We start from the raw sequence: 71,142 nt of genomic DNA, 5'->3' as shown, positions 1-71,142 counted from the left end.
ATCACACTTGCTTCCGTCACGCTGAACAACGCCACGGGTCAATCATCGATGCCGCCGTCTTTCACGCTCAATTTCAAAGGGAAGAACAGCTGAACTTCGTCGTTGTATGTTCTCTTGGCCGAGGTGAAAGAACATATAGCTTAAATTACATTACATTGAGTTGGGCTGGGATTTTTTAACCACGATCTGAAGCACCCGTGCAAAAACAATCCGCATTTCACTTCATGTTCAAATTAATTTATTTTTCCTTACGTAAGATTAAACAATATCAGAATAATGTGTGATGTAATTCTAATTCACAAACAAATAACGCTTCATAGTATGGTCCGAGCAAAAAGAGTCAAGCATGTGTGTTATGCTTTTAACATTTTCACAGATGAATGATTTTTAGCCAATTATCTCCTGTCCCCTTCGGTCTATAAAGGGGCACCCCTTGCTGAGGAGGAAAAAAAGACCAACTGAAAATGCTTCAAAAGAGGCTTTAAACGTGTCGTGTTATTACGTGTTCAGTAGATTTAAACGTAACCGAAATGTGGGAAGCATATAACTGTCCTATTTGGGAGAGAATTGTGTTATATGCAAGAGCATAACATGCAACTGTTCCGCTTCGATTTCGTGAGCGATTGAGCAAGGTTTTTTTTTTTTTTTTTTTTGCTTGGTACCAACACAAATTTTCCTAAAACGCCAGTTTTCATACATGGGAAAATTAAGTGAAAGGCGAGTGCTAAACCTGTACAGTTTCTTATTCCGCGAAGTAGATCAGAACATGACTTGGAGGCACATCTTTAATACAGTATGCGCATCACCTTGGAACTTCAGCATTTCTTAGTTGTCTGATTGTGAAACTTGTCAGATGAAGTGGGTAATTGAAGTAAAAAAAAAAACATTTGCAGGTTACAGATTGCATATCTGGTTCTCAATAATATTCTCACAACTAAAATAATTCATAATATTACCGTTTAACACGTTTGTGTTTTATAAAATTGTAATTTAAGTAAAAAAATATATTGCAGGTTACTCATTGTATATCAAGCTTTAAATAATATTTTGAGAATTGAGATAATTTGTGATATTCTCTTTTTACAGGTTTGTGTTCCACAAGGAGTGAAGGTGTCAGCACAGAAGCTTGAACGAAACTGCCGGAAAGCATTCTACTACTGCTAAGCATTTGTAGATGTCAAAATTAGGAAGTCACAAAAGTCTCGCCGACTGCTGTCATCAAGCTGCATGAGGTGCTCAACCACGGGCTCGACTGCGCCGATGGGCTTCGCCTTCTAAAACCCACATCGGACAAAAGTGCCGCATTCTTCCGCTACTTTCAAGATGATACGACCCCAGCAGCCGCACTAGCTCCTCATAAAACGAAGCTGGCAAGGCAGGAGGACGGCGAGGGCCTGCTCGCTAGCAGCGCTGTAAATCCCCCAGTCAGCACCGTCTACCACTGGTTCTGCGGGTGGCGGAGAGGGCAGTATGGCGACGAAGGAGTGAGCCCCCTCACTAAGCTGGACAGAAGAGCACCAAATCACGTTGAACATTGTAAGTAGCTATGTACCCCAGCACACTCCATATATTGCTACTTTTATGTGACCTGTGCCAACGTTTATGCAAACATGGTATCTCTCTCAGTTTAATTTTCAGCTTCAAGCAAGCTATCATGCAGTGTAGACGGAAAGGTATCGCAAAAACTCTGTTCTGCAGTGTTGAATTCTCTAATTCGGGAGAAAGGCAGCGATGAGCACATGCACAGCCACGGCGCACTTAACTAGACTTGTCCGATGCACCTGTCCTAATGAAGATGGCACAGCCTGACTGTGAAAGCCTGTGCTTGTAAAACTACTTTTAAATTATGGCCCAGACGTTCATATGTCTCAGTACATACCTTCGCTCTACTATTTTTGTTCCACTTAGAAGGATATCGAATAAATGGGCGTGTGGTATTCGCCACAACAGTGCAGCTCATAATACATCTTTATACGTGGCACAGCTAACAGCAGCCTGGCGTGGGAGCAATGCGCAATTTGAATCAAATTCAATGTGAAGTGAATTTTCACTATTCACATTTGAAAATAATTCATTTGCAGTAATCTTTTGCAATTTACATTCGAATATATGTAATTCGCGGTTGGTTTCTACTATTCGTATTTGAGAATATTCGATCTGATTCACAGTCAGTTTTCACTATTCCTAACTGTTCACAGCATGTCTGGAGGGGGCATTCAGGAAGCTTGACTGGGAAAGCAAACACAGGACAACTCCCAAGAAGCCAGCACCAGCACACCCACAGGGCAAGGCCAACCGGTGGCAGCAGAGCCTGAACAGCAGCAGCTGCCTATGGATACCGAGCCACAGCTGGAGGCCCAGGGCTCAACTGGAAGCAGTCACCAACGTGAGGTGTTGAGGTGTGGCTTGTGCTCGTGCATTTATTTTAGCAAAGCCTAATAATTGTGACCCTTACTCCAGTTACTGGACACCTAGGTAGCAACTACACACCTGAACAAGATCTGTTTCTCAGCAACACACTCCACTTTTGGAAAGAGCTACCTATTTTATAACCACGTGCATGCATTTCGAAGGTACAATTGCAGGAGCTAAGTAGAAGAAGGCTACAGGATGCCAAAAAAGACACTCCAAAAATTAAGGCAATCCAACATGACTGCGTAGCATCATAGCAGAAGCAAGACGAACAAGTTTTTCCAATGCATGTAAAGGGGAGCAAGAATGAAGTAGTATTCATATGTCACAGCTAGTGCGAAATTTTGTATGCTGGCTGTCGTATGTCTTCCGAGGCCCTTTCTGACACAGGGAGGGTGCTAAGAGGAGGAGGAATAAACTTTCATTAAACAGCACTGTGCTGGTGTTAGGGGCCCCCACCAGGTGGGACAGTCTTCAGCCCAGCTTAAAAGAAGAAATGTTAAACAGACTCTGCCAGGATCCCATCTCATACCATTAGATACATAGTCAGTTGCACAGTGCAAGTTTTTGAGCTGTAAAATTTTACATTCTGGTCTTAATGTTTTTTCTGTGTGTTTCGCTGAATAGTCCTTGTATGCCACTAAGGCCCTGTGAATAAAAAGGTGCCTTGCGAAAGCGCTAGGTCAGGGGCTCTCAAGTAAGGCTTTGAGGAACCCTGGGATTTTGAAGAGGCGTTGCTTGGGTTCTGTGAGACTAAAGTGGCTATGGTGTTCTGCTGCTGAGCCAAAGGACATGGGTTCGATACCGGCTGCGGTAGCAATTTTCCTGATAGAAGTGAAAAGCGAAAGCGTCTGTGTGTCGAAATTTCGGCGCACGTTAACTCTTCCTAGCTGTTCCTAGGTGACCAAAATTAAACCCCAGCTGTCTACACTACAGCGTGCCTCATAAGCAAGGTGTAGTTTCGGTACTTTAAACCTCGCAGTCAATCAATCAATCAGTCATCATTATGTAACTGAACATGGCACTAAACAAAGCTTTTTCTTGTGTTTTATTTTAGTTCAATGAATGCATTAATGTTTGTGAAACTAATCTGTAAATACCTGCGTAGTATTCTCTGGTCCAAACTGGTTATCTAAGCTTGGCAGGGGAAGGTGAGTTCTGTGAACATTTTTCTGCCCTAATGGGTTTCCCGGTAGGCCCATAGTTGAATACCTACGGAACACCCTTATTACTTCAGCAGTGCAAAGAAGACAATAGTAAAGATAGGAGATGCAACAAATTTTGAGTAAATGTGTGGTATATCCTGAACAAATTTTTCGTAGGACACTGCGGAGCTGCAGAAGATCTACGAGGAGTGGTGGCGCCAGCCTTCCCTAGCTGCTGGCAACCCATATTATGCCACTGCCCTTCAGCAGCTGCTGCGGCAGATGCACAAGATCAGAAAGGAGCCCCAGGTAGGAGCCTGCCCATGAAGGCAGGCTTCACCAGCCCCCGGAGGTGCGGCTGTACCGTCATGGTCCAGCCCACAAGCATTGCCAGGCGTCGCCCTGGGGTCAACCGGGGACCAGGTAGAGTGCCTGCTGGCCAAGAGCTCGGCTAGCAAGAAGGTCAAGCGGTCCTCACGCCCTGAACCTCAGCGTCAGAGATGGGGTGCCGCACGCCAAAGCTCTCGGACTACAGAAGGGACAGAAGGCACCTAATAGGGTGCCCCTTGTGTGGACCTCTTCATTTAGGGTTATGTTTTCTCCGGAGGTGTGTGAATGGCACTACAAGTCGTAAATGAATAGTGAAAACTCACGGGAAATCAAATCCAATATTTTTAAATGCACATGTCTCGGCATTAAAGGCCAACTGCACTCAAATTTTGCTTTGTCCAAATAAGCAGTCTAAGCTCTTAAAATCACCTTGGCGAAATCCTGAGCTTCGCAAGCACACTAGGTACCATCGTTCAAAGTAGCTCCATGCAGACGACGTTTGCACCTGGCGGAGAGTTGCCGAAACAAGTTCCGAGCAGCCTGTGACGGAGGTTGGGGAACCTGTCCCGTGAAGCTCGCATTTCTCCGGCGACTTGCAGGGCGCTCCGCCAGGTGCAGGGATGTGCTCGCCCGGGGTTTCTCTGCTACACCAGCGCGCTGTACCGCCGTCGCCATCACATGTTTAAACTAACCGCATAGGCAGGCGTATCGGCCATTTTTTTTTCAATGTAAAAAAAAAGAAAGAAAGATGAGAAGCCTACAAACTATTCACGCGCTTGCGAATGTCTTGGTGTTAGCAAACCTCTTTTTACTTAAAAATAAAATTTTGACTCAAAGATAAAAATAGCGCGAAATGAGCACATGCCTTACATTTGTCATTCCTATTGCATTTACCACAGAAAAAAAAAGATATTTTATAACGTTTTGGCCGCTTGCATCCCGCGTCCAATATGGGCCATATTTGGGCTGGCCCAACGCCACCTCCATCCTTTAGACCTTTTCAAAAGTTTGACGACCTAAATAGAGTTGTTGTACACGCGGCTATAAACGCTTGTGTGACTTTTGCCTCACTCGCTAAGTGAGCCAAAATCAGCCTTTCTCTAAGTAACAAATACATCAGCACAAATATCGGCCGTCGTCTTCGTCAAGTGCGAAAACTAACGAAACTTCTCCTCTCCTAAATAATAGACTAGATTTTTAAAAGTTCAATTCCCAAGTGAAGTATTTACTTTGAGCGTTAGATTTAGTTTATTTGAAAGTAAAATGTTTTCAGCAGCACCTGTCTCTGGTTAAACTAGAAAACAGTGGCAGATAGGAAATGTTTTCGTGCTTTAGTGCATCATTTAGCTGTGGAAGCTGGCTTATCGTTTTAGATCCGTTTTATAATTCGTTTCCCGATGGGCAGCAAGGCAAAAAATACTGGGTTGATATTGTTACGGGGAAGGTATTGTATTCACCAAAGGTATTTACAAGGGGAAAGCCAGAGCAGAGTGTCCAGATTCACGCACGAACCAAGTCGAGAGCGATCGTCGTCGACTTCCTCTTCTAGCTGCTCAGCTCTCATCAGACAGACACTGACGCATACCCGTCGGCTCAGTACATAGCCGAACATCCCCGTCACATAGCCCCCCGGCCGGGAAAGCACCGACTCGGTGCTGACTAAGGTGTTGCGTGCAAGCTGGGAGAATTGTAGGGCTTTAGCCGCAGTACATGCACGATGTCGGTCTTCGGCGTGGAAGACGATGTGGACGCGGCAACAGGACTGATCTCATACGTCACATCGGTGACCTGCCGGAGGACCTTGTAAGGGCCATGATATGGCGAAAGAAGCTTTTCAGAGAGGCCCACGCGGCGAGAAGGCGACCATAACAATACGAGCGTTCCAGGAGGATAATAGACGTTACGGTGCTTAAGGTGATAACGTGTTTTCTGCGACACCTGCGAGGCCGAAAGGCGGGCGCGGGCGACCTCACGGGCTAGAGTTGCTCGAGAAATAGCTTCGAATGCATATTCGGTCGGTGGAGTGATCGAAGAGGGCATCAAGGTGTCAAGCGGCAAAGTGGGCTCACGTCCATAGAGGAGATAAAAGGGTGAAAAACCAGCCGTATCGTGGCGCGAGGAGTTACACGCGAAAGTCACATACGGCAACGTCAAGTCCCAATCTTTGTGATCCGCGGAGACATACATAGACAGCATGTCCGTAAGGGTGCGGTTAAAACGTTCCGTAAGTCCATTGGTTTGGGGATGGTAAGAAGTGGTGAGCTTGTGTGTCGTGGAACTCAAACGAAGGAGATCAGCGACCACTTTGGATAAAAAGTATCGTCCCCGGTCGGTGAGAAGTTGACGTGGAGCGCCGTGGTGTAAAATGACGTCGTGAAGGAGGAAGTCGGCGACATCAGTCGCACAACTTGTAGGTAGCGCCCTGGTAATAGCAAAACGGGTAGCATAGTCCGTTGCCACGGCAATCCACTTGTTCTCGGAGGTTGAGAAAGGGAAGGGACCAAGGAGGTCCATCCCTACACGGTAGAACGGTTCGCTCGGCACGTCGAGGGACTGTAAGGGACCAGCCGGTGCCGTTGTTAACCTTTTCCGTCGTTGGCAGGCATCACAAGCACTGACGTAGCGTCGAACCGACCTATATAGGCCAGGCCAGAAAAAGCGCCGCCTGACGCGGTCACAGGTGCGTGTCAGACCTAGATGGCCTGCAGTAGGTGCATCGTGCAGTTGATGGAGCACGGACCTTCGAAGGTGTTGCGGAACAACCAGGAGCAAAGCAGGGCCGTCAGGGCGAAAGTTGCGGCGGTAAAGCACCCCATCTTGTACTAGGTATGCCTGCAGCGAAGGATCGTGTGCCGATGAGCGCAGATTGTCTATGATCGCTCGTAAGCTGTTGTCACGACGCTGTTCATCCTCAATATGAATCAAATCAGAAATAGCCAGGACACAGGCGTCGGAGTCCTGGGCAGAGGAACCAGGTGGATCGACGGGATGCCGGGACAAGCAGTCCGCATCTTGATGTGTACGACCAGATTTGTATGATACAGTAAAGCAGTATTCTTGTAAGGTCAAAGCCCAACGCCCCAAGCGGCCCGTGGGGTCCTTTAAGGAGGAGAGCCAGCAAAGGGCGTGGTGGTCGGTGACAACTGTGAACTGCCTCCCGTAGAGGTAGGGACGGAATTTTCCTACGGCCCATACAAGAGCAGCTCCGTGATAGCGTAGTTCCGCTCTGACGACGAGAGAAGACGGCTGGCGTAAGCAATGACTCGGTCGCCGTTTGCTTGTCGTTGCGCTAAAACAGCGCCAATGCCGTGTCCACTCGCATCTGTACGGACTTCAGTGGGTGCCGACGGGTCGAAATGTCCCAGAATGGGAGAAGCAGTGAGTACATTTGTAAGCGTTTGGAAGGCTTCCGTTTGTTCTGGGCCCCACGAGAAGGTAGCGTTCTTGCGCAGGAGATCAGTGAGTGGCTGGGCGATAGTCGCAAAATTTCTTATGAAGCGGCGAAAGTATGAACACAAGCCTACAAAGCTTCGGACGTCTTTGGGCGAGCGAGGTTGAGGGAACTCTCTGACAGCCCGAACCTTTTCAGGGTCGGGGCGGACTCCAGTGGCGTCAACTAGATGGCCGAGTACTGTGATCTCGCGTCGCCCGAAGCGGCACTTCTTGGAATTCAGCTGTAGTCCTGCTCGTTGGAAAACGTGAAGGATCGCTGCAAGTCGTTCCAGATGGCTTTCAAACGTGGGCGAGAAAACAATGACGTCATCAAGGTAGCAGAGACATGTAGACCATTTAAAGCCATGGAGCAGGGAGTCCATCATCCTCTCGAACGTGGCTGGCGCGTTACATAGGCCGAAGGGCATTACTTTGAATTGATAAAGACCATCCGGCGTTACGAAAGCTGTTTTTTCGCGATCGAGCTCATCAACGGCAATCTGCCAATATCCAGTCCGGAGATCAATGGAAGAAAAGTACTTGGCCCCGTGGAGGCAATCCAACGCGTCGTCAATGCGGGGAAGTGGGTACACGTCTTTAGTAGTAACCTTGTTGAGGTGACGATAGTCGACGCAAAAGCGCCATGTACCATCCTTCTTCTTGACCAAGATAACGGGGGATGCCCATGGACTAGTGGAAGGCTCAATAATGTCTTTGCGAAGCATCTTGTCCACTTCCGCTTGAATGGTTTGGCGTTCCATCATGGACACCCGGTAAGGCCGTCTGCGTACGGGATTGGCATCCCCTGTGTGGATGCGATGCTGAACAGCAGTGGCCTGCCCCAGAGGGCGATCGTCAAGGTCAAAAATGTCTCTAAACGAAGACAATAGATCACGAAGTTGCCTTGCGTGTACAGTTGGCAGATCAGAGGCTATCATGGGTTCGAGATCGAGCGGCAGAGGTGAAGTGGGCTTGGCCTCGCGCTGGCAGTCTAGGCCAGTGACATCGGCTAATGCATTCACCTCGCACTGTGAAATGGTATATAGTGTAGCTAGCGACATTCCCTTTGGGATAACCTGCGGTGTATAGCCAAAATTAGTGAACGGCAGTCGGACGCGACCATCCAAAACCGTTACGGCAGCGTGCGGCGTCATCACATTACGCGCGAAGAGTACGTCAGCAAGAGGCGAAGCGAGGTAATCACCATCAGGGACAAGGGGGGACAGTTGCAAGGACACGAGTGTAGTGGCTAGGGGTGGTAAGCGAACGTCGGCAGAGGAATAGAAGTGCTGCCTGCGGACATCGTCGTGGCCGTGATAAGGAGGAAGCTCTAAGTGAAGCACTCCAGCTGAACAATCGATGAGTGCTGAATGGTCCGCGAGAAAATCGAGGCCAAGAATAACGTCGTGAGTGCATTGGTCTAGCACAGTAAACAATACGACGGTTTGTCGGCCAGCTATAGTAACACGCGCTGCACACATCCCGGAGACAGTGGGCGTACTTCCATCAGCGACCCGTACAACACGTGAAGTGGGGGGCGTAAGCACCTTGCGAAGGCGGCGGCGAAGCTCCGAGTTCATAATAGACATATGTGCACCCGTGTCAATCAAGGCGGTAACGGCAACATCGTCAACATGAATCTCCAGCAAATTTTTCCGTGTACAAAGCGTCAACAGAGGATTTTCGGTGGTCGTCGGACATGCAGCATCACCTCTGAGAGCTGCATCATTTAGTTTTCCGGACGGGAGTTGTTATACGGCGTCGGCGAGAGGGGACGCCGAGGCTGTGGCGAACGGGACTGACGGCGCTGGGGTGGCGGCGATCGGCTGTAACGGCGGAACGGAGCGTTGACGTCTACTGGTTGCGGCGGAGGCGGTGGAGTAAAGCGACGAGGCATCTGAGAAGGGTGCGTGTAGCTGGAAAGGTCTTGCCGGAATGAGAATGGTGAACGCCTCTGGCAGTACCGTGCAACATGCCCGACTCGGCGGCAGTGGAAGCAAATCGGCTTGTCGTCGGGTGTCCTCCATTCCGAAAGGTAGCGGCTACGATAGGTGGACGGTTGGTATTCATTGCGGCCGCCGTAGCTCGAGGAAAGGTGAGGCGCGTGAACGCCTGGGCCTCTCACAGCGCAAACCGGCTGAAAGGCGAGCTTGGCCACTTCTTCCCGAACGACCGCTTGGATCAGAGGGATGGACGGGAGGCACGTTTCCGATTGGGGAAGCGTCGTGGGGGCCATAGCCTCGAGCTCTCGTCTTATAAGCCTGGTTAGACTTCCGACGTAGCTGGGCTCACGTCAGTCTCCGGGGGTCGATGTTCGGAAAGACAACGATCCTCGCACGACGACGTTGGAGCGGTGTTCGGAAGTCGGGTAAAACTAGTAGTCAGGCGACGTCCTTTTGCCTGCTCAAACCGGCGACATTCCTTGATGACTGATTGCACGGTTGTGCAGTCTTTGCACATGAGTAAATTGAAAGCGTCGTCCGCTATTCCCTTGAGGATATGCCCGACTTTGTCCGCTTCCGCCATTTGGTCGTCAGCTTTCTGGCACAAGGATAGCACGTCCAGAATGTACGCCACATAAGGCTCGGTAGGGGTCTGTACACGGGAAGCCAGTGCCTTCTTAGCGGCAGTTTGACGGTCTACAGGGTTCCCGAACAGCTCGCGCAGCTTGGATTTACAGTCGTCCCAACTTGTTACCGTCTCTTCGTTAGTTCGAAACCAAGTCCTGGCCGCTCCCCTCAGAGAGTTATCCACGTTCGCAAGCATGATGGTGGGATCCCACCTGTTATGAGCGCTAATGCGCTCATACGTCTTCAGCCAGTCTTCAAGGTCAACATCATCTGTGCCGCAAAACGTGCCCGGGTCACGCTGCTGGGAGATAACGATGAATGGGGAAGCAGTCGCGGTAGCTCCCTCGGGCGCCATCGTTGGTCGGGGAACTTGCCGTCCGCTGCGGAGCTCCGTGCTGCGTGTGTCGTACCCAGCACCTCACACCAAACTGTTACGGGGAAGGTATTGTATTCACCAAAGGTATTTACAAGGGGAAAGCCAGAGCAGAGTGTCCAGATTCACGCACGAACCAAGTCGAGAGCGATCGTCGTCGACTTCCTCTTCTAGCTGCTCAGCTCTCATCAGACAGACACTGACGCATACCCGTCGGCTCAGTACATAGCCGAACATCCCCGTCACAATATTCACGAAGCTGTTTGCACATAATGTATGGTAAAAATAGTGATCGATCGCAGCCCGCATGCGGTTTGTTCCCTTCAAAGAGAGAGACGTGATAGCTGAAGCGTCGACTATAACAAAAGCTCCTTTTCGAACTCGTACGGGCAAGTAGCGTTGTAAATCAGGGTCCGCTTTTTTAGTAAAATATGCTGTTGGGCTAGTTGGTTCATTGCTTAAGGAAAATCGAGCGCTACAAACGAGGACAGAAAAAACGAAGAACGACGAGACAGATGCGCTACTAACAACTGATTTATTCCAAGGAAAGACAGCGATATAAGTAGCTTGTCTACAAACGCACAAACATACACAAAGGATAATAGATCTGAAAAAGATACTATAAAAACAAAATAGCCACAGCTGAAGACAACAATCACACCTTTTTATCGCATGTTGTCTAGGATCCGGTACTCCTTTGAAAACAGGGATAGCGATGCTTCACTGATACAGCCTGCGCTGTTTTTTTTTTTTTTGGATAAAATACGCTTCGCGCAGTTCTTGCGCCACGGTGTCACGACTCTTTCCGATAATGATTGTCTCTGTCAGTCTCGGAAGGCATCCTTTGCCACACTCGCGGCAGTGATGAGGCAAATGCGACCCGGTGCCATTCTTCATGGAAAGATCATGTTCCCTGAGGCGGTCATTTACGCATCGGCTGGTTTGTCTGATGTACACCTTACCGCAGAAGCAGTCATCGAAGTATCTCAGGAACACCTTGGGTATCTGCTAAAATAATTCCAATGCCTTGTTTTAAATTGCTTCCATTGTAATATTTGCAGTCGTGACTGAAATAGATGCTCCCATAGCGGTACCGAAAACTTGCCTGTAGAATTCGCTTTTGTGCGAGAAGCAAGTGTTAGACAGGCAAAACCGTAGCAAGGTGCAGAGCTCAGTGACATCGAACGGCGTGCGATACACTAATGTCATGTCCTTGTGGAGGAACTGCCTGAAAGTGGAGCCCTTGCTCGTGTCTTCAGAAAACGTGGTGTGCAGATCGCGCATGTGCAAGCAAGCAAGCTCAAGGGTGACTTGCTTAACATAAAGGATCCTCCCTCGGCAACGTTTCCCTGGTGTGGTCTACAAAATCCCATGCGCCGACTGCGAATCGGTATACATTGGTGAAAGCGGAAATTTCTGCCGGCGTCTTAAACAGCACAAAAATGACGTCACCAAGGGCCACACCGTGACGAATGCACTTGCAGAGCATGCCGAGAAGATGGGCCACAAGATAGAGTGGGACCACGCGCGCATCATAGCCACGGAGTGGAGTGGATAAACTTTATTAAGACGAGCTTCAGGTGCCCGCCAGGTGGGGGGCCTCCTGTAGTCCGGGAAGCCCTGGTCTGCGCTGGCTGCCCTAGCCCTCTCCACCAGGATACGCTGGACTGAGAGGTCGGAGCTGGCCAGCTGGTCCGCCCACTGCTCGTACGTTGGGTGAGGATTTGGGGTAAGAGATGGGGTTTTCTGACACTCCCATACCATGTAGTACAGGGTGCCTGGTTGGGGACAGAAATTACACGTTGAGTAGTAGAGGGTGGGGTACATGGCATGGAGGAAAGGCAGTCACCTGTGCTCTGGATAAATGGGTATGTGGTGGCGGGAAGCGTCGTCGTTCGTGGCAGTAATGGGCGAGGATGTCCGCGTATGAATTCAGAGTAGCGGGCTTGGGAGAGCGAAGGGGCTGCGTGACTTCGCCTTCTTGAGAAACGGCCCGGTGTGTATGAACGCGGGCAGCGGCGTGTGCCGCCTCGTTCCCCTCGAAGGACTCATGTCCGGGGGTCCAGATGATGTGCATTTCCGGGAGCTGGTGCACACTTTGCAGAATTTTTAAGGCCGTGGGTGTTATTCGACCTAGCAGGAAGATGCGGCAGGCGGATTATAGTGAAGTAGCCGTTTCCAGTGGTGGCGGCTAGAGCGATGGCAAGTCCTTCTGCTGCCTCAATAGATGTGTGTACTGTAGCGGCCGTCAGTTCTGCACTGTTGGCTCCGGTGACACTCACGGCATGTTCCGGTTGTTGGTGGTATGGAGAGGCATCCGTGTAACGAGTACAGGGAGAGTTGGGGAAGCGTTTTCTAAGGGCTCGTATCCGGGCTTCTCGGCGTGCCTTGTTATAGATGGGGTGCATATTTCTGGGAATGGGTGCGATTGTGATGTACTGTCGAATGGTTAGAGGGATGCGTTGCCTCTGTTCGCATTTTGGGGGAGGCCTGTAGCCGAGCCGGGTAAGTGTAGCCCTGCCGGTTGGCGTGAGCTTAAGTCGCGTGAATTGGGAGATGCGATGAGCTTCTTCCAGTTCCTCCCATGTATTATGGACGCCGAGCTGTAGAAGTTTTCTTGTTGCTATTTTTGGAGGCAGTCGAAGGGCGGCCTCGTAGGCCTGGCGTATGGCGATGTTTAGCTTTTCTTTCTTGCGGGTTTCAGGGCCAAATACGGTGGCGTAACCTGGCTAATAAGGAGGGCGTGAATGATGCGCAGGGTGTCAGCTTCTTGTAGCCCAAGTCGCTGATGGGAGATCCTGCGGATGAGGTGAATGAGCTGGTCAAGAGTCCGTTGCAAGGGAAGGATAGTCTGAGCGCCTGAGCCATCTTTTGGTATGGTGAGGCCTAATATGCGTAGGTGTGGGACATTGGGGACGCGTTGCTCATTAATGGTAAGTTCTGGATCTGGTATGGGATCTGGACGCTTCTTATATGTCCTTTTGCACAGGGTTAGAAGGGCAGATTTTTCGGGGGCACAATCGAGTCCTCGGGCTTTCAGATATTGTTGGGTGACCTGAATGGCTGCTTGAAGTGCATCTTGCTGGTCGCCCGGAGATCCAGTGGGGACCCAGAGCGTTAGGTCGTCCGCGTATATTGCGTGGCGAAGATTCGGGATGGCTTTTAGTAGGGGTGGCAAGTCTTTCATTATGAGGTTGAATAGTATTTGGGATACTACCAACCCCTGCGGAGTGCCCTTTGGCAGGGTTTTAAATGCGTCGGATCGACGGTGCCCGATGCCCACTGTTGCTGTGTGCTGGGTTAGAAAGGAGACAAAGTATTGGAATGTGCGCTCGCCACAGTTTGTAGATGCGAGGCCTTGAAGGATGGCTTGGTGAGAAACGTTGTCGAATGCCCCCTTAATGTCAAGGGCCAAGATGGACCGCTTGCTGTGGCTATTAAAGTCGTCCAGCACTTCCTCCTTAAGCTGAAGTAGTATGTCTTGGGTTGACAGATGTGGGCGGAAGCCGTACATCGTGTCAGGGAAGTAGCCGTTGTCTTCAACGTGGGGCGAGAGCCGGTTGTAAACCAGGTGTTCAAACAATTTGCCGAGACATGAGGTCAGAGAAATAGGCCTCAGATTCTTGGAGTTCAAGGGTTTGCCGGGCTTGGGGATGAAAGTGACGTCTGCGTGTTTCCACTGTGGGGGCAAGGAACCCGCCAGCCAGCACTCATTGATGTAGACTAGAAGATTTTCTAGGACGGCATGGTCGAGGTTTCGCAATAATTTGTTAGGGATTTTGTCTCGACCCGGAGTGGTGTTTCGGGTGAGGTTGTACACTGCCGCCTCGATTTCAGCAATGGAGAACGGCTCGTCCATTTTGGGATTCGGATCGACTGTGTAGTCAGGTGCCTGGGTGGGTTGGACGTGAGGTGGGGGTGCCAAGGCTTGCTTAATAAGTTCGTCCAACAAGTCTTCTTCTGTGCCCGGGTAATTGTGGATTAATCGGCGAAGCTGGTCTGCTGCGAACGCCTTATATTCACCGGGGCCCATAAGGGAACGGAGCAGGTACCATGTGCGGCGGGTTCCCAGCGTTCCTTGCAGCTTGTTGCAGAACTGCGTCCAGTTGTGCTGGCTCAGCTCACGGGCGTACACTTCAGCTTCTGCCGTAATTTCTGCAATGCGGATCTTGAGCTTGCGGTTCGTCTTGTTCTTTTTCCACCGCCTGATTAGCCCTCTACGGGCGTCCCAGAGGTGGAGGAGATGGGCATCGATGGCTGGGTTATCCTGCGTAAGGGAAAGTTCCTTGGCGTGTTTTCTTGCCTCTTGAATGAGCTTGGTAGTCCATTCCTCGAGACTGTTATCCGATCAGCGGGGGTGGTTTCTCGGAAGTTCTTCCAATTTGTTATGCACGCAGTGCCAATTTTTTGGCTGCTCGCTCTTTGGTGGGAGATTTGTGACTGAATTATGTAGTGGTCGCCGGGAAAAAATTTCGCAACGAGGCTCAATCTTGAATCGCTAATAATTCAGACAACAAGCAACACAATCAACAGATCATCTGGCACTCTAAACCATGTGTACTCCCGTACATTACGTCATGCGCTCAACGCTACTTAGGAGCCTGCTGCTAAGCCATCAATCCATTATGAACAAGGGATCCATACGGATCCCGAAACGTCAATTTTGTTGCAACATTTATACAAATGCCTTTACCTGACCAGATGGCATTCCGTCGAACTCTCGACAAAGACAGAGATTGGCTTATAGGTTTATAGATGACGCAGCTACACTCTCACACCTACCGACAGTGCTACTTGGGAATGCCACATCAAAGGGAACATTAAGGCGTCTCTCGCAGCAGAGCGCACATGCAGCAAGCTACTCTGTGAAGCACAGCTCAATGGGTAGGCCACGCATCACACATAAAACAGCAACTGTATGTCACAGCTTTGCTTGTTAATCATCTGTACAGACTGTGTAGGTGAATTTTTTTGCCAATGCACTTAGTGAGACATGTTGCTGTGCTTTGTTTGTGTGGGTGCTGCTACAATTGCTGAAGTTGTTAATGTGAATGTACTGAGTGATAGGAGTATGCATATGACTGAAGTTGTGTTTTTATGGTTCGCATAATGCCACCTTTTTAAGGCTAGGACGCAGGCTCCTGCTTGTGATTCTTGCTTTTGATGTTTTGTACTTGCATATCTTTGTGGTGCAAGCAAATAAACTTTGTTGCAAGTCAAGCACTTGTCGTGTCCTTCTTTCAGGCCTGGGGGCAGCAGAAATGCCACAAGGTGTAATATGCGCAGAATGTAGCTCACTCATTTCAAGCACGAAGAACTACACTGAACTTTTTCATGTTTCGACACTTTTTGCACCTCAAAGGTTGCTGCTATGCTTAAAAAGAGAGAAAGAGGAATTAAATATATTGGGATGCAAAAGCGACATAGCACAGGAGCATAGTTCAGCACATCTGCCCAGGAGGGACCTAATGGATTTACGGTACAATACAGACGCCTAAAGAGACACTAAAGTGCAAAAGCAAGTTGGCCAGCATCAGTAATTACAGTGTTGTGAATACAAATAATATGCCACTTGCAGCAGCAGTACTTTATTAGTGCATGAAAATTCCCAAAGTGGCGTGAAAACAGGCACGGCTGCCCCATATATTGTTCTGCACGACAACTTGTGACATTACTAATTGCGGATGTCAAGACAAGACTGGTGGAACTAGTCGAGGCGTTCTTCTGAAGCAGCGTTCTTCTGAAGCAAACACTGATGCAGGGATATGAATGTGTGCAAGAACTTTTCCTGGTCTTGTGCTTCTTAAAAGACAAAAACCTCATCTAGCAAACATAAAATATGATGCCTCATCCCACGCTTTGTTGCAGTGTCGATTTCATCAGAATGTTTTGCCTTGCCTACAAGCACAGCCACAAAAATGCATGCATGTGGGTGCACTAGAGACTGTAGTACTGTACCTAGCTAGTGACTTAGCGCATACAGATAAAGCAGCTAGTGACAGCAGGGGATTATGAGCACAATCAGCAGGAAACAAGACGGCTGTGAAATGCTTTGATCAATGGCGCAGGCATGTTCGCGTAGCAGCTTTTCCTAGGTGGTGCCACTGCGGGCATTCCTAGGGAAGCTTTGCCGATGTCATAATGCCCTGCCAGCAAAGAGATGGGGCTGGGTGGCCTATTTTGCTGTACGCCGCCACACCAAGGTAGCATTAGGTAGAATGTAACAGAATGACAGAACGTAACTTTGAAAAGTGAAGGGCAATTCAGAAAAGTTTTTAAGAAGGCGGTAACAACTGAATAGTCGGGCTTGGCTTGCTCTGGGCGCTTTGCGACGTGCCATGATATGTTTCCAAAAAGCGAAAGAGAAAAAGCCAGTTCGATGAATAAAAGAAAAGGCTTTGAAAAATTGTGGTTTTTCTGGCAGACCAACTTTTACAGCCAGTTCAGCACTGTTAGCTGGCCTGCAGCAACACATGCATGTACACTTCACTCTTAAAAGAGTGTCTCGTGCGCAAATTCAGCGTACAGCAGACCAATTGCAAAGCGTGGGTGTTAGCAAGTTTGTCACATAGCCTTTGATGTGAGGACTATTGCATTATAATGACCAGTTTCCCAAATATGCTTCCAGAAGTGAGCATTTTTAAGCAATTCTGCTCTCACCATGTGAACTGCACGACAGGTGAAAACAATGGCTACCGTGGCTGTAGCCAAAGAAAACGGGGGGCGAAATTTGATTAAGCACCGGACAACACATTTAGCAACGGAAGCACACACCAAAGGCCACAATGAAGACATGAGGAAACGTAGAGCGCTGAAGTTTACAAGACGACCACAGAATAAAGGGACAAGCGAAACGGTTGGTGTGATTCGTTTGCTCCTTTATTCTGTGGTCGTCTTTTAAACTTCAGCGCTCTGCTTTTCCTCATGTCTTCATACCAACTAGCCCAACACCCAAGCTTTACTGAATAACACAATTAAAGGTCATCCTGCCTGATGGAGGCAACGCATGTGAGCAATAGTAAATCACTGAAGGGCTCTGGCCAATTATCATTCCGCCTGACGAAACTTTAGGGAGTTCCAATTGCCGTCTCGTCAGCACTGAACGCTAGAAAAAAAATATATCTGAAGCAACACGGTTGTCTGCACTATCGCAGAAACAATCAGGGCAATTTTCGGGCCAAAGGTTAAGCTGATTCCATGTAGGGATGTAGGGTAAACGGTGCAGATCCACGTTTCACAAACAGCCGTTCCAACCACGCGGCGATTTGCGAACGGCCGAGGGCGTGAAATAGAGCAATAGTAAATCACTGAAGGACTCTGGCCAGTTATCATTCCGCCTGACGAAACTTTAGGGAGTTCCAATTGCCGTCTCGTCAGCACGGAACGCTAGAAAAAAATATATCTGAAGCAACACGGTTGTCTGCACCCGTGGTCTGCACTATCGCAGAAACAATCAGGGCACAAAATGCAATTTTCGGGCCAAAGGTTAAGCTGATTCCATGTAGGGTAAACAGTGCAGATCCACGTTTGACAAACAGCCGTTCCAACCACGCGGCGATTTGCGAACGGCTGAGGAGGCACTTCGAAATCCACAGCGGCGGGCAACACCTGACAATTAAAGGTTGACTTTATAACTTTTACAGCGGCGGTCGATCACCACAGGGTGAATGGTGTAGATCTAGATACACGCTCGAGAAACAACCGGTTCATATACACGGCGATTGGCGAACGGTTGAGGCACTTCGAAATCTACAGCAGCGGGCAACGCCTGAGAACGCGTAATCACGCACAGAGGCACGGTTGAAGCACTTCACGTAAGAGCATGAGGAGCGGATGCGGTAGCGCACACTGTGTATCCAAACCACGACCGGCTGTCGTGACCCAAACCACGACCGGCTTGATCGAAACACTTGCCGCTTCACGTAAGTGCATAAGCGGCGGGAAACACCTGTTGAGAACGCGAAATCCAACACAGGCACGGTTGAAGCACTCGTAACTTCGTTACAATATGAATGATCAGGCGTTCAATCCACAGCGCGGCCGTCGCAGAAAGCGAAATACAACATGCCGATTGAAACACTTCACGTAACATGAGCACAGGCTAGCGCAGAGGGCACAGCTCCGGCGGCTCCGGCAGGTCCCAGAGCGCAGGGAGTGTGCACAACGGCGGAAAAGCCAAGCGCCCTTCGCCTTTGCCACTCGCACTCCTCCTTTTCTCCCTTTCGCGTCTGAGCGTCCGGGCAATTTATTTCACGCGCCCGGGCCTGTGGGGACGGCGAAGACTTCGGCCGGTCTGGGCGCGCGCGTGCGCTCGCTCGCGCGCGCTTCCAGAGAGGCAGCGATGCGGCAAGAATGGTGACGTCATGTGATACATCCTGTTATGGCGGCCGCTCGGCGTTTTTCAGTCGAAACCGAAACTGGCACGAATAAATGACGCCGTAAATGAATGTTTACGCTGCACTCGACCGTCTAATCTGTCATTCTATGATTAGTGGGCTGGTAGGCACGCATAGCAGCGAAAAAAACTCAACACGAAAATTTCGTGTCAGTACTCCTTTAAGGTTGAGCGGCTTCCTACCACCACGCCGGTCACGTTGATACCACCCACGTCGACCTCGGTCCGCATATTCGGCCAAAATCACCAGCGGAAGAACTGACCCCGCCGGCGGCCACCGCTAGGCCTACTGCCGCCCAGCTGGCTGCCGCTGCCGCCGCCGCGCCGGTTCTACCGGCGCAGAACCAACACCCAGCTGCCACCATACATCCGGCGCAGATCGACACCGCACCGCCACGCACACGGCTACGGAAACCGCGATGGAGTTCGACATTCTCAGCAGCGGACGCGCAATCCCGCCACCAGGCCCCTGGAAGCAGATTCTACGAGAGCGCTGAAACCTCAAACAAGCAGCACCGCCCACATCACCGTTTCCTGTGCCATGCACTCAACAAACCACTCCAAGAAGCACACCGATGCCACGACTGCCTGATAAATACTATAAAATGATTTACCGACCACGCACAGGACTTCGTGTAGCTGCCTGTAATGGCCGACAAATGACCAAAAGCATACAACAGGCAAGTAAAATCCCGGAGCACGTGTTCAACGCCTATGTAACGATACAACCGCAAGCGTTGCAAAATCTATTTGTCGCGTGCACGCCCGACGAAAACTGCGCCATGGCACTTTCTGAAGTTAATACACTACAGCTGGGTGCAGCAGCCTACGAAGTGCTACCCTACCTAAAACCACCTCCAGGTACGGTCCGTGGAGTAATTCATGGATCGGACCAGGGCACCACGACGGAGCATTTACCCTACATTCTGTTATCCAATGGACCCCGTATACTGCATGCACGAATGTTGAGCGCCTCCACCTCTGCCGTCGTAACTTTTGAAGGACCGCATGTACTTTTCTGCATCAAGGCCTACGGTCTCTTCACGCGATGCCACCCGTCTCGACAAACTGTGCAGTGCTGTTCTCTGTGTGGTGAACCTGGATACAGACAGGGCGTTTGCCCTAACCCTGATGCGCCTGTATGCACCCAGTGCCACACCAAAAACCCCACACCTGATCATGAGTGTGCACCTACTTGCCAACTCTGCGACCTGGATCACCCCACGGCCAGCAAGGACTTCCGCAGAAAACTCCGCCCTCCGCGTCCACCTTTCCGGGTCTGGGAACGAGCATCCGCCAAGCACCCGACCTTCCATAACCCGCCGGATCGTCAAACCCAGTTGATGCCTCAACCACAGAACGTTCATCGCCCAGCCCAAACCCAGGTGAGCTGGTCAGCTGTTGTCACCTCACAGCCCACTGCTCTAGAACAATCCCCCCCCCCTGCCCACACGCCCCAACCAACCCCCTGCCTCCGTTACCGACACCCGCATCCACACCCTCGAAGAAGAAAATGCGCGCCTGCGCCAACAGCTGGAAGCTACGGAAAAGCACACTGCCACCTTAGAACAACGCATTCAGGAGCTACTAACTAAAATTGAAGTCTTGACTTTATACCACGTCAAGAATTCACAGCACCACCCCCTGAACCGCAAGCACCCATACCCACAATCGCTGCAAACATACAAGGCCCCTCCCTTCCCTCTTCGGATGTAGGACGCATTAAAACACTTATATACGTGAAATGGGCAACCAGTTCAACAGCCGTTTTGCTGCCCTAGAAGAACGCCTAGTCGTCATTGAAGAAACGGAACGCAAAGCCCATAAAACGCCAAACAACATACCGCTCCCCAAGACCCCAACAACGCAACCCCTAACCTGTGTTGCGACCGGGCGGGGGCACCCGATCCGATCTCCGTGGCCTCCGACATACGAGTGGTAGCGTGTATGATGCGAGCGGCCAGCCGCTGTTGCAGCCGTGAAGAAGTCCAGAAGCCGTAGGCTAACGTAACTGTTTACTTCATAGCGAGAGGTGAGCCGAAGCCAAAGAACAATGCCCCGACGGGCGAGGTTACAATACAGGACTCGAGCAGAGCGACAACATCGATTCGCTGCTCTAACAGGAATGGTTTACAACGCTTGGGAGCTCTATTTATACCCGAAAGCGGTAACGGTCAAACGCCAACACGCTGGAACACGCACTACACTCTTTCCAGAGTTCGTAAGCTGTTCATAGCCTCGGGCACGTTGAGTCCGAGAGAGGGGAGAGAGGAGGACTCCGTTGCGATCACCGGGGCCTGCCTCTGTGTCCTTGAAGAGCGTGGAGACGAGCCGTGCAGGCAGCCGCCGAAGTTCAGCCGCCGTAGGCAGCCGCCGAATGCGCAGAGAGCGAAGCGTCTGACGAGGCTTTGTCGCAACTTGTTGCCGACATGATTGCGCCTGTTTTCGAAGGCGCACGAGTGGCTTCGCCGCACAACCGAGGAGTGATGCGGGGAAGCACTGCGGCGCTGGCCCATTCGTAACAGCTTCTCCGCCGGGGGTCCGAGATCCCGATGGATAAGGGTCTGCAACCGTTGTCCGGAGGGATGCTGTCGAAGTGAAGTGTTCGGCAGACGCTCGACTCCAGGCCTTGGCTGTACGACACCGTGCTGGAGCTTCACCGGGCGGGTCACTGGACGAGTAGTGGCTCCCCAAGAACGTCTCTGGCTTGGTCAGGCAAGCAACAGAACAACACAGGAAGACACAACCGCATCGCCGGCAAGTGCGAAGACAAATCCACACTGAAGATCTACCAGGCTTTTAGTTGCGATAAAATACGCTCATAACTATCTACTGAAGTTATATTTTTGCCCAGCAGTACTTTAGACAAGTGCACAAACTTGAAAGGTGACATTTCGCGGCCTTGCACCCTGCTTGCTCGACCATCAGCAACATACAATTGCAATTAGGGGCCTTAATTGCTATTCGCCCCGAGCGCGAACACAGTCGGCCCCTGGCGGCGGCGGGACGAACCGCTCCTAGTGTGGATGGCGTTCTCGCGTCGTCTGCTTTTTCACGTTGCGTGCGGCGCAAGACGCGTGCTGCACACGACAAAACAACCAATATGTGTGCTGGTTTGGCAGTAAGCAATGACATAATTACCTCTGCTTGCGCATTTCCTCTAGAAACGCAATAATCGGCGGCCGTTGCGGGTTAATGAGCTGGTTTAATTCCACGAAACATCTTCGCTGTGGTCACCGCTTGAGTGTGAAACGTGTTATAAGCATTGCTTCCACACATCGCACTTTTCTTATTGTTGAGTGCAGTCGTCTGCCGTTTCGGGAACGTCGAAGGGTGCTTTTTGAAGGTGGCTTGGCGATTATTTAAACGATAAAAGTTTAGTACGCGAAACGGGTAAGAAGCGACAAGACCTGCGCATTAGCGTGCAAATTCCCCTATCCTTGTAAAATTGCGCTGTGTCCTAATAGAAAAAGAAACAAACAAAAATATTTACACTGCACACGACCCGCGCGCTATCGCCCATACATTACCGGACACGTATTTTACACCCGCAAGCGCCTGTGTGATCGTGTCCTTCCCGTACCTTTTCTAAAATAAATACCATTTTTGGACAGTCGTTGTTTATACTCAGGAGGAGGAATAAACATTTATTCAACTGTATCGAGTTGCTAATTTTACGTATTATTTAAAATACGTTTCTATGGATGCGCAAAAGTACTTAGGGGGAATTTTTTGGTAAAATTAAGCAGTTGTGAGTTTGCGTCAGTCATGTGGCATTTCGTGTGTCATTTTCATATACATCATTTTCAAATCCGACATGAATCACCTTGTCCAGAAACGTGTGTCACTCAGCATAACCAAATGCTTAATTTGGTCACGTCTTAACCTCAAGGTGGACCTAAGTTTAAAGAAAGAGGAGAAAACGCGTAATATATAATGCACGTTGTCGCCCACATGTGTGTGGGGTGTGTGCCATGACTCGCTGTTTTTTTTTTTCCCCACAATGCTTGCTTAATACAATTTTGAAAAAGGCGTCCCACAATTCCTGGACAATCTCGGACCAAAGGGGGGTTAATCATTTTGGAAAATACGTGTACTGCTTTTTCACCGCTACAGAACACGACGCCTAGTGTAGTTTCGATTGTAAGTAATACTGATAACCATAGTTTGGCTTTTCGCGCGTGTTACATGCGTTCTCTTCTCGTTGCTCTTGCAACGTTGCCAGGACCCCCCTCCCCCTTCCCGAAAAAAAAAATGAAATGCGCAGAATTTCATTTTTTAACCAATCCTCAAGAATTAAATGCCAAGACAAAGGCGATATTCAGTTTACAAAACAAAATAGTTACCGGGAACCCGTTACGCTGATTCGCAACGAGAAATAAAAAGGAAATGTTTTACTACATCTGCAACAGCGCAACTTCATTTATTGCCGTCTTTAGGGTACGTAAGCGACCTTATACGCAAAAATGCAAACACATCTCGCTGTTGCAGGCACCTGTTAGATTTTAAAAGGAACGCAAATCGTCAACAGAGCAGCCGTCACAGAAAATTTGTGCTCACTGTGAGGTCCCAGAAGCTTGGTTTGCACACTGTAAACCTGCTTGTCACTTTGCGAAAACCTAGCTAAACATGAGATGTTGATTGTACTGCGTGCGTTGACAATTGCGTCCACTTGCGTCCAAACTGACTTGTGTGAGTTAGAGCACTGCGGCTGCGGGAACTGCGGTTGACTTGCGACGAAAGCCGTAAATAAGTGATCCGAAACCGTTATTCATGAAACCTTCCTTCAGAGTCGCTAAAATTTCATTTAAAAGACCCGTTAGAGCGGTTACATTAATATCTCTGCGCAGATCAAAATTCAGTAATTTTATGTTGCCTTTTGAACACACAAAAAATATCGTAAGCTCTTAGAAAGAAAGTTAAGTAGTGTTTCCATTTCAGAGCATCCCACAAATGCAAGAATGCGTCATGCTACCAGTGAAAGCGATTGAGATTGCCGCTGTAAACTGAATTTCAGAGATCGAGGCTTCCTGATTTGTTTCTATTTATGCTTTTATTGAAGGCTCAAAGCCATAGTCTGGAAAGATCGAGCTTGCTACGAGCCACAACGTACAAGTTCATTGTCACAATTACGGCCATTCTGAGATTCCCGATGAGTCGTCGCGTTTTTTGGCGTAATAATGAAAACTGACTGCCGCTTCCATGCTATACATTGAACGTTGAGTAACCGAACTACAGCATACCACTCTTGTGTGCACCTGTCGTGCGCACATACGGCGAGAAAAAGGCACGAAGCGCGCCCACAGTGTGCATCCTTACGGGCCGCTCACCGGAGCATCCACACTAGCAGCGCGACGCTGTCGCCACCTACATGTCGAGCTCGCGGCGAATAGGTGTCAACCCCGTCCCTTACTCCCGATCCCCAACCTACTTACGAGCAGTGGGTGGCACAGCTGACCAGCTCCGACCTCTCCTCCCAGCGTAGCCTTATGAGGAGGCCCGGGCCCGGGTGGCCAGCGCAGGCCAGGGTATCCCGGACTAGAGAAAACCCAGCACCAGGCGGGTGCCCAGTGTAGAGGACGCCACCTGTTGACTGAAGTAACTGGGAGGTGGCGCCCCCACTCTGTATAAAGGCATTGGTGGGGATTAAACGGGGTCTTTTGCTGTTCGTGAACTGCGCGTGGTTGCGTCATTCTTCGCGGGCTTCACGCCCACATTCGGCCCGGCTAGCGGCGTCCGCGCCACCCGGGCGCGTCTCTACATGGTGTCAGAAGTGGGATGCTGCGACAACCGTGCAACATGCAGGATAACCCAGCCGCCGCCTCCGCCGTGACCGCCAGCTTCACGCTGCGAACCCCGCCGCAGTTCACTTTCGACAACCCAGCCCAATGGACCGCGTGGCTTCAACAATTCGAGGATTACTCCTTCGCCTCAGGGCTGTCCTCCGCCCACAAAGAAACCAAGGTACGCACGCTCCTCTACTGTATGGGTCCCCAAGGTCGCGAGGTGCTTTCGTCTCTCATGTCAGATGCTGAGGCCTATCGTTCGTACTCCGGCGTGACAACGAGTCTTTCGGGATATTTTGTACACCCCGTCAACGAGGTATACGAATCGAGCAGGTTCCACAAGCGCACGCAAGAGGTAGGCGAGTCAGTCGACGCGTTTTTCACGGCGCTCCGAAATCTCGTGAAGAAATGCAACTACGCCTCTCGGGAAATTGACGACCGGCGGGTTCGGGACAGATTTATCGTAGGGTTGCTTGACTCTCGCTTGACCGACCAGCTCTGCCGCAATCCAAAGCTTACACTGGACGAGGCGCTCATCCAAGCTCGTCAGTACGAAGACGCTGAAAATGAGAAAAGGCGGCGTCAGGGGACAGAATTCGTACCAGACGCACTGAACGTCGACGCCGTTGCGAATAAGCAGTACCGAATGGCCGCCGCCCCAGCGCGCGAAACTGCACGAAGTAACGTCTGTCGGCCTCCCGAGTACCGCGCCGGCCCGAAGTCGGCATGCGATTTTTGCGGCCACGCCCCTCATCCGCGATCTGAGTGCCCAGCACGGTGGGCCACATGCAACCACTGTCGCAAGAACGGACACTTCGCGGCGGTTTGCCGCTCTGCGCCGTGGATGCAGCGCAAACAGAACGCCGGCACGTTGTTTTTCATGTCAACGGACGCCCCCTTCAATTCAAGGTGGATATTGGGGCGGACGTTTCGGTCGTACCTCCGAGCTTCGCGGGGTGCCCAGTAGACCTAGACAAACCCAATAATGAACAGTTGATGGGGCCGGGCCGCTGCCGCCTAAAGTTGCTCGGGACGTTTCCTGCTACCCTGTCGTGGCGAGGCCGGACGGTATGCAAATAAATGTACGTCGTAGCAGACACTGACTCTCCTCTGCTGGGGTACTCGGCGGTAGTGGACCTGGGAGTCGTCCAGTTTGTTAACACCGTGGAAGACGCGGAAGCTCCGAACAGGCCCCCAACGTCCGACAAGGCCGCAGCTTCGCTGTTCTCAGGCCTTGGCGATATGCCTGAAGAATACGTACCACATTCGCATCAAGCCTGGAGCGGTTCCATTTTCTCTCAGCGTTCCTAGGCGCATCCCTATTCCCCTCGAAGGCGTAGTCAAGAAGGACTTAGACGCGATGGAAAGGGACGGGGTCATCCGGCGAGTCACTGTGCCAACCCCGTGGTGTGCTGGTATTGTGCTGGTAGCCAAAGCGGATGGAGAGTACAGAATTTGTGTCGACCTCTCGAAGTTGAACCAAGTAGTTCTCCGGGAGAGACACCTTATGCCCACGGTGGACCAGGTACTTGGGCGTCTTGGCAATGCCGCAGTCTTCTCGAAACTTGATGCAAAATCGGGGTTTCATCAAGTAAGGCTATCTGAAAGCTGTCAGGAACTGACTACCTTCATAACCCCGTTTGGGCGCTACTGCTACCGCCGCCTGCCCTTCGGCATCACCTCCGCTCCCGAAGTGTTTCAGCGCCAAATTTCTCGGATTCTAGAGGGTCTGGAAGGATGTGTGAACATGGTAGATGACATTCTAGTATTCGGCAGGGACCGTTCCGAGCATGACAGCAGACTGCAAGCAGTCCTTCGCAAGTTAGAACAAGCGGGCATCACGAAATGCTCCTTCGGGGTATCTTCCGTCAAGTTCCTTGGTGTAGTGGTAAGCGCCACTGGCATCTCGGCTGACCCTGACAAGGTATCTGCTATTGTGAACATGAAACCGCCGACAGATACGCAAGGCGTCCGTCGTTTCCTGGGCATGCTGAACCACATTGGAAGGTTTTTGCCGAACCTGTCTGCCGTCACTACACCGATTCGGCTCCTTTTGAACAAGAATGCGGTCTGGACCTGGGACCAAGCGCAAGCGACATCTTTCGAGACATTCAAGAGAATGGTGGCATCTAATGCTTGTATGGCCAGCTACAATCCGGAGCTACCCACCCTTGTGTCGGCAGATGCCAGTTCGTTCGGGCTAGGCGCGGTTGTATTGCAGGAGCAACAGACGGGAGAGCGACGGGCTGTCGCCTTCGCGTCAAGAGCACTGACTACCGCTGAGCAGCGGTACAGTCAGATTGAGAAGGAAGCGCTTGGTGTCTCTTGGGCCATCGAGAGGTTTGAGGAATTCCTGCGCGGACTCAGCTTTGTCGTTGAAACAGACCATCAGCCGCTCGTCAGGTTGCTTGGCTCCGCCGATCTTGACCTCATGCCCCCTCGCATCCAGAGATTTCGCATAAGGATATGCGATATCAGTTCACCGTCAAGTATGTTCCAGGGAAGTACCTGGCCACTGCAGACACCCTCTCTAGGGATCCTGAATGCTCTTCTACGTCCAAAGTGGACAGCACAGAAATGTTTGTGTGTATGGTCGTGGCAGCCCTTCCTTCAACCGTGGCCGTACGTCTTGAAGACTTCAGGTCTCACCAAACTTCAGACGGCGAGTGCTCAATGCTGAAAGCATACAGCATGAAGGGGTGGCCTCGACGAGACCGGCTGCCGCTCAACATGACACGTTACTGGGAGCACCGTGGGGACTTCACCATATGCGAGGACCTGCTGTTCATGGGCGGACGTCTAGTTGTGCCCGAAGCACTACGCAGGGACATCGTGAACCTGCTGCATGATGGTCATCAAGGCGTCAATCGATGCTTGGCGGTGGCCCGAGACTCTGTGTGGTGGCCCGGTCTCAACAGCCAGGTTAAAGCAGCCGTAGAGAACTGCCCAGCATGTGCTTCTACACGTGTCCAACGCTGTGAGCCCATGATTCCGACCGAGACACCATCAGCTCCGTGGGAGAGGGTGGCCATAGACTTGTTTCATTTTGCTAATCAAGATTTCCTTGTGGTTGTAGACTACCGTTCTCGCTACCCAGAGGTCATCACACTCCGGTCCACTTCTGCGGACGCCGTTATTTCTGCAATCAAGAGCACGTTTGCCCGACACGGCATCCCGGTGAATGTAGTCAGCGACAATGGGCCACAGTTTTCCTGTAAAGCTTTCGAGGACTTTGGGAAGATCTACGGTTTCACACATGTCACGAGCAGTCCACGCTACCCGCAGTCCAACGGCGAAGCAGAGCGCATGGTTCGCACAATCAAGTAGTTGTTTCTTAAGGCCACAGACCCATTTCTGGCTCTGCTAGCATACCGTAACACTCCCGGTGTGTCTGGCTACAGCCCGGCTCAACTGCTCATGGGACGCTCTCTGCGAACTCGTGTGCCAGCCACGGCTCAAAGCCTTGTTCCAGATTGGCCACAGGTGAAAGAATTCAATGACAGGGATGCCGCCCAGAGACGAAGACAACAGAGAGACTACAATAACCGACACGCAGCGCATGACCTTCGTGCTCTCGACGATGGGGAGGAAGTATGGGTACGCGACACGCGGTCAAGGGCGACGGTCCTAAGCCCTGCTCAGAGACCACGCTCGTACATCGTCCAGACGCCCAGTGGCATACTAGTGAGAAACCGCAGACACCTCGTCCCCTGCAGTAATCCTCAGTCAGCCCCCTCAGATGACACGGGAAGCCCCAACCCTGCGGCCCCGACATCTGCGCCGTCTCCAGGACCACAGCGGGCAGCAACCGGTGACGCATCGGACACTCCAACTCCTGCACCTGCTGCAGGATCGCCAGGCCACCGGTGCACACGATACGGCCGGCGCGTGGTGCCACCTCGCAGACTGGATTTGTGAGACTGCTGCAAGGACTGCTTCTTGGTGGTGTTCGTTGGTAGCACTTGTGTTTGAGAGCTCCGGAAGGAGGGATGTAGAGGACGCCACCTGCTGACTGGAGTAACTGGGAGGTGGCGCCCCCACTCTGTATAAAGGCATTGGTGGGGATTAAACGGGGTGGTTTTTTGCTGTTCGTGAACTGCGCGTAGTTGCGTCATTCTTCGCGGGCTTCACGCCCACATTCGGCCCGGCTAGCGGCGTCCGCGCCACCCGGGCGCGTCTCTACACCCAGACAGCAGCACCTAAGGCTCGCATGAATAAAATTTATTCCTCCTCCTCCTCCTTTGAATAACACACTGTCTTAGAGCAGTACAAAAGGGACACAGTCACAATGACCCTGTACAACAAGTCCCGGTGACGTAGAGGTGCGCGGGTGTTTGTGTCTCACTGCTGTTTGCATGGAAGGCAACGTTTTTAGATTAGGTCAGTTTGCAAACTGCGCCTCGAGAGGCGGCACCATTTTGTCGCCAGTCCGAGAGGTGGCGCTGGCGTAGCGTTGAGATCTAGTTTGGGGAGCGAGGCTCGCCCCGGCCATGTGTTTACGCTGTGCTGTTGGCGCTCGCCTGTTCGTCACGTCTGTATTAACGTATTAGCTCTGTGCTGTTATCGTGCATACATATTTTAGTGGATCTCTGAAGTGTCGGTGCGGTTTGTTGACGTGCTGCGCGCCGGGCTGCCGTTCGGTGTATGCTTCGGAAGCGGCCAAGTCCGTGCAGCGGCATTTCTTCAAAGCGCCGAAGGGTCCTGACGGATTGAAGGCGTGGGAAAGCGCGATTCCGCGGAAAAACTTCGTGGTTACGCTGTAAACATACGTTTGTGACATTCATTGTGAGCCTTCAGACATCGTCAACTGTTACGAACACGCCGTGAGTGGTCAAACTGTAAGGATACCGTAAGGCAGGTGGACTCTGAGGGACCGCGCGGCGCCTCGTATTTTCCCTGACATACCTGAGCATCTGTCGCCACCAAAGACGTCAAAGTCATACCGAAAACCACCCAAATGGATGACAGTGGTTCCCACCTATGTTGCGTCCTGCCAAAATGATGGGTCTTTGCACGAGGAAACTGGCGTAAGTGGCGCGAGTGGTGTAGAAAGCGCCGATGTCAGCACGTACATTGGGAACTGAGCTGTGGTTCGCGGTTATGCAGGAATTCAGCAAATGTCCGACATTTCAATCGTAGAATGTGAAGGCTTCGCCTACCCAGGTTATCCTCTACAAGCTCGGAGATTCTGGGTGCAATTGTGGTCATTGAGAAGGGTGCAGTAGTCGGGCAAAACTTGTCGGTTGAAGTTAATTCAAGAGGTTTGCTTGTTACGCCGTGTAGCTACAGCGATAAAAATGGGAATTTCACCCCCAGCTGACAAGGCAGAAGAATGTAACAACATTTATTTGCTACATTGTTGCTAAAGATCAGCCCTTGTAACAAATGTTACCTGTTTCCAGACGTTTCATCCGCAACAACTGCCGTGAAAGGGCATGCAGTGTGTGCGGCACAACATATTCGCGGTGCATCCAGATCAGATCCCAACCCGGCGCGGTGGCTAAGGCGCCGTGCTGCTGGGCGGAAGGACTCGGGTTCGATTCCCGGCCACGGCGGCCGCTATTCTGATAGAGGCGGAAAGCGAAAACACCCGTGTGTTCGAGATTTCAGCGCATGTTAAAGATCCCCTGCGTGGTCAAAATTAATCCGGAGCCCTCCACTACGGCACGCCTCATCGCCTGTGAAGCGTCGGCGCGTTAAACCTCTTATAAATCATTCTGACTAGTCAAAACTGAGAAGTGTTATCCTATCTGCAGATTGCAAAAAGAAACGAGCAGGAAAAAACGCAGAAGACAGCATAAGCGATGGCTCAGCGGAAAAACTACCAGGCGAAAAGCTTTAAAAAATCGGCTTATCAGGACTACAAGAAGATAAATGAAAGTTTCTGTGACCCTAACAGATAGTCCATCAGATTTACGAACCAACAAAAAAGAATAGCAGTACGACAAGCATTCTCATCCGAGAAAAAACGTTTATTTCTTTTAAGAAACCACAAATATACCTGTCAAAGAAATAAAAAAACACTGGTTTAATAATTGGTTCAATATTCTTTGTTAACAGCGAAGCTCTTTAACAAATCGTAATTTTTCGTGTCCGCAGTTAAAATACCAAGAATTTGCTGAGCGCGTGCGCGTGAGCGCGCACGTCAGCACTTGGTTTCCAATCGGCTCAATTGATCAGTTTTGTTGGGGTTGTAAATATGTTCTCGTGAAAACGTACCTACTGCATTTTCTTACACAGCATAAATCAAAATGTCGAGGCGTTTTTTTCTTGATTCCAAGTAGATGGCTGACTATTGTAGGCTTTCCCGCAGTTTCAGAAGTGTAAGACGTGTTCGGCTATGCTTTAAACATTATTGAGCTATAAGGGATCCCGTACTGGGGAAAAACTAAATGGAAAAATAAATAAATAGAACGGGAAGCAGCCGAAGACTGTGCAGTGTTCGCCTTGCCTTTTTTTTTCTTCTTAAGTACAGCTTAAGATGGCCAGCATAGCCCAAGGCATCCCGGACTAAGGAAGCCTCCCACCGGGCGGGTGCCCTAACATCAGCACCTGGTCTCCAATAAAGTTTATTCATCATTAAGTACAGCTTTTTTCTCGTTATAATGTCGATAAAAATGTAAAGCTCTTGTCACTAAAGCGTAAGAGTAGAGCGAAGTTGGATTTCGCATGTCAAAGAAGAACATTAAAGGCGTGCGGTGGTCGTTCACCGGCGCCTTTCCAAGCAAGGAGTAGCAGACGACGCGCCGAGACCGATCTCAACGCTACCGCAGCGCCACCGCCTGGTCGGCGACAGCACCGGCCCGCGCCGCGGTGCTTGGAAGGCCGCGCTCTTTGCCAACTGACCTAATCTAAAAACGTTGATGGAAGGTATGCGTTCATGTTTGATGATGATGATGCTAAGGCCTGCACAGTGGGGCACCCGTGGGTGCATTAACAAACACACTGAAAACTTTACACAATATTAAACATGTACAGTCGGGCAAACCTTGAACTGGCGTGAGCGAGCGCCCACTATTTATGCGTCAGCGCCGTATGCGTGAAGGGACCCAAGTTGAAAACAGGTTGAGATTAAACCACGCTCAGTTGAACCCATCGTCTGCTAGGCTGCTCCTTCTTAAGGTCGTCATGAGACAGCAAAATTGCCGCTCGCGCACGCTATTTAAAAATTTGCAGTAATAAATGCACGATATGTCGCCTCGAAGGAGGAGAATAGGAGGAACAACTTTATTTAGTCAACAATCATCGAGTTTGATTAATGGTGGGCTTCTTCTTGGCTCCGTGAGGTGGCCAGAAGACCTTGCCTCATGGCGACTTCCAAAGCCCAGTTCACGGCCTGAATTTGGGTCTCAGGCTCGGAGCTGGCCACCGCGCAGTCTCCCACTATATTTGGTTAGAGAGATGCCATTCGGCTTCAGGTTGGAGCTCGGGGCATTCAAGTAGGATGTGGGCTAGGTCGGCTTTTTCGGCCTCACACATTCTGCATTTTGGGGTGTACAGACCTGGGTACATCAGGGGGCCAATTTATAAGGGTTCAGGAAGGACTTCTAGCCACCATAAGGAAGGCGAGATTGGAATTGCCTCCGTGCTGCTTGCTGGATTTTCGTTGGGGAATAATGAGGGGCAGGGTAAACTAGTCTGATTTCTGTAGTGAGGTGTAATCTCTTGAAAAAGTAACCGTGCGCTCCTTAGACCCTCGCAGGCACGATTGGCCCAGTTGATGGCGAGTTTGCGGGCAAAACTGTGGGCCACTTCGTTCCCTGGATGGTACGAGTGCGCAGGAATCCCGATAATCTGCATCTTCCGGGGTTAAAACTGATTTCTTACTAGAATGCGAGATGCCGCTTCGTGAATTTTGTTTTTCACAAAATTACGCACAGCTGTTTTGGAGTCGCTGAAGATCAATTTTGCTTGGGTACTAATAATTGCAACAGAAACTCTTCCGCTTCTTCCGGCCGCCTGCCATGAACAGTGGCTGCGGTGACGTGCTTGACTTTGTTATCGACGGCTGCAACTGCAAAGGCACTTTGTCCTGCACTTTGTATTCGGCTGCATCCACGTAGACTACCTCCTCGCGGTGTTTAAACAGTTTTTCAAGTGCTTTCGCTCTGGCATTTCTCCTTTCCTTGTGATGAATAGGGTGCATATTTTTAGGAATGGAGTTAATAGTGACGTGCTTAAATATATCTCTAGGGACCGTGTTCACCCTTGGTTCCTTCACAAGATATACTTAGGTCCTTTAAGATGTACTGTCCTGCAGTGGTCTTTCATAATCTTCCATATTGAGGGATTCTATGTGCCTCTATTAATTCTTCGAGGGTACTGTGGATGCCAATTTTCAGGAGTTTATCAGTCAGAGTGCACCTCTGCAAGTCCAAAGCTGCTTTGTTTGATTGCCTAATCAAACAGTTTACTTTCTCCTTCTCTGCCCCTTGTGTAAACTGAGGTATGGAAGGCAGCAGACAAAGCGACTGAGAACAAAGGCTTGAGCTAGCCTCGTGAGGTCTATTTCTTTCATTCCCCGTGTGTTTGTTCGCTATGCGGCGAATTAAACTGTTCGTCTGGTGCAGGCAAGCTGCCAGTTTACTGACAGTGGTGGCCATTGCTTTGCAAGCACATCCCTAGTATCCTGATCGCTTGTACTTCGGGTACTAGTGCGTTCTTCATGTGGGCTTCTATTGGGACTGGTGTATCCTTGGCTTGTCTCCCAGGCACGTAACGCACTGCCAGGAGCTCCGACTTTTTAGGAGAGCCAGACTCCGGCTTGCAACGTGCACTCCGTCGCTGCCCTTCGTTGCCCACAACGTAACAGCGTCAGCGCACAAGAAAAGCACGGTGTGCCCTGCACCGAGACTTTTCTACTTGAATAACCCAAACAGTGCAAGTGTGTACCAAAGCAAATCGAAGTATTCACAGCGCTGCCACCTTTTCTTTCGGCTGGAACACACCACAGTTGCACCCCACTTTTTGCAATGAGAACATTTTTACTCTCATAGAAGCTTTCTGTTTAATAAACTTGCGAAAGACTTGACAAAGATCTTCAAAGTCTGAAAACAGAACTTGTGCGAGCAGCGGACTTAACAGTTGAGTTAATGAATACGGACTCAAAACGAGTCGGCAAGACAGCCACTGCACTCGTACAAACATTGCTCCCCAAGACAGGATTCTCGAGCAGGGCTCAGCTCCGTCCAACCAGGCCGAGGTCTTTCGGCAGGCACGTACGACACTCCAGCGTGGACAGATCGACGGAATAGATCACCGGGCATGTCAGAACCACCTCCAGAGGTGGACAACAGAGTGCGCAGGCAGGGAGAGGCTCACAATGTTCGCAGCTACATGCAACTGTTGTGCACCCAATTCGCATGATTACTGCCGCACCAGCTGAGAACCCCCTGAATTTGGTCACTTTCCCCTGGGCACTGCAGCGAGCTGTAACTGGGGAAAACTGAAATGGCCTGGAACCTCGCGATTAAACTTCAGTGAATAGCAAGCATGGCTAGCTTGAGCACATTGCTTCCATGACTGCATTCTTGGGTGAAACTTCAGTGCAGCTATACAGCCATAAAATTGCCAACCAGTGCCTCTGAGCACAGCTGGAAACAGAGGGCAGAAGTAAAAACAACAAAAAAAGAAAACAAACACCCAACAACACAACACCCACTGCAACAAGGGAAAATGCAACAAAATAGAAGGCTCTGTGAACAGAAACTTTTTTTCCCTTGGGCATCGTTGTATGCAACGCGACAGTCGCGTTCTGCGCAGCAATGGCTGACCCAAAGACCACCCCAAGCACACAGCAAGGGAGCCCACAGAGTAAATGCATTCTGAGATCACACACAGGTTGTCATCCGATGTGGCCTGAACGTTAATGGTGCACAATGTTGCAAATGCAGTTCTTGCTAGGTGCAACAACAACAACGCAGTTGGCTAGCTTTCTTCCGCTAATGCTCCACTCACAGAGCCGCTATCGGCTGCACTTGTAATTTGCCTTACATTCCACCATTAGTGCTAATTATTAAGGTCGACTGCCACTGATTCGACGGTGAGGAGAAAGTTGGCTTGCCTTCAGTCGAAATAGACACTGACTGGAGCATTAAATTTGGCAGCATAATGAGGCAAATGCTAATTTTAAGAGAAATGTTCCCCTACGGTTCTAGTTCACTGCAAGAATAAGCGCACTACACTTGCACCAGCCACAAGCACATTCGAGCTTCGCCTGATGCAGGCATCCACCACTTCCAGGCACTATTCCTTTCGCTACAATTCCGTTTTGCGCGCAACGCACGGTGCCGTTACCTGCAACGTGATGTGCATTCACTCCACACAATGCGTCTCCCCAAATGAATGCAAGTGCAAGCCTTGGGGCCACCCCCAAAGCTCCCACTGGGAAGAAGCACATCCCGTTCGTAGCGGCATAGATGCGCCACATTTCAACAACACTGCAGCCATTGCAAACCCGCGTTGCAGCCACGACAGGCTGGCAGTTGGCTGTGCTGTGCATCCAGCCTGTGGGTAGCACCGGTGGCATTGCCGAGCGAGCTGCACTGCAAGACAGTGCAACCTTTGCAGCCTCGCATCCACGTGCTGTGACGGCAACTCGGCTTGCCACTGCTAGACGGCCGCATTCCACGCTCGGTGGCCATGCACATTTGGTTTTGGTCTGCTGCACAGAACGCTCGGGTAAACTCCCACGTCAGCCCTCACTCTCGGTCCTTGGTGCACACCACAGCGCGGCTCCGTTAGCACACCCGTAAAGGACTGTGCCGCCCCGCTAGCTCGAAACGCTCTCCGCACAAACAGCGACAGCTGCAGGTGCCGGCTGACGCAAGGGCAGCTGTGCAAGCTGCCACACTCACATCTGGCAAGCAAACCAAAACAAATCTGCCCGTGCACAAGAAAACACCTGCTTCCACAACACTACTTCCGCCTGCCGAGGGATCTGAAAAGAAGGATTTGTTTCCAGACAACACTTCTGCAACGAGCGCCTGCCCGAACCCAGGCAAACAACCGCTTGACATCGCCGTTGGTCGTGCGCACTTTGGCGCCCGTTCCAGGCAACAGTCGACTACCGGCACTCGCTTGCAAGGTCCATTCCACATCACAGATGCTGCGCACAATGCCGCCTTCAAATAATTTCTATGCTAGTCACTCCCACGGGAAGCACCACATGTGTCCAACGCCAATCCCAATGATCCATGGTGAGTAGCCCTGCAAACACCGACCAGCAGGGAGCAGCGCTGTCCGTCCCGCAACTGGCCGAGGTGCCACTGCGAGAGACGACTTTGGCCGGCCAGCGGCCAGCGTCACCGGTCGGCCCCCACGTGGTCGCACGCTGCCTCCTGGCGCCACTGCTCGATGAGCTGCCAGCGCTGGCTGGGCAGGGTGTTGAAGTACTGCTGCTGCCTGGGAGAGTAGCGCTCCTGCACCTCGATGACGTCCCGGTAGCGGCCGTCGCGCCAGAAGAAGTTGAACAGCCGCACCAGGTCGGTGCGCTGCGCGTCCGAACTGACCACGTCCGCCGGCTGCCTCCGCTCCAGTTCGGGGGCCAGGACATCGCGGAAGATGAGCACACCACGGAGGGCAAACCAGCCGCCAAACTTGGGGTGGATGCACACGCCCAGCAGCTTCTGCAACACACGCCCCCAACACGCACGTGTCAGCCTCGCGAGAACGTCAAGGGGGCCACGGGTTTGGTTCCTTAGAATCCGTGCTGCTTCCCCACAAGGAGGACACCAGTTCTACCGCACACTGCCAACGAATAGTTTTGGAAACGTCAAGGAGAGCACGCGAAGCAGTGGCGACTCCCCAGCCGCTGTGCAGCGACGTCACAGAATGCCGGCCGGCAGCCAAAGCCACAGCCAGGAACATGGGTGCGGAAAATGCGGCGGGGCCACCTCCAGTTCCACTTCACCGCATCCCGTATCACGCGAATGCTAATGTGCGCTCAACACAACTCAGTGCTGGCCCACACGGTGTCACTCAGGGGTGGAAGCAGGGTCTAGCTTTTTGGTGCAGGCACGGGAGCAGCAAAAGTCTTATTTTGAAGCAGCTTTGGAGCAGCAAAAATCTTTTTGGAGCAGGTTTGGAGCAATTTAGGGGCTATTTCGGAGCACTTTTGGAGCACACTGACGGCCTTAAGTGAGTGAGTGAGTGAAAAAGACTTTATTAAATGCCGGCAACAGATGTAGTGTTGCCACTACGCCCGGACGGAGCCACTCGTCGGTCCCAGAGTTACTGGATATAGACAGTTGCGAAACTCCCCATAGGCCCCATGTATCGAAAGCCGGTCTTCGGTTGCCCCCCTGCGCCGGGGCAAGCACGGGGCAAGTTGACTAGCCTGTCGTCTGTCGGCAGGACGTTGAAGCAGTACTCAAGTGCTTGCGGCTGCTGCCGTAAGTCATAAAAAGAAAAGCCGCAAAAACACAAGTAAATTTTACGTAATTATTGTGTTTTAATTTAAAAAGCAATCTTTATTTTACAGAAGAATTTTGAATAATAATAGTTTAGTGAAGTTCCGTTTTCATCTCCTAGGTGCCGCGCGCGTCGACTTGCCCCTCAGCTTCCACGGAGTGGGGGGGCTAGCGCCGCCCGGATTCTGAAGCGGAGTTTCGCAACTGTCTATATTGAGTAACTCTGGTCGGTCCTTCGGTCCTTTGGCCACTGTACGGCCTTAAATAATGCAGCTGAGCGCACTTTTAATAGCAACTAATTCCAAAAACTGCACGAAAAATAGAATTGGCCAGAATTATTTAGAAGGAGCGCAATAAATCGAAAAATTTTTTGCTCAACTTCATGAAATAAAAATGAAATGGCAGATACTAGAAACAGCAGTTGCCTTAGGCTAATAATTTCAGTTGAAAACAGACTGAAAGCACAGCATAATGGGCGAAAGCTTTATGTGTACTTAACCACGCTATTGCACTTCACTGCAACACCACTTACATAGATCACTACGACAATGTGCAAGAGTAAACACCAGTGCCAAAAGAACCGCAGGTGGCAATTGGCTTGCAGTACCTTGCCGCTAAACACAAAAACATAACACAGCCACGTAATGAGATCTGCACACAAACACCACTTTAACAAGGATTCAGTTATCCTTCGTAGACTGAAGAGACAAGTCAACTGTTTTGATTCGCTTAAGCACAGAGGGCAGTTTAGAGTTCACATACCCCAGCAAAATATTGCCACTCTCCACTTTGTTCATGTCCTTGGCAGCCAGACCTTTGCTTATAAGCTCTTGTGAACTTGCAAGTAGAGCTTTGAGAGACGACAGTCGGCTTTGGAGGCTTGACTTCTCGTTGATCAGCCATGAGGGAAACATGAGTGCACCGAACTGCCGTGGCTATGGATGCGGCTGCGTCTATTGTGTAGCCAGTGCTCAGTGTTGCCCGAATGACGACAAGACTCGGCTAAATTTGGCGTTGTATGCTCTCAATGGAGAATAATCGCACAAATTGCAGTTTCTGCGCAGCTTGGCGCAGCAGGGCAAACTGGCGTACAATGGCGCAATTGGCGCAGCAGTTCCACCCCTGCGTCACTGCAGCGCAACAAAATTTGGAAGGCCTTTCGCAGCTGCTGGGGTGGAGCTCATCCTTTCAAACTAAACAAAGCTGTAGTCTGCCTCTGCAGACCCTAAAGTTTCGGCACTCGCTTGCAAGCACAGGCTGTCATCTCATTGGGCAGGCTCTGTTGCTGCAATGGGGGAGCGCAGGCCTTCCGGTGAAAACATCTCCGGCCTGTTGTGGCATCAAGCTGGTTTTTCCTTACTGCGAGGGAGTTTCAGTACTTGCTCACACTTCAACCCCTAGTGGAAGCAGAGCCCAAAAATGCCCCTTCACAGCTCACACAATAGCATCTAACGGTGGACGTCTTTTTCCCAGATTAAGAGGGTCCATTGTGACAGGCATAGACTGCATTTATAACAACTGCTGTAGCAGCACTGCATTTGTTGTCAAAAAATGTGAGCAGCGTAAGTATGTACAGTCAAATCCCCCAATAACAAAATTTCACAAGCAGGAAATTCCAGCGACGACATATTTTCAGATCCCTGGCAAATGTCCATACAAGCCCATGCACTTCATATCTAACGGCAACAAAATGTTTTTGGAAAGCAATCATGCATTAACGAAATGCACCGCAAGTCTGCATTTAAGGCCAACAGTGTCCAAAAAGTGCTCAAATACATTTGTTTTTCAGACTTAGCTGCCACAGCGTGCTTGCATGGCCGCTGCCTTATTTGTTCACAAAAAACACTGTGCAGCCACATGCAGCAGGCCATCAGCAGGCAGCCACGGAGGCACCCTCACAGTGACATTTCTAGGGATGACACATGGTGGTTTACGGCCATGGCATTTCTTAGTAGGTATAGTAGGGAGGAAACTGCACCTGGGAATCCATGTCTTCATGGGGGTTTTGGGAAGACCCCCGCTTTTGGCTTGGGCTTGGCATGACAACTGCATTCTTAAGCGGTTTTCGGCATTTGCTTTCTTCACTATGCATTAACACGTCTACGAGCTACGAGGTAGCCGAAATCCTCCCTGCTCTGTTGCAGCCGTGACCGGTGGTAACTGAGTGTTTGTTGAAAGAGCAGGCAGCGTGTGATCGTACCTAATGTTGGTCATGCCGGAGCCAAAGGAGCGTACGACTGCCGCCACGAAAGTTGCAGCTGACGAAAAAGAAAAAACCAAACAACGTACGACAGATACGGGCGCCTTATCTCGTCTTCAATCCACAACTGCTTAACGCCACGTTGGCTTTCCTCTTCCAGCATGAACCAACTCACTCAGCTCCACATGTTTCGTTAAACTGTAGCAGATGGTCAATGCACGGGTTCACCTCGAAGGGGACGTTTCCACAGGCACACTCAAAAACATTTCCAAGCTTTAAACAACGTATCACCTGAAGTAACGGTACAATAATGAAATATGAGCCTCATGATTTTCCCCGAAAATATTAAGATTGTTGTTTACTTCCTGCCTGGCCTGCAGAATAGCAGGAACAACTGTTCTGGCAAAGATAAGCTCTACTGCCTTTTTCCTTAGCTTTAAAACAGCCTGTTTTATTTTTCACTTGTATAATAACACACCATTCTTGGCATTTTTGTGGCACTGCGTTCGAATATAGGGCCACTGAAACGTTTCAATATCCAAGCCAATGGCGAAACTAAGGCGAGTGCATGACATAACGACGGCCCTTGACGACTCAGGCGGCCGTGATGCGAGCCACATAGACGCTAGTGCCAGATTCCTCACAAGTGTACGTAGTAGGAAACTGTATAGTTTACGGCGCAGCTATGGCTCGGGCTATGCTAGCCGGCTACCGCTCAACAGTGCCTGTGCGTTCCTTGTGCATGTGGCGAATTTGCTCTCATGATATGCTTGCCTCCGCCAGCCCAAAAGCGGAAGTTTTTATTGCTACAAGATAAGGCTCCGTTATTGCCCCAAGTGGAGGAAGGTAGAAGAGTGGATAGCGTTGACAAGTGTGGAACCGCCCGCAGTTCCCTGTACCATTTTGAAAAGCAAGGACGCCACTCTGCAGTGGCGCACGTGCGCAAAACAAAACAATGACGGCGCTGCACCTCTCCAGACGTCAGCAAAGCACTGGAACCACGAGGTGCTGCTCTCTGGCAGAGCTTGTCAGCAGAAGAAGCCGGACTGTGCATGCTTGCACATGCTCGGTGCCGAGGACCAAGGAGAAAATGCGCAAAGCAGACCCGCAAGGAGTTTTGGATGTGCTTGACACGATTCAGTCGTTCTTAGGCGCGCACACAGCACGACGACTAGCAATGAACCCCTTCTTGTAGTGTGAAAGCTGAGCCCTGCAAGGTAAGGCTCGCAAAACGATAAATTTTTGGTTTGTGGGCGATTTCTTTGCTGTTTATGTTTCTTTCTCGCGGCAATAAAATTTCCGCAAACGCGGATTTTTTGGCTTTCCCCGGCGGTTTCGTTATTGCGGGCTTCGTGTGTAAAACTTCATTTTGGGATACGTGCCGCACAGGGCAAGGGGCAACGACATAGCGCTACTGAACAAGGCGTCGCTGGTTCAACTTGCGGTTGCGATGGCTGTGTTGTTACCACAGACAAAAAAAAAACAAAAGTGCCCGCAAGTGAACATTTCACACCTGGTGCTGTTCCAAATCATCCTTACCCTCTGCTAGGCACAGCGAGATGCAGCTTCAGCACAGAAAACCAACTGAACTTCAGGATGCCAGGCCCACCATGTTCTAAGGGCAGCACTGAAATTTCCCTGTCAACGAATGAGCACTTGCTACCAAAACACCTCACCAAAGAATGTGAAAACACACTCCGCAACTTTGTACCTAACAGCACTCCATTTACAGAAGACAACTTCATCATCCAATCCTGACAATCATGATATCAAATCATGATATGATAAGATATCATGATAACAATCATAATATCGATATCAAACATCAGTGATGTGATTGGGTCGAGTCACTTTGCAGCAGCTTTCGGAGCAGCCAAAAGTTGGTTTTGAAGCAGCGAAATCGGCTTTTGGAGCAGCCAGAACGAACATTCAGATTTGAGAAATATTGCTAGAAGGGGAGCAAAACAACCGAGAGGAGACCCAGAAGCAGCATCCTGGGCACGCAGAAATGTTTAAACAAGTAAAATGCCTTCAGTGCGGATGAGTTTCTGCCGCACAGATGTCTTTTAGCAGTGACTATGGAATGCCTCAAGACAAGCACCGAAAGAGTTCGTGCGAGTGTGTACATGCACTCACTGCATGAGCCAGCAGATGAAGTTTTATTTAAAAGATGACTATCGGAGTAGCATTCCAATCGGTAGGCTACAGAACGTTTCGTAAAACCATAATGAACGGAACACAGTGACACACGACAGAATGTGCAGAGTGCATTTTATGTAAAAGCTTCTAGCGCCCAGCCTAAATGTCTGTTTCTCCCCGGGTTCCCAAGACGAAATCGCATGCTACATGTCCTCTCCGACTTTTACGCTCGCTTCTCAATCTGCAGGGGACTAGGTGTGCAACGGCAACTCTCTGGCTTTTTTGAGCGGTAAGACTCGGTCTTCATGAAGTGCCCACCTAGCTTGTGAAAGAGGGTCACCTATGATGACTGAGTAGGTGGACCAACGGCTCACTTATTTGAAACTAAGACAAAAAAATCAGTAAAATTGTCGACCACATTCTTCACGATGAGTAGCTTTGCAAAGAAAGTTTTATCATAAAATGCTTTCCTGAAGCGCTCCTGTAGCGTTCCTCCTGAACAACATGTTGAGTCAGGCAAGATAACTTTCTTAGAAGCTCAAAACTGTTCAATGAACCGGCTTACAGCCGGTCCGAAATTAAGCCACCTTGAACTTTCGTCCCTTTCCCCTTTCCCGCTAGCTACCCATGCAATGCCCTCTCCATCTCGACCCTTCGGAGTTAGTCACGTGAACTCCTGCCAAGCTATCATCATCCTCGCCGTCGTCATCATCATAATCATCACCAGCCTATCTACGCCCACTGCAGGACAAAGGCCTCTCCCATTAATCTCCAATTATCCCGGTCCTGTGCTAGCTCGCCAAGCTTTATTGCAAAGCAGATAGTAAAGCGTGAACCCCATAGGGCGTTTCTACACGCGATTCGTGCGCGTCGGCGCTGCGAGCATGATATTTTCACGCCCGCATCAACGATGTCGCGCCGGCGGCGCCTTCTAAGTCGGTCAGAAACTGACGCGCGACGCGCGCGACAGTGGGAGAAGCTTGCCGACTTGCCCAAATGGGGAGGCGCGCACCTCATGACGGAAGTTTCGAAGCGCTTGAGACAGCCAGCTGGCTCAGACAGAGATGTTTTTTAGGTTTACTACCCCGGCAGATATTGCATGGGCGTTTTCACTAGCGGCGCGGATGATGGTTTATAGTACCGTTTTTGCCCCCATTACAAGCTCGTTTACCGCACAAGCAACTTCGTGCGTGCCTTGAGCAGCATTTTAGAGAGCTGTTAGACACAGTTGTTCGAGATCCCCACACCACTTCGCGGCCGAAGCCGCGGCCGGCTGCGCACAGCGTGCGGGTGTTCCGTGGCAGCGTCAGCGTGCCTGTGGCGTGTGCGGCGCGTTTTCACGAGCAGAAAACACTCCAAGATTCCCTCCTATTCAACGCTCGTGGCGTGAAGAGCACGCCACATCGAGGAAGCCCGTCGAAACGAAGCTTCGGCGCAAGATTGGTACAGATTGCGTGAAATCAGAGTCCTTGTAGCAGTATGTAGCAGGATTTACCTCTCGGCGCAGCTATCACATCACTGAAACATACAAAACACAAGATTCATCTTGTTGGGCGATTTCAACCTTCCCGATGTCAACTGGCAATCTTATGATTTTCATTCCGCATGATCAGAGGTCGTCATCGACCTGCGCTTTAAGCTTCACGAAGTAGTCGACCAACCGACACGTGTTCAGGGAGCAACTTCAAATATTCTCGACCTTATATTCTTAACCCTTTAACCCGCAGATCAACAATATTGTAGGCCCAAGGGAAAACCACTCCTATTCAAAACGCGCGCCTAAAGTAAGCTTATTTCGCTGAGTTTAGCTGCAACAGGACAGATGTTCTTCATTCCAGTTGGTAAATAAGATGACACAGGGTGCCAGTTGATTCCTTGTTGACAAAAATCTAGCGGTTTGCGTTTTTCTGACATTTTCCACCACGACGGAATTCTGCCTCTGGTTTCCAGGAATTCTTAAAAGTAAGTGAATCGACATTTTTTAAACACGTACAAGCAGGCATGAGGAACCCGCCATATGAATATCCTGGTGTTGTTTAGCTGAGACGCTACGCAAGCAGCCCATCACTGCGGTCCACAAAATTGTTGAGCTGCCAGGCAAGGGTTGAGGAACGTTGTGCGAGCTGCATGAAGGGTTTGGCTGCTGCATACCTGGGGACTTCGAAAATCGGGAGGCTCAGAGCGGGGGGGCTTTTTTTTTAATGCAGCACATGCGATGTCTAGTCTACGTACAAGGTTGCCAAGCAATAGCACGAGCACGAGGTTGCCAATTTTTCGGCCTCGAAGTTCCTGCATGCACAACAGCTTACTTTCAACCTGCCCGCATTTCTCCACATAGCAGGTTGCCACCACGGGGTAAAGCTGCGAGGAGGTGTCGTTGCTGCCGTCAACAGCAAGCGCGAAAACACGAGCTTTCCACCGTTGCAGCTTGCGCCTCTGTAGCCACTCCACCGACAATGGCAGTTGTCTTCGTTCTGCCGCACCCGCAGCGCTTCGCCTCTTCGCACTTGGGAAACATCTCGCGCAGAAGTGGCCCAACGCGATCACTCAGGCTGAGCGGCAAATTGTGCTCGATAACAAATCCAGTGAAAAGGCACTCTGCACGCGCAACACTGCCTTCGTTGCTGTTGCCCAATAAGTTTCTCGCAGTCCTCTGCTTCTCAGCAGCAGGAAGGAAGCCTTGGTGCCACGCTCACGTCGCATGCGCAAGTCGTGCAAAATCTGAACTGTTCGCCTTTCCTGGATGGCGCGAAACACGGGAATTCTGAAGTACAACACTTCGAGAAACATTGCAAATACTTATTCTTGGGTTTCGACGACGCCATGATGCCAAGAGAGCTGTGAAAAGCAGAATATTACTATGTTCAGTTTTCAACGCATTGTCCCGACCACATGTGAACAAAGTTGGGCTACAATGGGGAGGTGCGAGTACCGCGGCACATTTCTTCGGCTGCGCGTGACTCCCTTGCGCACCGATGACACCAGGTGCGCAGGAAAATGTGGCGCTGCCCGTCGAGGCGCGGTAGCCACAACCGGCCGGGGCGTCCTGCCCGCGCTCAGCCTGCCTTCGCCGCGGCCAGCTTCGTCGTGCGTTGTGGGCTGTCTCGCGTCGTTCTCACATTCGGAGCACGATGCAGTCGACAGCAAAGAAGACGACGGAGCAAACAAACAAACAAACAAAAGCTAACTCGCACATTCAGAGTAACACGTTTGCGCGCTAAAGCGGTGGCAGAAATTCGCTGGTCAATGGGTGATGTGCCACAGATTGGCTGCCCAGAGCATTTTCTGCTGCCCTGACGGCAACAGTTGTACGGTTTTATTGCCTTTCTACTTAAGGTGCCAGAAGGTAATGAGGAGAAACTGAATGCAGTGAAACCTTGCGTGAAGTAGGCTGATTTTCACATATTTTTTTTAATTCTTCATTTGTGAAAAAATTCGGGAAGCTGGCATTCACGCGAAATACTTCAATGGCGAAGCTCTTGCAGGTTGGCATTGCGGGACGCATAGTTAAGTTTTCAGTATCATTGTTTATTTGCATATATATTGCGGAGCTATACGCCTCGAGCGCAGCCTGTAGGGACGCCATTGAAATCCCCCTAGCGGCCCGTTTCGAAAGCAGATGCGGGAGTCTCCATCTCGCTCCCCACTGTCGCCACTGCTTCTGCGGCATATTCACGACTGAGATTTAGCGTTTGCGGACGTTGGAAATCCATGTTTATGTGGAGCAGTCACTCTGTTTGCAAATGGGGTGTGTTTGTGAGAGTGTAAATGTTTCTGACGCGATCTTAGTGTGGTATATTCGGTCTGTATAAGCGCCAGGTGTGTGTCACACGCCAGCGTCGCAGAACCGGCGTATGCATGGACCTGATTGTAGTTACACTGCCCTAAAATTACTAGCAGTGTCTCCGTAACCACTGGTTCCTAAGATGCTCATGCTACGGGTATACACTACGATGTAAATCAGTTTTGTGCGCTTACATATCCAGCAGAACACTCATACCTGACAGCACGCCAGTTACTTTTCCCAATAATATACCTCAGATATTGATCAACACCATTTAGAAGCCAATGCGTGTTAATTTCGGGAATATTCAACGTAAGTACGATGGATAATGCAGAATTATATTCGGGGATCAGCACACAACAAAGAGTCGTCTTGTCGCGAGGTGAGCGCCCGCAAACATTCATCTGCTACATATATCCTCTGCGAGCAGCGTGCAGATGGGCTTAGCATACATAATCTGCGCCGCGACTAAACGCTTCTTCGAAATATCGTCACATGGCACAGGGAGCTTGCAGAATAAAGGAGAAACTGAAATCAGAGGGCCTCATCACATACCACACTCCTCCAACGACACTTTTCATCACTTGTGAACTGCATGCCTACCCTTTATACTTCCAAAAATGCGTCCGCCGAACGATCAGCTGTTCGTTGAAGTCAAAAAACAAAACGACAGTGAACGCGAGATTTGTGTGTGTGATTACTAAAACGTTTGTTGCTTGATTCTGCTCCGGATTTGTACACAGCATCCCCCTCCCCTACCCCCCCCCCCCTATGTCTCGTGAAATAGCAGTGCATTTCGCATATAGTATGTTGGTCTGGTGAACCCTACCTGGCTTAAAGGAGCCATGAAGAGAAAATACAACTTCGTTTAATTTGAAAGAACTAGGATTCAGTATCTCACTCAGCTCCATCACAACCCCAAAAGGTGTTTTTTAACGAAAGAAAAAGCAAGAAGTATTTAAAAACTTTCAAAATTTGCGCCACAGTGATGTGTTATGAGCAAGAATGACGTCATACGGGACAACATTAAAACATAATTTTCGGTGCGTTAACTGCACGTTAGCATTCAAGTGATGCGGTCAAATGAAACTAGAGGCCCCATTACAGACGTACAGTCATGTGTCGTCGCGACAGGTCAGTTAGGCGGCCGCCAATCGCACAAACAAGGTTCTGTGACGTCATAGAAAAAATGCGGGAAATTGGCTAGGGCGCCGCGACTGCTTCACATGTTTCCTTTAATACCTCCGTTATTTGTTCGAAGATTGCGATGATATTGGTATCATTGTTATCGGGACTAAGCAGTCTTTCTAATAAACCCAACTTGTATTTTGTCTTCATGGCTCCTTTAAGTATCGACGAACATCTTTAGCATGTCAGAAGCTGCACTGTATTTTTTTTTTCATTTCCGTTAGAGCTATTATGTTTCTTCCGCACTTGCATAGCATGTATTTTTCCGTGGTTTCACATTAGATTGCCTTGGTTCTTGCTATAAGGCGTGTGTGGGCACATATTTAACGACGTACAGGCTTCGAATATACGTAGCATTTTCGCATGGTTTAAATTCTGATAAAAGGCATAAGTTATTGTCCGGGATTGGCTAATCACATCCCCGAAACATATTTTTCTGCGACGTATATATTCGAAACGAAGCCGCATTCGTTGTCCACGCTGCAGAATAAAGCCAACCTCTCACTGTGCCAGTATTAGGCCTAAACGAGGCGACAGTAGAATTCATTGTGCCTGACGTATTTGGAGGTGACAGGGGTGATATGCTGCTACCGTCGCCGACGACCGGAAGTGCGGCGACGAAGCGCGCAGAACCGTGTCCCCGGGTAGATCTTACAGGTGATCGCATGCTCTACGAAGACGCAGCTGCTTTTTCAGTGACCTAAACGTACTCTTTGCTAACAGACATCACCATAACAAGTTTTTTTAGGGCGCGGAAAGGCGAAAAGAAGCGAAACAGAACCAAAACACTGCATCAGCCCCTATCAGCCACGCAGCGCACATCCCGTGAACGCCGCGGAGAAGCGGTGGCAGGCGGCGCAGCGATCGCGAAGCTCGAGGTGTATATCATATGCATCGAAGAGGTCGTTGTCGCCTTCGCGGCGAGTGGTAGATGCCAAGTCATTCTCAGCATTCTAGACTTCCACCATGCTCTTCCTCATCAATTCTCAAGGCAGCGATGGCGGGATCTGCAAGTCGTCTCGGGAAGGAGTGGCACACTCGTAGCCACTGCCATACCCAGAGGGGGGGGGGGGGGGGGGGTTCGAACCCCTCCCGAAATCATTACCAGCCAGCATGTAAGCAATACCATAGTGTTGCTTCCGGAAAAACTAACTCCTTCCCAAAATCCCCCCCCCCCCGAAAAAAATTTCTGGTTACGGCCCTACTCGCCATATCTCCAATTATCGATAATGCGCCGGTCCCAGTGACATCTCCCAAACAGGGCCTTTTATTCTATGGCATTAGCACAGTTTTTTTTTTGTTTTTACATGGGTGGTAAAACTTGAGGACAGCGCTGTTTTTTTTTTTTTTTTTTTTTTACTAAAGCCACTGCGCGTGCCGAAGGCGCTTGGTGCACTGGCCGCGAGGCTTGCGCTCACGAGGGCTCGGCGTTTTCTTGCTATCTTTTTCCTGCAACGGCAAACTTACGGCTTGTACAACAGCTCCGCTGTTAATACTTTCTAGCCACCTTAACTTCGTGCACACAAACGGCTTGGATTCCCATGCGACTTCAGCTAGCTACCCAGCTCGTGATGGCAATCGCAATGCGGCTGTGCTGCATAATGCAGTTCCTTTTTCGTTTGTTTGCTTTCGAGATGGGGGCTGGGGCCGTTTATCGGGAGATTTATGGCTCTGCCCGTACAATCGGGAGAATAGGTCAGAAATCGGGAGTCTCCCTGGTAAATCGTGAGAGTTGGCGGGTATGCTGCTGCTGCAAGCCTCGGTTCGCGCGTTTCTACGTTGTAATTATTGGCGGCTGTTGTATTTTTATCGCTAGTAAACCCGGATCGGATAAGCTATTGCCCGTGCAGTCAGAGCTATAAATACTAAGCAGTTTTTCATCATCAAAGCTTTGTGCGGCGAATACGGCGTGTTTGAAAGTGGAACAATGCCAATGAATTTTTCGTGTAACTCGGCTACCTTTCTCTTTGCAAGAGTGAAAAAAGACATCTTCTATGGAGAGCTGGCAATGGAGAGGGGTGCTCCTTTTGTCCTGCTGCATCCCAGTGACTCTGAACTTGAACCTAGTGATGATGACACAAGTGACGAAACTGTGCACGCTGATTTCTCAGACGCGCCACCAAGCCATTCCGACAGCGTGGCCAGCAGCTCAACGAGAACCAGTCCAGAGCGCTGAAGCCGATCATTGTCAGTTAGTAGCTCTTCCCCTCGACCAAAAAAAACCATGCCTCTCAAGGATTTTCGTGTCGCTGTTGGCAAATCGCTGAAGTCAGCGAACCAAGCTGTCGTACCGCGCCCAGTTGGAAGGCCCCCCATGAAAGCCTGCAGCTTTCTGTCCCCAAGAGGAAACACGCAATGCCTTCTGATAACGCCAGCCACTGGCCAGTTGCAGCTCTCCTCCGCACGAAGGAAACCCGACAAGAGGTGGCTGCGCAATGCGCCACAAGGGCATCTCTGGGTTCAAGTGCGCTAAATGCGGTGTTTTCCTTGGCCTGAAGAGCGGAAGCAAGTGCTCTCTGACTTTTCACACCCGCTAACATTTTCTGGAAAGCGAGAATAAAATCACCAGAGTAAGCGCGTTGAAAGCTCCATAAAAAAAATGTGTTTTGAGTGCCGCCTTTTTTGCCGTTAACTGGCAGATCAAGAAAATTGTTAACCTCCCCTATCTTTTGAGTTTTTTTTATGAAACATCATGAAGCTTGTTTCAGTGGTTCTGTGGGTGTTCTAACGAAGAAATAAACCAGCAAAAAATTTTTCCGCTGTGTTTTCTTATCTTGCAGGTAAAGGGTCAACTGACCACTTCCCGGCCGGTGAAACAAAGATAGAGCTTGTGGATGGCATATCTGATCACAAGCTGACATTGTGCCCTGTCCCCTTCCATGATGAAATAGAACCATCGAACACAAAAATTACCTACCCGGATTTCAATTCTGCTAACGACACTAGCATACCAAATCACGAAGTTTACAACCTTCAAACGATAGTTCCACGACCACTGAAATATTGTGGTTTCAGTTAAAAACAATTATGCACCACGGTATTAATAATTTCGTGCCTACTAGAGTGAAAAAAAGTTAAGAAGCACAACCCGTGGATAACATGCGAGGTAATACACACGAAACGCAAAGTAAAGCAAATACGAAAGGGAAAAAAGCAAAAACCTGGAGCAGTAACAGTAAATAACCTGACTGCTGCAGTGAGTGATCTAAAAACAGAATTCAAAACAGCTAAGAGCAATCATTTCACTAAAACGTTGCCACACTTTCTAAAATATTCCCCCAGCAAGTTTCGGAGCTATCTAAAACCTGCAAAGAATCAACGCACCCCAGGAAGAAGGCATCTCGATCAATGCAAATAAACTGAACAATTACTTTGAACCTGTGCAGTCTAGTCCACTTACAGCAATATCGAGGTGCCAAGGAAATCCCATCGTTATAACCGATGATTGTTATATGCGGGTTGCTAAATAAGAAGTCGGAGCAGAGCTCAAAACGGAGCAGAGCTCAAAACATTTTATTTGCAGCCAAGCAAGGCTGTACTGCTACCTATTTGTGGAAAAGAAGCCATACTCGGTCAGCTTTGTTTACTGCACATGAAGCTGGCGCACATCTTTTCTTCCAAGAGCATCTATAGGTGCTTCACCTAGCTGAGCGAAGGGTCCTTGGTGGAAACGAATTCCCCGAGAGGCGTTGGGCCTCCTGCGAAAGTGCTACCCAAGTGGGCTGTGCAACCGCGTCGTCAGGGTGGTCACTGCCACCGCTTTCCGCAACACATATCCGCGCAACGATCGCCTCTTCAGTGAGGCACTCAGACGTTTCCAAAACACCGGCCCTGACGTCTGATCCGCGAAAAAACGGAGGTAGTTGAAGAGGCACCCAGTCAAACTCAAAGCAGCAGGCACGGCGACGGGGCCAATCTGGAGGGGCGTTCCCCTCCTCCTCGTGCTTCCTCGTAAGCGGCGCAGTTGACTCCTTTTCAGAGGGGTGGACGGGATGCGAGGCGCATCGCGGCGCATGGTGTCGGCGTGGTTGGCGTACTGTAACCGGATTCAATCGTTATATCCGATATCGCGGCACTGGAGCATTGTTTCCCATCGAAAGCATACAAAAGCGGATGGTGCCATAGCTGTTCATCGTTATCTCAGATATATTGTTATAAACGGTATCGTTACAAGTGGACTCGATTGTATTCACTGTTGATGACAGAAACATCCCGGACATCGGCACTAGTGCGGAAGCTACCTTAGAATCCATCGTCGAAACTGAGGTGTAATCTGTTGCTAAACTTGGACACAAAAAAACGAGCAGGGCCTGATAACATTCCTAACATTTTTCTTGACAGGTATGCAGAGTTGCTTGCAAAATATCTGCGCGTCATATTTAACAAATCACTATCAACGTGCTCCTTACCCGTGGAGTGGAAAAAGGACAAACGTTGTTCCTGTGCATAAGGGAGGAAGCGGAAGTGATACTGCTAATTTTAGACCTATATCCCTGACATGTACAATCTGTAAAATCTTGGAGCACGTAATTTTTAAACATGTAACTGGCTTCCTGGAAGAGAAACGTATATTATCTCCTTATCAACATGGTTTTCGCCAAGGTTTTTAAACTATAACTCAATTATTGGAATTAACACACGAGGTATCGCAGAGTATTGACAATCAAAAACAAACTGGCCTACCATACTTACCCGATTCTAATGCGCACTTTTTTTTCCCGGAAAAATAGGCCGAAAAATCGCATGCGCGTTAGAATCGGATACGAAACCGAAACTGCCGAAACGGCGGAGATTTCGTCCCACCCATCGCCATCGCAATCTCAAGTTGGCACCAAAACTTTTAGCAACGATTTTTCGGACGCAGGAAGCCTAGGAGGTGCCTAGGCTTTTCTATCGGCGTTCACACAAATCGTCAAATCGTACCACTTGCGCGCTCGATAACAGCAACGGCAGCAGCGGCAACGACGGTGCGCCTCTTCCACGAGTGGCCTACGAGCGGTAGGCTGAAGCGTGCACCTCTGGAGAAGCTCGCAGGATGGGCGTGTGGGGCGCGAGCCACGATCCCATCGACCATGGTTGAACGTTCGTTCAGAAGTGTGGCATCGCGAACGCGCTTGACAGCACTGAGAACGAGATGTTGTAGTCACCGGAAAGCGACAAGGAGCTCTCGGAGAGCAACGAAGAGTGAGATGAGTGAGATTACTTCGGGAAATAAATCGCCCGTTTCTCTCGCATTCGTTTTTCTGGGTCACAAAGTTCCGTGCACATTACAATCGGAGGTGCAAGTTTTTTTTTTTTTTTTGTGTTTTGTTTTTTGCCAGGAAAATCGGGTGCGCGTTAGAATCGGTGTAAATACGGTAATCTTCCTCGATTTTGCCAAAAAATTCGACAAAGTCCCACACAAGAAGCTACTACAAAAACTTGAGGCCACCCTAGGAAATTCTACTGTTCTTGAATGGATGAAAAATTATCTGACCAACCGAATACAGTATGTGGAATTTAACAATGAAACCTCTGTTACATCTGGAGTCCCGCACGGCTGCGTGCTGGCCCCAATTTTGTTGCTTTTCTTTATTAATGATCTGCCCACAAATCAAACTATTCGCGGATGACTGCGTGCTCTATCGGGAAATAAACTCAACCAACGACCATGTAGCTTTAAATGCTGCTTTAGAAGATGTTTCCCGCTGGTGCCGCAAATGGGAGATGTCACTCAATGCAAACAAGTGTATATTCTTGTCAGTAAGGTGAAAAAAAAAACTAGGTCAAATTTTTACTGCACTATAAACGACATTCCGATAACTAGAGTAAACCAGCATAAATGTCTTGGAATTATCATAACTGAAGATCTAAGATGGGACACACACATAAGTTACGTTTTTTTCAGCTGCCCTACGCCGCCTGTTTACACTAAGATACTGGCTCCGCCAGGCCCCGCCTCCTCTAAAGCTCTTTGCATACACTTCACTTGTGCGATCCTTACTTCAATATGGTAACATCATGTGGTCACCATTCACAAAACAGCAAATAACTAAACTGGAAGGAATACAAAGGAAAGTTATGAGGTTCATCTACAACCAATACATACATTCAGATTCTCCGACTGAACTAATTAAAAATGCTGGCTTACTTACTATAATGAATAGAACAAGGTTAGCACGTGCAAAATTTATGCATGAATTGATTCATGATCATCTAAACATTGATGCATCCACCTATCTCACGTTTGACCTAACCAGAACACACCGAAAACACCAAATAAGACTTAACAAATACTCATTCGACACAAACTGCTTTAAGTACTCATTTTTTCCATTGGCCACGAATGAATGGAATAAACTAGACCAGAATATTTCCAGCACTACTGAATTAGCGAAGTTTTTAGCCCTAATCGAAAATTAACTTTGTGTTATGCAAGCGGAGTCACTTAGTTGATTCTCATTTGTGTGTTTGTGCATATATTGTACCCAGCGAAGTATCATGTCATCACACTGTTTTTTCTGGTGTATAGTTGTGTTTAAGCTATATTTAGTACTGAATTCAGGAGAAGAGAAAATGCTGTGGTGAGTGTTGATCATGTTTTCTTAGTGTGTGTAAAGTTTGCCCTCCCTTGAATTACTCAGCCACATTGCAGTTTCTTACTGTAGTTTCTTATTATTGTTGTTTTTCTTGATGCATATGCCAATGTGTCAGCTATAATTCAATGTCGATGCATTCGTTTTGTTATGACACCTTTTGTTTACTCTTCGTTTTATACTTTTCTTGATCTGAAAATTTATATGATCCGATTCTGTTAGTTTTATTGTGTCCTTATCGATGCATGTGTCTCTATTCTGTACTTATTTGAAATTTTATGTTCACGCCCTTCCTGCTAAAATCCCCGCTGGGATTGGCAGTATGTCAAATAAATAAAAATAATTTTAGAAAATTTAACATAGACATGTGAATCAATGGCGTCGCCACTTTCTAGTGACTTGTCTATGAGGTGACAGAATTTTGTTTGTGCGACTGGCAACTGTCACCAGCCTGAGCAGCTTCTGGCAAGAAGCATGACTGCACCATCAGTGTGGTGCCCCAAGCTGTGCTTGACTCCATGCCACACTGTGGTTGGCACATTGACCATTGTGCTTTTGGCGTTCCCCTCTGGTGGTGCACTGGTGATGCTGTGTCGCTATCTTCTTCCGGTCAAGGAAACCGCTTGTGCGGTACGAGCGGACCTGACCCTGGACTCCACTTGGGGAAAGAAGGCAGCGTGCTTGCACAGTGGCTGCCGGTGGAAGAGAGGACGGGGGTGGGCAAAGGCGCCGGACTCGTCAGCCGCAGTCTGAGCAACAGAGGAGCCCGGCGGCTGTTCACAAGCAGTGCTTCGAACACCCTCGCAAACGAGGGCCCCGGTTATGCTCTTCGTGTGCAGTACACACTGGCGGCCAGCCCGATGTGGCCAAAGCCCTCGTGGACATGGCAGAGTAGAGACAAAGGGTGTGCCCACTCGTCAGGAACACATGCTGGTTCTGCGGACCGCGCCCTCTCTCCGGTGGCGGGCTACACACTACACAGCCCACTTGGCCGCCTTTGCGAAATGCGCCGCCGCAGGGCGGCTGCCACTCTGCTCAGCCAGGGTCACCGGGATGCAGCCGAAGCCTGCCCAGGACGTGCGACGACGTAGCCACCCTGGCAGATCTCGCAGTGGCAGCGCAGACGCTTCAGGGGGAAGGATCCGCCACAGCGTCGCCCGTGGCTGGGATCCCGAGCCTGCACGGCTGGGGAGGCTTCCCGGAACGTGTGGCCACCTTGCATGCTGAACGACGAGCGGGACGCCGTGCGGGGCAGCGGGGAAACGTGGCGGAAGCTTGACGGCTGGACGGCCGCAAGCACGAGCAGGGAAAGCATGCGCAGGCAATGCCCCTTTCCAAAGCTGGCAGGTTTTCCCGCCTGCAGTGAAGAGAGCTTGTTCTTTGCTGCCTTGCTCGCGCTGCACACTGTCGTTTCGATTCCGGTGTTGCCCCTGGAGTTCGTGTGTCACTGCCCCAGCAAACAGGCTGCTCGCGAGTGTGCCTCGGTGCCCTCGTGAGGGCGGGCAAAGCACATGGGCCTCGGTTTCCCCCCCTTCCTTCCTCGGCATCCGATGAAGGCCCGCTCATGCCTGGTGCTCCCCCTGGGCTTTGAAGGGGGCAACGCTCCCTCCCCCTCCGGCAGTGCACTTGCAGCGGTGTTCAGGGGCACAATTTCAGCACGGCTGCAGCGCTTTCATTCCACCCACTGTGCACACAATGTGAACACGCAGCCAAACGATCTCAACGACAGGAGTCGGGGATCAGGGGGTCCCTTCCCATCGTGCGCAACACGCTCGCCGCCGGGGCACACCCTTTCACAGGGCCCAACTTTTCCCTGCCCGCCCAGGCAGTGTCGAAAGCCCACCAGTGTGCTCCCACACGCAGCATTGCCGTTCTCTGCCCGCTGAGCATTAAAACCACTCTGGCCTTGGCCCCTCACCTTTGGGACGCAGGCAGCTCCCCTGCAAGCCAACATTACAGAGGTCGGTGCTCGCACGCCCTCGCCCACGCAACGGGCCCCGCTTTCAGAAAAACAGCAAGTCCAGCCAGAATTCGCGAAAGGGTGCAAACACCGTGAAATGGACAGCCTTCGCTCCAAGGGCCAAGACCTGTGACGTCTGCTGAAGCAGCGGAGCTCACTCGGGCCCTCCGCAGAGGCAGGGGTTGCCCCCAATGCCACTTGCCGCAGCGTGGACCCCCTCGAGGTGCACCCACAGCGACCGGGTCGTGCATCGGTGCACGCACAGGCAGGTGGATGTGCGCAGACCAAGGCGGTGGCACCATCTGTCGGCCCAGCAGCGCGCCTTTGCCCGGCATCAAGGGCATCACTTCAAGTGCAGAGCACTTTAGGTGCTCGCCTTGTCGTCCTAGCTCGCTCGCTCGACCCAAGTATGTAGAGCACCAAGGCGGCGTCCCTGGGTAACGCTGTCGTAAGCCAGAGGTTCCGAAAGCCAAGCGGTTGATATAGTCACAAGCGTTCGAAACTCGTGAACCGCTGGCGCTTGTCCCACATCTCCCCGTTGTTTAGCACAGAGAAGACTGCAGGTACATTTGAAGAAAAATATACGTATTTAACCGGTAGCCCCCGTGTTCATTTAGTTAAAGGAGCCACGAGGACAAAACACAAGTCCGGTTCATTCGAAAGATTGCCTCGATAAATCATTCTGACACCACTGTTAACGCACACTTCGCTCAAATAAGCTACATAATTAGGAAAAAACGGAACGGCCATGCGACCCACGCTCAGGAGGGAAAAAGCAAACGCAAATTAGGCAGGGCTTATAGGCTTTCCGAACAAACTATTTGCGCTTAAGTGTAATAATGCATATTCATTTTACAGCAGTAAGAATGGTGCGGTAAACAATGAAAATTACGAAAACGCACATAAGCATAGCAGTACCGATGCGCACTGCTGTTGGTACTGGGCACACTATGCTTGCTTTAGCTGCACAGCACTCTGCCGCTTTGAAGTTGTTTTACAGGACACTGGCCGGTTGGCGTAAGCGGCGTTGTCTTACGTGACCCTGTTTGTCGAGGATACCCCAGGTTTTACGAGACGATCAGTTTTTACAGTAACAAAAACAAAGCAGGTGCAAATATGCTAAAAAAAAGCAGCAGCGGACAATGGTTCGTGGATGACTATAGCAGCGCCATCTGGGAGGGCTGACGGACAGGAAGGCCACAAACCCGAATGACGCAGTAGAAGTTCGCTTGAATACACGTGCTTAGGACGTCATTGCTGACATTACGAAAACCCATGATTCGGTGGGAGAATCAAAATTTTAACCTAAATTGATCAATTTCTCAGTGAACACGGCAGCATTTGCTGCCGGACAAGCTATAAAACGTGAACTCTTTCGAATAAAACAAACTTGTACTCTGTCTTCATGGCTCCTTTAAGGATGCCCGTTGGGTTGGTTTTAATGATAGTAATCGGAAAGAAGTGGCAGTTCAACGCCGGCACATGCGGGAGGAAAAGCAAGCACTAAGAGAGCAGAACTCCCGCTGGCGCAGTTTCAGGCAGGGGGCGTGCGAGCCCGGCAAAGGCGGAAAATTTGATTTGCATTGGGTGGTGCCAGTGAGCCAATAACGGCACTGCAGCTTATTACGGCGAATCACTGCTCTGCAATTCCGACCGCTTTCACATTTTCTGCACTCTCAGTTTGCTCAGTAATGTCTGCCTTCCCAGCTTCTTTTGTGCATGCCGGGCACAGGGCTGGCGGGCTAGCACAGACGCCTAGCACAAAATGGGCATTTTTTTTTAGAAACTTGGGATTTCAGGTAGGGGTTACACAAGAAGCCACTAAATGGGGCAATTGAAACGAGTTCTTGGCCCACCAGCAGTGCGAGACCGCCGACTGGGGCCGTACACCGATCATACGATACTCTGGTCATGCGACACTTTCACACGGCCCCTGGAGAGCTGCATTACTGGGCTTCCACTGTATCAGCATCGCGCACTGGCTACTCTGCCCAACAGCCAGAACGATGACGGCGAGAGGCTCTGATATTGAAGAACAGCCGTTCCGTGAGGACAAGGAAAGGAGTTCACAGCGCTCATGCTTGCGAATTCCTTACTTGGTCCTCGTGTAAGCGGCCACAGAAAACCAACAAGAGACTGCGAGAGAGGCAAGGGGTGCTGAAGCTGAGCCAGCTAGCCAGGCTGCCTGCCGATGCCCTGGCAACAAACCTTGGTGCGCTGCACTGCTCGTGGCTGCTGCAGCAGTCAATGCGGCTGCGACCCAGCCCTCTCATGTGAGCACGCCTTCGATCGCTCTCACAGGCGTCCTAGCAGGGCGCGTGCACAATACACAGCTGGGCGTGTGGGCCCGGTCGTGCGTGGCTGCTTCCCGCATCCAAAGTGGAATTCTCGGTTCAAGTCTAGCGAGCGCCCTGTGTGCCCCTTTCTTTGTGCTCGTCTCGTTTTTGTCCCTCGCGGAATGGGTGCCGCCCGAGTGGCGCCTCGACCCCCCGGCAGCCGCCCGCGACCCGGTCACCTTCTTGGCAGGCAGCTGGTCGAAGTGCATCCCCCGGCAGCTGTAGTAGTGGACGGCGCCCGCGATGTGCCCGGCCGTCTGCATGATCACCTTGGGCCGCCGGCTGGGGTGCAGCTCGAAGTCCTGGATCACCTCCAGGCGCTCACCGGCAAACGCCTGCAACACGCACACAGGGCTCACTTCTGGCACTCATCCTCGGCCCCTCGTCTCGCCCCGACCACTGTTGTGGCGCGCGCTGGGGAAGCAGGGCGAGGCAGCAAGCGGACCAGCCCGTCCACGTCAAGTTGAAGCAGCACTCAAAAGTCGGGAAAGGACGTACCCTGCACACACAAGGGAGCAGTCCCAAATTTCGTGTTTGCTCATGTGACCTATTCAGCTGTGCGGTTAGGCAAATGTTCGGCCAAGCCCAGTCAGTCCCTAGCTAGGTGGCCTCCTCGCTGGAACCTGCCATTCCCACCAGACGTGCCCTGGGCAAGATGCACGGGGCCGGAAGACGCCTCAAGAGACGCCCGACACAGGCCAGGAAGGACACGTCAAGTGCCTGCAATCAGTGGCTCCCCACGCACTCTCGCCAGTAGTCGGCCGTCCACAGCACATACGGTGCACACCGGCTTGGCCGATGCACGACGACCACAGTGCTGGCACACAAGCACGGCCGTATTTTACACCCCACGATTGGCCATGTCACAAGCGGTGAAACGGGACTGCCAAAGTTCTCCCAATGCCTTTTCCGAAAATGTCGTTTGATAACTGCATGTGGGAACCTCTGCTGGGCAGGCGCTGTTAAAACGACAAAAACTTTAGCTAACAAATGCAGACAGGCCTGGGCCAACAACTCATTGCACTGAAACAGTGCTGAACACACCATACTTGCCAATCATCATGACGGCTAAAGGCAAGGACAACAACCAAAAGGATTTACATTTTGGATTTACAAGAAGGATTTACATTTTGGCTCCCATAGAATAAAATGATAACAATAAAAGCACGACTGGAAATGTTCGCCTCATGTACGATTTACAACATTGCACAGGCACCTTGCATAGAGTGCCGGCAGGTTTTCAGTGCTCCAAATATGTGTGTGCTCCGTCGTTGGAGTGACTCTTGGTCCAGGCACGAGGCAGCATGCCTTTCTTTTGCAAGGACATGTGCAGCAGGCCAGTCGACTGTGTGCGATGTGGTTTCACGGTGCTGGACGAGGGTGCTCGACACGTGGTTCTTGTGTGCATCATTTACAGTCGGGATCAATTTGAAGGTTATTATCGCGGGAGCGCCGACCGACGGAGACGACAGTGCCGTTACGTGACACTTTTTAGCATAAGCCACAACGAGATTATGCTACGTTTGCTTCTCCCTTGGCTGTTCCATGCAGTGCACGCAGCACCATCAGAAGCAATAACGGCCACGCTCGTTTCTTTATTCGTTCCTCCCGTCATCGATATACTTCCAACTGATACGCAGCCTTCTCAGGGCAACTATGCAGGCATGCCGGAGCATTCTACTATAAAAAAATTGTGTTTTGCTCCCGCAATGCCGCAAAAAGGAATGAAGAAAAAGAATGTGGCAGTCGGCCCTTGCAGAAGGGGGCGAGCGAATTCTATGCAACAACCAAGGGGTGAGGGAGGGTAGCATAATCTCGTCTTCGCCCATGAAAAAAAGTGCCACGGAATGGCGCTGTCGTCTTGCTCGGTCGGTGCTCCCGCGATAACCTTCAAATTGATCCTGGCTGTACATCAACCGTCACCGACAGCCTGTCAAAACCTCGCCCTCGGCCGCACAAAGGTGACGGCAATAAAAAACAACTAGGATTCGAGCCGCCTGTGAAGCACACAGACGTTCTGGCAGGTGATAGTGAAAGAAGGTTGGGCGCATGCGTGTGTGCATGTCGATGCTTCCTGCCCCATGCGACCGGTTATCGGATCTTCGAGGTCCCAACGGCGGACCACGCGTCCTCCACAAGGAGGCGGATCGCGAGCATGCCCTCCTGCACGGCCAGCGAGACAGCGGCGCTCGGTTTCCTTGCACACATGAGCACCGCCTTTGGGGAATGCTTCTTGCGCCAGCAGAGCGTTCCACAAGCATGCACGGGGGGCACCAGAGAGGCGCAAACCACACTGTGCCCAGCCTCCAACAGACCTCTGGCAGCTCTGTGCATGCACCAGCCTCCCACCTATTCCGGACAGTGGTCTGCCTGCCACTGGATCGGGTCCCTGCCCAGAGCGGCACTTCCAGGTCAATGAGCGACAACCACAGGGAAAGCCCGTTCATTTGGAGAAGCCATTTCAGGTTGGAGCCAGCCAACGCAGGGGAAGAATTTCAGCAGTGCACTGCAACCAGGAAGCAATTTGGTGCCCGCAAAAGTGCGTGGCTGCAGCATGCCCGTCCAGCTGGAAGCCAGACCAGTGCGCCCCAGCGAGGGGGCACAGCGCCAGGCCTCCAGAAGTGGGGAAGAGACAGCCGGCATTCCGCCCAGCCACCACTTCCGAGCGGTCACTGGCAGCGGCAGCTTCTTCACTTTTCTACCCAAGAATAACGAGTGCCACTGCGTCGCCACTGGCACAGAGGAGGCGTCCTCCCAAACGTCCTCCACGGCAGGGCAAGTTGGCTGCACCCTCGCTCGCCGCTCTGCAGGGGACGCAGCTTCGTGTGCGGGCAGCGGGTGCGCTACTTGGGCTGTTCGCACGTGGCACACTATCCAAGGCAGAAGGCACTCGTGTTCCAATTCACAGTCTGTGCTGCACACAGGCTTCTACGGACACTTGGCCAGAGTAACTTGTACAGCCTGAAGAACTATTCACAAGTCCAAAGGACTCAAGTTGGAATCAGCAAGTGTTCACGGTATTTCAGCCCACACCGGCACCAGGTTGCATGCCCAACCTTTTGCACTGCGTTCCACTTGCCCAGCCACCTGGCTCATCCCCGTCAACGACTAGAAAGAGAAGCCCCGGGGGCCAGTCTGGGTTACAGGCAGTGGTGGCAAGGCTGCCCACTCTTGTGGCCCGCTTACGTGTGCCCCTCCAGAAACGGCCCTTCAAAAATGATTCCACGGAGGAGTGTTAAGAAAACTGGCTACAGGGTAGAGGACTTAAGAAGAAAACCGTTCGATGCACATGTAAGACAAGGTCCCACAATATTCACCAGCCAGGTGGGACGATGCACCCCTGTCGGATGCGATTCGGCTACCCATGAAGCGTTGCTTCGCCCTCGAACGACAATAGTGGTGATTGCAGGCCTGGGAGCTCATTGGAATCTTCCGACATGATGCATGCCCGGGCCTAAGTCGCTGTTATGTCACTCCAACGCAACTAACTGGCCTCGGCACAGGCACTCGTTTATTACCGCGCAAGTCACGGGTGCTTCGTGCAAGACAGTTTCAGACTTTGCTCGGGGCAGATAGAAATAAAATTGAAGGAACAAATGACTCTCCCACAAGAATTAGGCGCTGTGCAATAACATGAAAAGTTGTTCAATAATTTTAGATGCTGTACACTGGAGCTTGTGACAGATATACACAGCTCCTCAGCAAAATTATACAGAATCCAAGCTATGCTACGATGCCACAGAGGGCACTGACAAGCGTTCCATCACACATGCAAGTGCTGGGTCTTCCCTTTGCCATCATTCCAGCTACGCTGCCCTTTTCTGTTGTGTTGAACACAGACGGCCACTGCGACCGCACAATGTGAGATGTGTTGGCCCCGACCATGCGCACGTCTCAAAGCTTTCCTGTTCAACGTACCAGGAGCCCAAAGCAAGCCCTCCAAGAGCTGATCCTTGCAACCTGTGCCGCCACTGCATGCTCTCACTCGTAAGCAGGGAAGTTACGTCAGAGTTGTCACATTGTGTGCCTTTAACCAGAGAGGATGTATCCATTATTATTTTCAATTGTGCGTGCATAAAATGGTACAAATATTGAACAAGTAGTCAAACCCAACCTTCGTTTTTCCTCTCGGTGAGCCTGGCGTGACATCAGATTACACTTATCTTAAAGGGGGCCCCCGTTCGCGGCTGTTGCATACATGCGAAGATTGAAATAGATATGAACTTGTTTTACAAAACAGTCAAGTGCAAACTTGCAACTTCCGAAAGATTACATACAGACGAAGCCACTTACATAGTCACCGCAGCTCAGGCGTGTAGCCAGGATTTTTGCTCGGGGGGGGGGGGGGGACTAGGGTTGTTCTCAACACCCTCCACCGAAAGAAAAAAAAAGCGCGGCAGTTTGCAAGCGCCCTTAAAGGCTATGAAGATAACATACACGTTGGGTGCATTAAAAAGAGTGTCGTTCATTAAAAAGACTGTCTTGTCCCAATAACAATGATACCAGTTCTATCTCAAACTAAGCAAAGAAATAATCGACACAATAAATTAAACATTGGGTGTTACGCTGCTGAGCACGAAGACGCGGGGTTCGATTCCCGGCCGCGGCGGCCGCTTTTCTGATGGAGGCGAAAAGCAAAAACGCCCGTATGTAGAAGATTTGGGCGCGCGTTAAAGATCCCCAGGTGGCAAAAATTAATCAGGAGCCCCTCCACTACGGCGCGTTAAACCCTGCAATCCATCAATCAGTCAATTGAACATTTGAAGCAGTCCCCCCCCACTTCACTACGACATCACAGGATCTTACGTACGACTGGCCCAACGACCTAAGTCACCGCCAAGGAACATGATTGCACGATTGTAGAGGGGCCTCCACTGATCCTATCATTTGAATTCTAACATGCAGTTAACACACTCATTACTACATTTTAGTGCTGGCCTATATACATCACTCCTACCCATATTACTTCACTGCAGCGCACAATTTGAAAATTTATGACATTTGTTGCATTGCTTCGGTTGAAAAAACGTCTGTGATTGTAATGGAGCTGTGCGAGTTACCAAAGGCTAGTGCTATTAAATTGAACAAGGTTGTATTTTGTCTTCAAATAGGCCCTTTAAGGTTCTCTCATGATTTTGGTGTTGATTATGATTGTATTTGTGCCAGGTGAAGTTGTAAACTCGGCGAAAAACCGCAGACCGCGTGGTGCAAATCTGCGCCTGTGATATGGGGTGTACATTGCACGCACGGGCACATTGTGCAGGCATTGCACTAAATGGTCACAGTTTCTTGTGATTACTTGCTTTGTTTCAACATGTGCAGTATGGTGTCTGTGACATCCGCAATAAAATTACGTAGGCCGTAAAAATGAGATCTTTTTATTTAGTTGACGTTTAAATGCAGACATTGTTTTGCTTATAAGCCTTCTGCGCCCGTACAGTACCTTCCAGTGTAAGGCCAATGGTTTGTGCAGAATACACCGAGTCTATGCACTTACGTTGTATGTAACGCAGGTTGTATCTTAAGAAAAAAACGACAGGCTATGAATTATGCACACAAGAAGCGTTGCACAGACATCACGCGCGAGAACTGCGCTGTTAACGGCGAAAATTACACGAACATGGTAGGATTAGCCCTCACGCAAAGTGGAATAAATCAGCCATCGGTACTGTCAAGCCATGTCAGTTGAAATTTCGGCTTCTGTTTTGATTCTGTGACGCAGTCCACCTTATAGCTTCTAAGGACGCCAGGCAGGTATGAGAAGCTGGTGCTTTGTAACATCGCCAATCTGGTTAACGTTTCGGTACGCCCCTGCTGTAACGAGCTCGGCCTTGGTGTTCTGAAATACTCGCATTATTGTCTGTCAAGTTTTCAATGCTTCGTGCGTAAATGCCCCACAGCCTGCCTGGAGGAGTGTACTATTCAGTAACTTTTGTGGGGCGGCAATCCCCTTCAGGTGTAAGTACCACTCCTGGATGAGGTAGAGCAAATCACTGCAAAGTTCACTATTCAATGCAATAACGAACTTTAAATTTACTAAGAACAAATAATAACGCAAAGACGGCGTTGTTTGACCATACTCTTGCGGTTAGGCATGCAAGTTGAGCAAAACCTTGCTGCATTTGATTGATTGTAGGGTTTAACGCGCCGACGCAACACAGCCGATGAGGCGCGCCGTAGTGCAGGGCTCCGGATTAATTTCGACCACCTGGGGATCTTTAACATGCGCCGAAATCTCGTACACACGGGCGTTTTTGTTTTTCACCTCCATCAGAAATGCAGCCGCCGCAGCCGGGAATCGAACCCGCGACCTCGTGCTCAGCAGCACAACGCCTTAGCCACTGAGCCACCGCGGCGGGTTGGGGGCTTCGATATACATTCGGGGGTTCGATGTACATCGAACTGTTTTCTTTTAGTTAACTTTTCTATCTCGTAATATTCATTGTTAAGAGTTCCTTATTGTACGTTTTGTATTTGGACTGTTTCCTTCATTTGTATTCGTTTTGAGTTACCTCTCGTTAACGTTACATGCCCTTCGATATACATCGAACTGTTTTCTTTTAATTAACTTTTCTATCTCGTAATATTCATTGTTAAGAGTTCCTTATTGTACGTTTTGTATTTGGACTGTTTCCTTCATTTGTATTCGTTTTGAGTTACCTCTCGTTAACGTTACATGCCCTCGTGCTTGTACAGTGTTTTTCCTGTTCAAATATAACTCTTTCTGTTGTTGATTCGTTCAAGGCTCCGACTCATTCTTACCGCTCTGGTCGGCGAAAGCCGCACATCAGACGACCACCCCCTTTGTCACCTGTGCCCTGTAGATTCAGTGGGGTTGTTTGCTCGCTTGAGTCGACTGCCCATATCTTCTCGCAGCGCACCCAATTAAGGAAACGGTGACAGCTAACTGCGACCAACTGATCCCCGCAAACTCCTTGATCTCATCTGCCCACCTAACTTTCTGCTGCCCCCTGCCACGCTTGCCTTCTCTAGGGGTCCACTCTCTTACCTTTAACGACCAAAGGTTATCTTGCCTTCCCATTACATGCCCTGCCCATTTCTTCTTCTTATGCCCTTAACACGCGTTAGTTCCCTGATCCACCCCGCTCTCTTCTTGTCCCTTAACATTACGTCTTCCATTCCATTGCTCGCCGAGTTGTCCTCAATTTAAGCTGAACCCTATTCGTGAGCCTCCAAGTTTCTGCCCCGTAGGTGAGTACCAGTAAGAAGCAGCTGTTAGTTATAAACTTTCCTCTTCTGGGATAATGGTAGGCTGCCATTCATTATCCGAGAATGCCTGCCGTATGCACTCCACCGCATTCTTCATCATCATCATCACCAGCCTATCTACGCCCACTGCAGGGCAAAGGCCTCTCCCATTATTCTCCAATTACCTCGGTCCTGTGCCAACTGTGACCAATTTATCCCCGCAAACTTCTTGATCTCATCTGCCCATCTAACTTTCTGCCACCCCCTGCAACGCTTGCCTTCTCTAGGGATCCACTCTGTTACCCTTAATGACCAGCGGTTATCTTGCCTTCGCATTACATGCCCTGCCCACGTCCATTTCTTTTTCTTAATTTCTACTAATATGTCTTTAACACCAGTTTGCTCCCTGACCCACTCCACTCTCTTCTTGTCCCTTAATGTTACACCTATCATTTTCCACTCCATTGCCCGCTGAGTCGTTCTCAATTTAAGTTGAACCCTCTTAGTGAGCCTCCAAGTTTCTGCCCCGTAGGTGAGTACCGGTAAGATGCAGCTGCCATACACTTTCTTCTTCAGCGACAATGGTAGGCTGCTATTCATTATCTGAGAATGTCTGCCATATGCACCCCACCCCATTCTGATCCTTCTAATTATGTCTGCCTCATGGTTGGGATCTGGGGTCACAACTTGGCCTAAGTAGATATATTCGCTTACCACTTCCACTGCCTCGCCACCTATCTCAAACTGCTGTGCTGTCCCGAGGTTATTGATCATTACTTTAGTTTCCTGCATATTAATTTTCAGGCCCACGGTTCTACTCTGTTCGCCCAGTGCGGAAAGCATGCTTTGCAATTCGTCCCCCGAGTTACTTAGCAAGGCAACGTCATCAGCAAATCTCAGGTTACTGAGGTATTCTCCATTAACCCTTACTCCCACCTGTTCCCAATCCAACGTTCTGAATACTTCTTGTAAGCATGCTGTGAATAACATTGGAGAGATCGTGTCTCCTTGTCTGACAGCCTTCCTTATAGGTATTTTACTGCTCTCCCTATGGAGGATGATGGTAGCTGTAGACCCATTGTAGATATCCTCTAGTATTCTTACATAATGCTCATCTACCCCCTGGTTCCGTCATGCCTGAATGACTGCTAGGGTTTCGACTGAGTCAAATGCTTTCTCATAATCTATGAAGGCTATATATAGGGGTTCAGTATACTCAGCGCACTTCTCTATCACCTGATTGATCGTGTGAATATGGTCCATTATTGAATAACCTTTACGGAACCCTGCTTGTTCTTTAGGTTGACTGAAATCTATGGTTGCAGAGATTCGGTTAGCGATTACCTTGGTGAATACCTTGTAGACGACTGACAGTAAGCTGATCAGCCTGTAATTTTTCAAGTCCTTCATGTCGCCTTTCTCATGGATTAGGATGATGTTCGCGTTCTTCCAAGATTCCGGTACCATTGCGGTCATTAGGCATTGCGTATACAGGTTTGCCAGTTTTTCAAGTACAATTTCGCCGCCATCCTTCAAGAGGTCCGCTGTTATCTGATCCTCACCAGGTGCTTTGCCCCCTTTCATTTCTTTCAAGGCCTTCCTTACTTCTTCGGTCGTTACTGGTGGGATGTCTATCTCCTCGAGAACTACTGTCTCGTTCGGCATTATCCTGTATGTCCCGGCTACTGTACAGATCCCTATAGAACTCCTCGGGCACTGTGACTATTTTATCCCTATTTGTGATGACATTGCCTTGCTTATCCTTAAGTGCATACATCTGATTTTTCCCCACGCCAAGACGTCTCTTCACTGCTTTCAGGCTACCTCCGTTCTTTACAGCGTATTCGATCCTCTCCGTATTATACTTCCGTATGTCAGCTGTCTTACGCTTATTGATTAACTTCGAGAGCTCGGCTAGTTCTATTCTGTCAGCTGCGGTAGAAATTCTCATGGTTTGCCGTTTCCTGATTAGATCTTTCGTCTTCTGTGAAAGTTTACCAGTATCCCGTCTATCCATAGTGCCCCCGACTTCTACTGCACACTCCGTGATAATGCGTGTAAGGTTGTCGCTGGCTTCCTGTGTCGTAAGCTCGGCTTCCTCGTTAAGGGCGGAATATTGGTTCTGCAGCGCCATCCTGAATTCTTCTACTGTACGTCTTACTGTTAGCTCATTTATCGGCTTCTTTTAGTACTAGCTTGTTGCGGTCCCTCCTCAAATCTAGCCTAATTCGAGATCTTACCATACGGTGGTCACTACACCTTACCCTTCCGAGCACTTCCACATCCTGCACGACGCCAGGGTTATCGCATAATATGAAGTCTATTTCATTTTTGTGCTCCCCATTCGGGCTCCTCCAGGTCAACTTCCGACTCTCCCGTTTACAGAAGAAAGTATTCATTATGCGTAGGTTATTCCGTTCTGCAAACTCAACTAGTAGGTCCCCCCTGCTATTTCTACAGCCCAGACCATAGTTCCCAACTGCCTTGTCTCCAGCCTGATTCTTGCCTACTTTAGCATTGAAGTCCCCCGTAACTACGGTATACTGTGTTTTTACTTTAGCCATTGCCGATTCCACATCTTCATAGAAGTGTTCCACTACTTGGTCGTCGTGGCTGGATGTGGCGCGTAGCCCCGCACCACCTCGAGCTTGTACCTCTTATTGAGCCTAATTACAAGACCTGCTGCCCTTTCGTTAATGCTATAGTATTCGTCTATGTTGCCAGCTATGCTTTTATTGACTAGAAATCCCACTCCCAGTTCTCTTCTGTCCTCTAGACCACGGTAACATAGGACGTGTCCATTTTTCAGCACCGTAAAGGCTTTGCCTGCCCTCCTAACCTCGCTAAGCCCTATTACATCCCATTTAATGCCCTCTAATTCCTCGAACAACACCTCGAGACTTGCTTCGCTAGATAAGGTTCGCGCGTTAAACATTGCCAGGTTCAGATTCCATTGGCGGCCTGTCCGGATCCAGGGATTCTTTGCACCCTCTGCTGCGTCCAGGTCTGACCGCCGCCGCGGTCAGTTGCTTTGCAGCCGCTGGGGACTGAGGGTTAATTGGCGTATTCATGGGAGGTTGTGGCCGTTACTACACCAGGGTGGCCAGTCCTGCTCTGGTGAGGGAGTGCATTACCGGCAATGGTCGCCGGGGTCAGGCCGCGCCCCAAGCCCCTTTGTGCAATTCCATCAATACGTGGATTCTTTTTTTTTTCAATCCGGTGGGAATTGTCTGGCACCGGGATTCGAACCACGGTCCTTCTGCACACGAGGCGGGTGTTCTACCTCTACGCCATCGCTGCCTCCCACCGCATTCTTATCCATCTAATTATCTCTGCCTCAACGTTGGGATCTGGGGTCACTACTGGGCCTGAGTAGATATATTTGCTCACTACTTCCACTGCCTCGCCCCCTGTAAATCAAACAGTACATAGTACATTATCAAACTGCAAATGCCTCAATCTTCCCGCTGATTTATGTTGTAACGCTGCACGCATTTCATCAATTGGGCAATGTAAAAGCGCGGCACTTGTACCTCCAAGTGCTCGTCCCACGGGGGCCTGCAATTATCGCTGCCCAGGCAAGTATCGCACTCCGCTACTGAGCCAACCGACACGAAGGGCGATAAAACCGTGTAAATGGGCAGATATGCCACAACACACCCTGCACTCGACCACATCTCATTTGTGCATTCGCCACGTACCACACCAGCACCGCACTCAAAAGCCGAATGTGGCAGTGCGTCAATCGGGACGCCCCGATGCACACTATCATCTGTATTCGCCACATCACAACACGGAATTTGTTTATGTGCGGAACTTTGGCACGTTGTTGCACGTTATTGCTAATGGCAACGTGTCTTGCAGGACAGGCAGCGCAGAACTGGCGGTGGCGAACTCCATCCTCGATTCTTTAGCCGATCGGTTGGTGTCATCGTGTAGTCACCGTTTTGCCGAAGAGGGCGCAGCACTCCGGCTTCATTCGTGAGCTGTCTCAGGACAGCACACAATGTGAAGCAGCGTGTTAGCAGCTCGATGCTGCACTTACTTGGTTTGAGTAACCGGCAACGACAACATATCACGCGGAGAGCATTGACGTTGAGAGGAAGGAACAAACGTCGAAGCATCCGTAGCACAATGCACAAAAGCGCAATGCCTCCGGGTTGTTGTGGATGAAACCAATGCTACTACAGTCGAACCTCATTATTAGAACTCGAAAAGGCCCGAAAATTTCTTCGCATTTACAGAAGTTCGAATTAACAAAAGCTATTAAAATGCACACCACTTTCCGGGACAGCTGCGCCAGTTCGAATTAACGAGGTCGACTGTATAAGTAAGTGACGATTTCGGTTTTGACGTCACAACTCCGGGTTTTTGTTGTGAAACGAAGCTCAGCGGATACTGTGAGCGGACTTAGCGTGCATGACAATCCGGCCTTCAATGCTGTCCAACTGAGCAGGCTAAAGTAGTGCGAAACGGGGTCCACCGGGGCTGTGCAGCGCTGGCCGGGCCAGCGCCACACGCGACGACGCCTGTGTCATCCCCGCTACGTCGCAACAAAACACGGCGGCCGACCAATTCGCTCACCTCCTTCACCCTGGAGAAGCAGGCCGTCATGCACTGATCGTAGGGGTCCTTGACGGACGAGTTTCGGTTGTCCAGGACGAACGGCAGGAAGGCCTTCTCGAACGTCGACGGGGTGCTGATGGCCACGAAGCACAGCGTGTCCGGCTCGTACGCAAACTTGAACACGTCCGGCACCCGCTCATTGTACCACGAAATCTGCGTTTGCGGCGCGCCCGGGATGCACGGGACCCCGTGGGGCATGTTTACAGTCACAGTACCATATCTCGAGGAGACAAACGTTCTGATAATCGAGGGGGGCCCGTCAAAACACGACGCGGCCTTGAACCCGACCACCGAACAAAACGCTTGCCTCCGGGCGATATGACGGACCTACCTTGAAGGGGTACGTCTCTATGCCCAGGGGTGAGAGAATATCTTCCAATATGCCGGCTATGCTGCCGATTTGCATCGTAGCGCGACCACTACGCTCCGTTGGACGCGTGGCTGCTCCGCGCAGTGCCTCGAAGGATGCCGGTCGAACGCATTAGCGGCCTTACTGGCCTTACCGACCACACGTGCGCTGACGTTGTCGACGTGCACGCAGAACATCCGTTGAGCGATGATTTCTGTTAACCACTCAGCGTTTCCAGCCGTTCCTTCCCTTACACCCTACTCACGCACATGCTGTCCCTATTCGCACGTCACGTGGGAACAGTTTTTATTTTCGGTTAGCACGCCGCGTGCCACTACAAAAAACAAAAGTTGTTTGCACGCCTTCGCCTTTGTTTACGGGATGCGGCTAGATTTTCTTCATCCTTTTAGCCAGGCGGGTAAAGCTGGCTCAAAAATGTGTCTAAACACGAATGCCGCCATGATGCCACGCTGTAGTTGCCAGATCAGTAGTTGAAGATATGGCTAACAATTTTTCTTGAAAATGAGGCACAAATTTAGGGCCCTAAGCTAAAATTAGGCAACTTTTATGGCAATAACTGAGTTTCTTTACGAGTTTGTATGCTCTTTATTAGTTTTCTTGAAGTATTCATGCTTGACGAACAAAAATAAATGAAATTATAAGCAAAAAGAAGACGCCGGGCTGAGGCGCCAAATTTAGTTTCGGTATATTGTGAGGAGCGTCAGTCGTGTGGGGCTAATTTACAAAGGTTCACTCTAACACGCCTTAGTGTCTGCTGTGTCACTTCGTTGCTTGCGAAGACTGCCGACGATACGGAATAAAGCCGCCGCCGCCTATCTTCAAGGACACCTTCTCTACATGTCCGTAGTGGCTGCTTCCGATTTGAACTCGCCGTCAGCCGGTCATATCATGTTACGCGAAACATGTCTGGGCAGATCGGCTCCTTTTAATCGTATATGATTCGTAAATTAAAACAAACAAATGTACGAACCATTTTACCATGCCTACCGTATAACTAGGCTCTTGTTTACGGGTGCTGTTGTACTTTCACTGAACGGTGTTTTACTTGAGTCAGAGATAAACCAACCGCCAACTAATAATAATAATGGTAACTTTATTTGCACGATAAGGTGGTTTTCTAGAGGAGGACAAGGCGAAGCCGAAAGGTAATCCCGAATGTAGGTGCAGAAATCTCCTGTATGGGTGTGTGCGATTGGTGCATGCTCCTTCGATCGCTGAAACACGCAATCTGAAATTTTCGAGAATATATTTGATGCTTTGCATGACACATTTCTTAAATTCGGCGGATCAGCGACGTTGTTTAATTACGCATACTTGCACCTCTGCTCTCATATGGCCCATGTATATACCTGCACAGAGGAGGTGGGGGAGGAGTAAACTTCGTTCATGTCAGATGGGCACCCGTGTGGTGGGGCGTTAAGAAAAATTATTCTGTCCTTCCCTGGGTGCATTCGCCAATGAACGGAAACGGCCACTTCTGCCCACGCCCAATTATCAGGACCACCCCGCCTGCAGGCAGTTTTGCCTGAAATGCCTGCGGGTTCGGCCGGAAATCTGTCTGTCAACAGAAACCGCCTAGGAAGCATGTTGAGGTAACACACATATGCGCTTTCTTGGGTCGCGATGGGACCGTCATGTATTTTGTGCAAGGCAAAGTCGACGAAGGATATACGTCTCCCTTGAAAAGTAAATTAATTTGAGTGCACCTATAAATTGTTATTGCCGCTCATTAGTTCAATCATAGTGGTTAATTTTGAAACAGCTGCCAAACATAACTATAGCAGGTGAATCAGACTGCCTAGCATGAGACTATCAATCGCTAATATAGAGTATTCAGACACTTAATGTGCATTGCATATGGCAGTCATTAAGAAAGCCGACAATAAATTGAATTCTCAATTT

At 50.2% G+C, this 71,142-nt stretch overlaps 3 protein-coding genes across 4 annotated transcripts in view; 2 read left to right on the top strand and 1 right to left on the bottom strand.

Annotated features, from left to right (window-relative positions):
* Positions 1 to 3,899, top strand: part of LOC144177758 (uncharacterized) — a 9,324-nt gene extending 5,425 nt beyond the window's left edge. Inside the window, exons 2-4 of the mRNA XM_077705329.1 lie at positions 1,188 to 1,536; positions 2,199 to 2,386; positions 3,735 to 3,899. Coding sequence (XP_077561455.1) covers positions 1,188 to 1,536; positions 2,199 to 2,386; positions 3,735 to 3,884 — 687 coding nt within the window. The 3' untranslated portion in view covers positions 3,885 to 3,899. The remainder of the gene's footprint in view (positions 1 to 1,187; positions 1,537 to 2,198; positions 2,387 to 3,734) is intronic.
* A 20,178-nt stretch (positions 3,900 to 24,077) lies between these two features.
* Positions 24,078 to 26,133, top strand: LOC144177718 (uncharacterized). Its single transcript, XM_077705291.1, has one exon. It carries the CDS (start codon positions 24,436 to 24,438, stop codon positions 25,408 to 25,410), a length of 975 nt encoding a protein of 324 aa, XP_077561417.1. The 5' UTR covers positions 24,078 to 24,435; the 3' UTR covers positions 25,411 to 26,133.
* Positions 26,134 to 33,407: 7,274 nt separating this feature from the next.
* LOC144177719 (cyanocobalamin reductase / alkylcobalamin dealkylase-like) lies at positions 33,408 to 69,526 on the bottom strand. 2 transcript variants are annotated; one of them, XM_077705292.1, is made up of 5 exons: positions 69,403 to 69,526; positions 69,202 to 69,349; positions 68,829 to 69,023; positions 57,215 to 57,370; positions 33,408 to 36,070 (listed from the first exon to the last, which is right to left on the bottom strand). In XM_077705292.1, the coding sequence occupies exons 1-5, from the start codon at positions 69,414 to 69,416 to the stop codon at positions 35,747 to 35,749; spliced, it is 837 nt and encodes a 278-aa protein (XP_077561418.1). In that variant the 5' UTR covers positions 69,417 to 69,526; the 3' UTR covers positions 33,408 to 35,746. The 2 variants fall into 2 exon arrangements, with proteins under 2 accessions (XP_077561418.1, XP_077561419.1); XM_077705293.1 differs by lacking the exon at positions 69,403 to 69,526 and having other exon boundaries at positions 69,202 to 69,386.
* Between the last annotated feature and the right edge of the window lie 1,616 nt (positions 69,527 to 71,142).

The sequence above is a fragment of the Haemaphysalis longicornis genome, unplaced genomic scaffold, assembly GCF_048455015.1.
Source record: "Haemaphysalis longicornis isolate Haplotype H1 unplaced genomic scaffold, Haemaphysalis longicornis Haplotype H1 scaffold_30, whole genome shotgun sequence".
NCBI lineage: Eukaryota > Metazoa > Arthropoda > Arachnida > Ixodida > Ixodidae > Haemaphysalis > Haemaphysalis longicornis.
Note: the sequence above shows the minus strand (reverse complement) of the source record. Positions and strands in the feature narration are given on the sequence as shown.

Bases quoted from the DNA above. Each gene is read 5' to 3' on its own strand.
- LOC144177718 (XM_077705291.1), top strand. From the start codon at position 24,436: ATGCTGCGACAACCGTGCAACATGCAGGATAACCCAGCCGCCGCCTCC.
- LOC144177719 (XM_077705292.1), bottom strand. The intron at 57,371-68,828 runs GTGAGCGAATTG...TGCGTGTTGCAG, and splicing joins GCTTCTCCAGGGTGAAGGAG to GCGTTTGCCGGTGAGCGCCT. The intron at 36,071-57,214 runs GTGACCGGGTCG...CGTGTGTTGCAG, and splicing joins ACCAGCTGCCTGCCAAGAAG to AAGCTGCTGGGCGTGTGCAT.